General features: G+C 34.4%; 8 protein-coding genes across 13 annotated transcripts; 6 read left to right on the forward strand and 2 right to left on the reverse strand.

Annotated features, from left to right (window-relative positions):
- The first annotated feature begins 278 nt into the window (after positions 1-278).
- LOC128550519 (lipase ZK262.3-like) lies at positions 279-1,529 on the forward strand. The gene has a single exon (XM_053529728.1). It carries the CDS (start codon positions 279-281, stop codon positions 1,527-1,529), a length of 1,251 nt encoding a protein of 416 aa, XP_053385703.1.
- Positions 1,530-8,006: 6,477 nt separating this feature from the next.
- Positions 8,007-9,125, forward strand: LOC128550520 (lipase ZK262.3-like). Its single transcript, XM_053529729.1, has one exon. The coding sequence runs from the start codon at positions 8,007-8,009 to the stop codon at positions 9,123-9,125; it is 1,119 nt and encodes a 372-aa protein (XP_053385704.1).
- Positions 9,126-20,069: 10,944 nt separating this feature from the next.
- Positions 20,070-21,197, forward strand: LOC128550521 (lipase ZK262.3-like). Its single transcript, XM_053529730.1, has one exon. The coding sequence runs from the start codon at positions 20,070-20,072 to the stop codon at positions 21,195-21,197; it is 1,128 nt and encodes a 375-aa protein (XP_053385705.1).
- Positions 21,198-21,454: 257 nt separating this feature from the next.
- LOC128550522 (lipase ZK262.3-like) lies at positions 21,455-27,628 on the forward strand. Its single transcript, XM_053529731.1, has 2 exons — positions 21,455-21,475; positions 27,002-27,628. Exons 1-2 carry the CDS (start codon positions 21,455-21,457, stop codon positions 27,626-27,628), a joined length of 648 nt encoding a protein of 215 aa, XP_053385706.1.
- A 16,615-nt stretch (positions 27,629-44,243) lies between these two features.
- LOC123557915 (uncharacterized) lies at positions 44,244-48,391 on the forward strand. Of its 4 annotated transcripts, none has more exons than XM_053529925.1 (7): positions 44,249-44,626; positions 44,976-45,243; positions 45,719-45,799; positions 46,091-46,177; positions 46,916-46,993; positions 47,667-47,730; positions 48,179-48,391. In XM_053529925.1, exons 1-7 carry the CDS (start codon positions 44,468-44,470, stop codon positions 48,348-48,350), a joined length of 909 nt encoding a protein of 302 aa, XP_053385900.1. In that variant the 5' UTR covers positions 44,249-44,467; the 3' UTR covers positions 48,351-48,391. The 4 variants fall into 4 exon arrangements, with proteins under 4 accessions (XP_053385901.1, XP_053385900.1, XP_053385902.1 ...); XM_053529923.1 differs by having other exon boundaries at positions 44,253-44,626; positions 46,907-46,993; XM_053529926.1 differs by lacking the exon at positions 45,719-45,799 and having other exon boundaries at positions 44,244-44,626; positions 46,907-46,993.
- Positions 48,392-48,544: 153 nt separating this feature from the next.
- LOC123558642 (putative nuclease HARBI1) lies at positions 48,545-50,857 on the reverse strand. 3 transcript variants are annotated; one of them, XM_053529930.1, is made up of 5 exons: positions 50,206-50,857; positions 49,743-49,844; positions 49,328-49,424; positions 49,110-49,197; positions 48,545-48,811 (listed from the first exon to the last, which is right to left on the reverse strand). In XM_053529930.1, exons 2-5 carry the CDS (start codon positions 49,750-49,752, stop codon positions 48,620-48,622), a joined length of 387 nt encoding a protein of 128 aa, XP_053385905.1. In that variant the 5' UTR covers positions 49,753-49,844; positions 50,206-50,857; the 3' UTR covers positions 48,545-48,619. The 3 variants fall into 3 exon arrangements, with proteins under 3 accessions (XP_053385905.1, XP_053385904.1, XP_053385903.1); XM_053529929.1 differs by having other exon boundaries at positions 49,743-50,857; XM_053529928.1 differs by lacking the exons at positions 49,743-49,844; positions 50,206-50,857 and having other exon boundaries at positions 49,328-49,553.
- A 3,419-nt stretch (positions 50,858-54,276) lies between these two features.
- Positions 54,277-55,540, reverse strand: LOC123557916 (putative nuclease HARBI1). Its single transcript, XM_045349706.2, has one exon. It carries the CDS (start codon positions 55,428-55,430, stop codon positions 54,828-54,830), a length of 603 nt encoding a protein of 200 aa, XP_045205641.2. The 5' UTR covers positions 55,431-55,540; the 3' UTR covers positions 54,277-54,827.
- Positions 55,541-65,286: 9,746 nt separating this feature from the next.
- Positions 65,287-66,408, forward strand: LOC128550523 (lipase ZK262.3-like). The gene has a single exon (XM_053529733.1). It carries the CDS (start codon positions 65,287-65,289, stop codon positions 66,406-66,408), a length of 1,122 nt encoding a protein of 373 aa, XP_053385708.1.
- The last annotated feature ends 290 nt before the right edge of the window (positions 66,409-66,698 follow it).

The raw sequence follows: 66,698 nt of genomic DNA on the forward strand, positions 1-66,698 counted from the left end.
AACCTTTGACAGTCCAGTCGAGCTGTAGAAATGAACGATAATTTCAATGCACCCAGCTTTATTGTTTTAAGTCGATAAAACAAACTAAAACAGTGACATGCTATATATTTGGTCACTGGTAATGTGTAGTCAGCATAGGTAGCGATGAGTCAAACTGGATATTGCTTTTTCTATATTTTATTTTCATACAATCTTACCAAATCAATATCATTTAGACCTCAATGTTTTTGAAAATAGACTGATCAGCTTTCACAGAATTTAAATTTTGGAATTAGAAAATGTTGTGTGTCATTTTATTTATTCTGACAGCTCTTCCTGTCGTACAAGGCGGATGTAACAAACACAAGGATTGTTTGTCATGTGCAAGTTCAAGTATCTTCTTTGTTAAATGTCGCTGGTGTGAAATGTCCGGCACCTGTCATTCGCCGGGGTCAACAGCTAACCTGTGTACAACATGTAGTAACAGTGACATTTCAAAACTGTGCAGCGTCACAGAACCCGACAAGTGTGGAAAGAATAACCAGAACGGAACCAAGAGCGGAGAATTTGAACCTTACGAAGCTTACAATGCGGCACTATTCTCAGCTGTTGCTTACACAGACGATCCTGTTCGCTGTGCAAACACTATTTTCCCAGCTGGAGAACTTGAAATTGTCGAGATAATAGGACGTAAATGTAATTATCTCTTCAAATACAAGGAATGTTTCGCAATTGCAGCTGTGTCTCATACAATGAAGAAGATCATCCTTGCCTACCGCGGAACAACAAGTAAAGCACAACTTATTGAAGAATTTGCAACAGTTCTTGGTAGATTTAAAGTATCTGCTAAAGTTGGTGGTAATGTTCAAGAATATTTCAGTAATGCAAATGATCAAATTTATTCATGTGCCAAGTCTAGCATAAAAGACTTAGTTAACAAGTATCCAAATTACAGAGTAGTTGTGACTGGACATTCTTTGGGTGGAGCTATTGCATCTATAGCATCAGCTCAGCTGTCGTTTGACAACATAATTGACAAGGACAAAACAACACTTTACACGTTTGGAATGCCGAGAACTGGAGATCGTCCCTACGCCAAGAACCATGATAGACTTGTCCCAAAAAGCTGGCGGATCGTGCATTTTAAAGATATTGTGCCAAAGCTACCTACGCTGACCGCTTTATCTAGCAGCCCTTATCATCACCAACGAGAGATCTTCTATGGAAAGGACATGGGGATGATCAGTGACTTTATTGAATGTTTTGAGTATGAAGATGAAAAATGCGGGAGAAGTGTGTCGGCGTCAACATCCTCCGTAAATTATCACAGAACCTATTATGGGATACATGTCGGATCACATTGTGACGACAGGATGAATAAACGGTCCGACGGAGATTCAGACATGAGCCATCTTTTTTCAAATGATACCTGCAAACGGATCAAAGTTTCCGAGTTGCCAACAAGTGGTGCTCTTAGATATGTGCAGAGAGTGATGAGTATCATATCTGTATCGCTGTTCTGTGTAACATTCCGACCTGTGCAGTATTAATGAGACAAATATCGATAGCAGCTTCAAGGCGGAAACAATATTTTAAAATTTTATTTGATAAAGCAATAAATGCTGTTTTCAGTTCATATATAACTTGAATATTTTTATGTTTCTGTTGTTTCATTCTGTAAGAATATTTTACATAAGTATTTGCAAATTACAGCTTCCGGGTTATTTTTTATCCTCATTGCTTCTCATGAAGTATTCATTTTGTTGTGATTTAGCACAGTCTATGTTTTTATTCTGTATGTTGACATATCGCCGAAATTACGCTGTTTGTCTTTTACCTTGTCTAATTTTCATCTGTAAACATTCAGGTTGTCTATCCGTTGTTGCATTGCTGTAAATGATATGATTATGGTTCCTTTTTTATGTTTGAATCTGTTTAAGTTGATGTAAGTATAAAATTAAGAAGGCTATGTGCATTGACATTATTTCGCATTAAGGTTGATAATATACACACTGTATACATGTATAGCTAAACGAAGTATAATTGTGAACAGACGCTAAACATCTGGATTTTATTACAATCGACTGTTGTTGTATGACATGTAATTTTGAATGTAGCTCTCCATAAACACAATTACATTATATTGTTATTATATATCTATATGGTTATCCGAACGAAATAGAAGTCTGCATCCAGGTCTTCTGTAGCCGCCACAGCGGTCATATTTGTGCAGAATAAATAAGACATGTGCTTATAATACCGCACCTTTTAGGCGTCAAAAACATTTATCTGACATTGAATTGGACATCATTAGATAATTGCTAAATTTATGATATTCAACCGAGCTTTAAATCCTAGACCGATTTATAAAGATAAGAAAATTAATAATATTGCACATTTTTATTTTCATTTACAGTATAATTAAAAAAATACAATGACTAACAATAACTTTTGTAAAACTAACGCGATACTTGATGACTTTTGACAAATTAATTTGAATAATAATATGTCTTAATTACCATAAATGAATGCATTTTTTAGAAAATATTTCATGTATTTACTTTTTAGCCAAATTATATTTCAAATATTTCAACAGACATTTGAAAACATCACATAATTATGATTATGCTACCATAAAGTTTGGAGTATTATCATATATTTTTACCTTTTAACACTATTTTTCAAACTTATTTTTTTTTTTTTTAGGTGACACCATCCGTTCCTTTCCTTTGATTGTAATGTCAAAAGCGGAATGGATGTCATCAGGTAAACGTTTGTAAAAGCGTGCTTGCAGTTTGCTGTCGTTTTCCGCCGAAAATGTTACCAGAAAATGCAATATCTCATGCATAAAAATTGCAATGAGTGAGGTCGGTTTTTCCTTGTCTGTGCTTGACACAACGTTTTGATGACATATCTGTTGTGTTTATCATTTACCGATTCTTATTAATTAATATTCTGACTTTTCTCAGTCATTTCTCTATGATAATTGAGCCGCGCCATGAGAAAACCAACATAGTGGGTTTGCGACCAGCATGGATCCAGACCAGCCTGCGCATCCGCGCAATCTAGTCAGGATCCAGGCTGTTCGCTTTTAAAGCCTATTAGAATTGGAGATACTGTTAGCGAACAGCATGGATCCTGACCAGACTGCGCGGATGCGGAGGCTGGTCTGGATCCATGCTGGTCGCAAACCCACTATGTTGGTTTTCTCATGGCGCGGCTCATATATTTGTGTACTACGTGTTGTATATTAGACCTTGACCATTCCTGTTATTGTATTAAAATAAAGTCACTTTAAATATGAATGTTTTAATTTGATTTCAAATGCATAGAACCAATCTTCCATCTTGCATCAATATAAACGCCCTTGAAGTACACTGATGACCGGGCCCATTTATATTATGAAACCAAGAAAACGTTTTGAAAATGTTTTCCTCCTTCAATAACAAAGAGCGTCCTTGAATGCATGTACTTTCATCCTATTTTCGTTTTGATACCTAGAAACATGATGTAACGAGACTAGCTTCCTGGAAAAAGTTAAAAGTTTTCCTCATTTGACAAATGATGAACGCCTATTTAGAGTTGAAGTAAACTGTTTACCTTCACGCTTTTGTGGTCTACACGTGAGCGATTAACCTGTTATCTAACCGAGACGGCAATTGCATGCATGATCAAATTAATTCGGTGATGATTCAGCGAGTGTATCACAATTTTTGTCCTAGGTATATTTGTATGACACGGTGAGTTAAAGCAAAAATGAAATACAACTGCAAAATATCAAATAAGTAAAATATACTGGGAAAATGTTTTGAGAAAAATCGGTAAAAATACGCTTCATATTCGATTCAATCCTACAGCCTTGTTGTAGTCTTTAGTAGTGAGATAACCTTCCTAGTCTAACACAATTGCCTGATCACGATCAAATGAGTTGAAAATCGCGTTTAGCCACACAGAGAAACCCTTTCGTACGAGCCTTGGTAACGCATATGTTAGCGAAGTGTCACGGGTTTCAGGTCGATGTCTGTGTTACTTGCCGTTATTAAAAATGACAGTTAGGTTAGAATTTTTCATAGTGATCGATACGCTTGTGCACTTTTTAACGCATTTTGACAATATATTGGTCTTCGGTCTCAAATAGATGAATAACATTGAACAGAATATATAAATAGTACTACACCTAATGCGTTTCTTTCTAGAACGGCACGGTTGTATGACGACCAAAGTTTCTATGTTACGGCTTTCTATGTACGAATTGACAGATATATGAGATATTACAAATGGTTGACTTGGACATTTTCTTCATTGAAAATTACGAGGTACGGATAACGCATGTTGTTTCGTGTTATAACATCTACAGAAACCCGAGGGATTTGTTGGTCCCAAGTAGTTATGTTATAATACGAAATGGACATGAGCTAACGTTATTCTGGCTATACAAACATGAAATAAATCTGGAAAATGAATATTACATGTCTTTTAAATGGGCCGATATTTCAGCGTTAATTTGTCATGTTGTCGTCATTTCCTACTGAATTATTCGTTATGGGGACGTAATACGTTAACGCTTTGCCACGTAATGCGCGTATGCAATAAGAGGTGTCCTACTGGAACACACCCTGAAAAAGACAAAAACTGCAGTTTTATGCTAGAAGACACGTAACGGACATTCATATATAAACTAGTGCATTTCAATTACCAACAGGTCGTTAACATTTTTCAGTTAATTTTTCTCTCACTGATAATATTTCCAAACACTGTTGAAATCATTTTAGCACCATTTATTTGTTAAATTCGATTGCCAGTGGTGCATTTTTTATCGCTTTGAAGTTGAAACTGTAAATCAAAGTATTTGGATTTATATGTTATGATATTATCTCTTGATATTTTGTATTGAGTAAAGAGTTATCAATATGTGACTAATGACAGTAATTTTGCAAAATGTTCAATGAGCAGTTATTGTAGCCTCAACACCATGTTCGATATAACATGAGTGATTTCGCATCATATAAATAAATGTATGTCCATGACCTGTGAAGATCCCTTGTGGGACATGTAATAAAAACAGTCCCTAGCAATAATAGAGTCTTATTATTTGACATGTATGAAGTATTATTGTAAATAAAATGTATACCCATGCTTTATTTAAAACGTGCATACAACTGGGGGAAAATTGATCACACGGATTATTGTTTATTATAAAATCACATGCAACTGATACAAGGGAGGTAATAACTACTGCTGAAATATGGTTGTGATGTTGATTTATTCTCCCGTTAACAGTACAAAAAATCTATTAAACGGTTGAAGTAGTTATTTTTCCGGCTCCGGATCTGGAAGAATACTGGAAAATCAGTTTTTGTAAACGATGAAAATCCCAAACTGGCCAAAGAAAACATTTCCTCAGATTCACTGAAGTCTACTCAATATAGATATGATTTTTGATAACTTGAGAAATGGTAAACAATACTAGAAAAGACATGTGTTTTATCACATAGATGTTAGGCGATTAATGAACAGATCGGTTGCTTATATCTGAAATAAATATCTAGATATATAACAAGATCTATTGTAAGCAGGTAATAAAACAAAGCAAAATAATAGCAGACTCAATTTATTAGAGGCAAAAATAAAACAACAATGAAAACGATTCTCACGAGGCTTCTAATATATGCTTAACCTGAACTCTGTTATAAATAAACTTTTGATGTAAAGAGTCAGATATAATTACAACACTGAAACGAAACGAAACGAAACGAAATTATCAAATATTTCGTTTATTATATCAAATTTATTTGATTATTAATAACCGAAAAAAATCCTTCAATGCATGAAACGTAACTCATATATTTCAGTGGTAATAAAATATTAAACGTAAGTAAAGTAAATGCATTAAAATTTCTGGTTCGTAAACTAAACTAATACAACCATTAGATAATATCGATAACATAACCACAAATGATACCTTTTAAAGCGTAACACATCAGCGCTCATTTCTTATTATTATAACGAAAGTATCATTATAACTCTTCCAGGAAAAAAGAGAGCAACTTTAAATTGGTAAGCTCAACTGTACGTCAATGAACGTGTCATGTAGAACGCTGTGTTCGTTTATAAAGATAATTTTTGTAATACCACGGTTAATGTTAATACATTTTGTTGATTTCCAAAGGATTTTATTAAATCGTTTTGTTCTCATGTTACCAAAATATCTATTTCTCCAGTCTGAATGTGAATAGAAGAATAATTTTGTGAAACATTTCTTTTCAGTCAAGTTATTTAGTTTTTGTACTTCGTTTACATTTGTTATTATATTTTACCTCATACTTACATGCATCATGTATTGAATGAAATGATAAAATCTTGATAAAATCTTGAATATTTTGTCATTTATTTTTGTATAAGCAAATCGATACTCTATTAAACCGTAGTATCGATTTAATACTGAAGATGTGAAACATTTCTCAGAAACAGACTGGACGTTATAGATAATTTGATAAATGATATATGAACTAAAATAGATGAAAATATACAGGCGATGGTTCGTTTAAGGACAAAAACAGCTATATTGAAGTCAGTATGTTCGAAATTTATATGGTAATTATTGTAGAAAAAAAGTACAAATAAAATAATCTGCAGAGCTCTAGTTTCCATGCCTACATATCGACGATAATCAAATTTAGTGGTTGGCTTACTGACAGAGAATAAGCGGAACAGACATTGACCGTTAACAGATTCAAAACGTTCATTTACGGGAAACAACATAACGTTACGGTAAAGATAATATCTGAGACCACAAATTATTTCCCCAAAGACTTCCATTATAACATAATGGCGTGTAAGGCCTTTCATAAATCGAAATATGCATTGATATCTAATCATCTTTTATTCAAGAACTATCTTAGTTCCATCGAAATAACAAACTAAATCATATAAATAGTCATACTTTATTTGAGTATTTTCCACGTGAATGATCCCCTGTTTACATTATTGGAATGGCGGGAGAAAACAGTTGCATGAAACTTTTTTCAATACTCATCAAATGTAGCAAATATTGTCAAAATGTTAAATACAATACTCTAAACGCACTAAAATGTTTAATTACGAAAAGAAATAACTTTTTGTTTTATCTTTTCATTACTGGCATTTCAAACCGAACTAACCATTACCTTATTTCGAGGTATACGATTATGTGATTCCCAGTAAATTCCCTGTACTTTTCTTATTGGTGGTCTCTGACCTATTACGCATTCTGTATACAGACGTGCATTTCACGCGGTTAAATATGCTTCGGCAAGAACACAGTGCTGTATGTATTATTTCGTTTGTCATTCGTTTTATTCTATTTCTCCTCTTATTTGCATATGCTAGCAAAAATAATCTCCCTTGAAGTTGTTGCAGATGGAAGTATCCGACTTCCGGGTAGCTTTATTTGCAGTAACTGGATCGTCTCGTTACCTGCTAAACAGCTACTCTCCACCAGCATCTACGACCAGTGAAAGCCTATTTTTATAATCTACTGCGTTTATCACGCGATAAGAAACACAACGATTTTATGGACCCCTAATGACAGTCGACAAAATACGTATTCTCCGTATGCGATTTCGGCATTCTCCGGTTTATACGGAAAGCCGCGTATATAATTACGTCCGAAGAATGCCGAATATTGCCTAATGGGAATACGTAATCACACGGAAATTGCCGACACGTGCCCTTTCGGGTAATTATAATACCATGACCAGGCGAGCTATATCGGTTTTCTGTATGAGTTAGTCACTTTAATGTATATACTATCAAATTTCTTTTTCAACAAATTTTAAATCTTGCTATTTAAAACAGATTTTAATCCACTTCCGGATGAACTAATGAAAGCTTGCTAGTTTAAAAATTTTAGAAATTTAAAAATGTTTTATACTATTTTATATATTCTGGCTGTTCTGCATGTCGTACAAGGTGGATGTAACAAACACAAAGATTGCTTTTCATGTGCAAGTTCAAGTATTTTCTTTGTTAAATGTCGCTGGTGTGAAATGTCCGGCACATGTCATGCGCCGGGGTCAACAGCTAACCGGTGCACAACATGCACTAACAGCGACATTTCAAAAGTGTGCAGCGTCACAGAACCGAACAAGTGTGGAAGAAATAACCAGAACGGAACCAAGAGTGGAGAATTTGAGCCATACGGAGCTTTCAACGCGACACTATTCTCTGCTGTTGCTTACACAGACAATCCCGTTCGCTGTGCAAACACTATTTTTCCAGCTGGAGAACTTGAAATTGTCGAGATAATAGGACGTAAATGTAATTATCTCTTCAAATACAGGGAATGTTTCGCAATCGCAGCTGTGTCTCATACAATGAGGAAAATTATCCTTGCCTACCGCGGAACAACAAGTAAAGCACAACTTCTTGAAGAATTCGCAACAGTTCTTGGTAGATTTAAAGTATCTGCAAAAGTTGGTGGTAATGTTCAAGAATATTTCAGTAATGCAAATGATCAAATCTATTCATGTGCCAAGTCATGCATAAAAGACTTAGTTAACAAGTATCCAAATTATAGAGTAGTTGTGACTGGACATTCTTTAGGTGGAGCCATTGCGTCTATAGCATCGGCTCAGCTGTCAGCTGACAACATAATCGACAAGGACAAAACAACACTTTACACGTTTGGAATGCCGAGAACTGGAGACCGTCCCTACGCCGAGAACCATGATAGCCTCGTCCCAAAAAGCTGGCGGGTTGTGCATTTTAGAGATATTGTGCCAAAGCTACCTACGCTGACCGCTTTATCTAGCAGCCCTTATCATCACCAACGAGAGATCTTCTATGGAAAGGACATGGGGATGATCAGTGATTTTATTGAATGTTTTGAGTATGAAGACGAAAAATGCGGGAGAAGTGTATCGGCGTCAACATCCTCCGTAAATTATCATAGAACTTACTATGGGATAAATGTCGGTTCACACTGTGACAACAGGATGAATAAACGACGTAAAAGGTCCGACGCAGATTCAGACATGAGCCATCTTTTCTCAAATGATACGTGCAAGCGGATCAGAGTTGCTGACTTGCCAACAAGTGGTGCTGTGAGATATGTGTATAGAGTGATGAGTATCATATCTGTATCTTTGTTCTGTGTAGCATTTTGATCTGTGCAGTGTTTAGAAGCAGCTTCATGGCGGAAACAATATTTTGGAATATTGGCAAGGCATTAAATGCTGTTTTCAATTCATATACAATTTGAATATTTCTATGTTTTGGTTGTTGTATTGTGTGAGAATATTTTACATGAGTATTTGCAAATTACAGCTTCCAGGTTCTTTGTTATCCTCAACTTTTCTCAGCAAGTTTTCATTTTGTTGTGATTTAGCACAATCTATGTACTTATTCTGCATGTTGACATATCGCCACAATTACGCTGTTGACTTTTACCATGTCTACTTTTCATCTGTAAACCTTCAGGTTGTCTATCCTTTGTACCATTGCTGTAAATAATTTGATTATTGTTCCATTTTTGAAATTTGATTCTTCTTTAGTTTATGTACATATATGATTAACAAGTTTATGTGCATTAACAGTATTGTGCATTCGGGTTGATAAAGTACACATTGTATACATGTACAGTATAGCTAAACACAGTATAAACAGACGCTAAAAATCTTGATTTTTTTTTTACAATCCACTGTTGATGTATGACATGCAATTTTGAATGTAGCTCTCTATATACACAATTACATTATATTGTTATCATATAGATATATGGTTATCCGAATGGAACAGAAGTCTACATCCAGGTCTACTGAAGCCATCACGACGACCATATTTATGCTGAGTATATCAGACATATGCTTAAAATACCGCACCTTTTAGGCGTCCAAAAACATTTACCTGACATTACATTGGATCTCATTAGATAAATATTAAATTCCTTATATTCAACCGACTTTTAAATCCTAGACCGATTTATAAAGATAAGAAAATTAATAATAGTGTGTATTATCATTTTAATTTACGGTATTATAAAAATAAAACAATAACAAACAATAACTTTTGTAAAACTAATGCGATACTTGATGACTTTTGACACATTTAGTTAAATAACTATATGTTATTATTACCATAAAAGAATGCATTCTTTAGAAAATTTATATACTTTCAAGACAAATTATATTTCAAATATTTCGACAAATATTTGAAAACATCACATAATTATTAGTATGATACATTGAAGTTTGGAGTATATCATATACTTTTACCTTTTGACTTATTTGTTTTTCTTTATGTGGCACCGTCCGTTTCTTTGACTGTAATATTAAAAGCGGAATGAATGTCATAAAGTAAACGTTTGTGAAGGCTTGCATGCAGCTTGCTGCAGTTTTCCCCCGAAAATGTTACCAAAAAATGCAATACCTCATGCACAAAAATTGTCCGTGCTTGACAAAACGTTTTGATGACATATCTATTGCGTTTGTATTTTTTTTTACAGATCGTTATTAATATATATTCTGACTTTTCACAGTTATTTCTCTCTGATATATTTTTGTATTTCGTGTTGTATATTAGCCCATTGGAATTCTTGTTATTCAAATATAGCCACTATAAATATGAACGGTTTAATTTCAAATGCGTAAAACCAACTTCCCTTCTTCCATCAATATAAACGCCATTGAAGTACACTGATGGCCGGGTCCATTTATGTTTTGAAACACGATATAACTAAATGTTTTGAAAACGTTTCCCTCCTTCAGTAATAAAGAACGTCCTTGAATGCATGTATTTTTATCCCATTTTATTTTGATACCTAAATACATGATGTTACGAGACTGGCTTCCTGGAAAAAGTTAAAAGTTTATAAATAAACTGTTTACATGCACGCTTTTATGGTCTACACGTCTACGATTAACCTGATATCTAACCACGACAGCAATTACATGCATGATCAAATTAAGTCGCATCTTTTGTCATAAGATATCACTAACTGAATTAGCAAAACTGTATCACAACTGAACAATATTAAAATAAGTAAAATATACTGGGAAAATGTTTTGTGAAATATTAGATGCAAAAACGCCTCAAATACGGTTTGAATCAACAGTCTTGTTGTAGTCTTTAATAGTGATCTAACACTTTTGTCTGATCACGAACACATAGAAACGTCTTGGTAACGGATATGTGAGCCAAGTCTCACAGATTTCATTCAGGTCTGTTCATTTCTAACACATTCTGACAATATAGTGATCTTTGGCCTCCAGTATTTGACTACCATTGAACAGATTATATAAATAACAAGGTACACAGATGCGTTTTCTTTTCTTGAATAGCACGACTTTATGACATCACATAATTTGTTTTGGCTAAGGCCTTTTTTTACTGTTTGACAGATTTATTACTTAGAAAATAGTCGATTTGGACATTTCCGTTTTTGAAAATTACGACGTAAGGATAGCGCATGTTTTTTTCCATATCATAAAGTTTACGCTTTGCTGCAGAATGTGCGTATGCAAAAATGTCTACTGCTAAAACTCCGCCTGAAAAAAACGAAAACTGCAGCTTATCCTAGAATACATGTAGCGGACGGTTCATTCAGTAAACGAGTGCATTTCGAGTACCAACATGTTGTTAACCTTTTGTAGTTAACATTGAACACTCTACGGATTTAGTTTCGAATCCGGAATTTTCGCAACACAGCTACTTTTTATCTTTGACTTTTATGTTTTGTTTTTTAAAAGGTGTGGTATTTTAAGCTCATGTCATTTAACAACAGTTCGGGTCTCATAGAGGAATAATTGGCCGTTTCCTTTTACATATCTCAAACAATGAATTCTTGGGATGACTTCGAAATTTGTCCTCTCATGGGAGCTTTTATTTTCTCCCGCGGAGGTTTTCTTCCACTTTAAGAATTGCGGGAGAAATCCCCCATTGGGTTTTAACAAAATTTCTGAAATACATTGTTTATCGCTGGTAAGTATACCTCAGACTTTAATGTTGCGGTGTTTCTATGCGAAACCTGAAAATAAGTGTTGTTTCTTTTAAATCTCACACTGGAGGTTCCCTCCCACATGTTGTACTGGCGAACTCCTGCGGGGTAGTTCACCTGCGGGAGATTTTCTCATGTCTTGATTTATTCTCACTTTCATATATAGAATCTTTTCTCGGTAGTTTACGCAACAGTTTTTAATCACAGCTGACTATTTCGTAATAATAATAATATTAATAGTAATAATAATAATAATAATAATGGTAATAATAGTAATAACAAGAATACAAAATAATTAAATTTAAATGCTTCTTTTCGTGTAAAGTTATTTATCCTTATACGAGAAATCCCATCTTACACGTCATCCTGACTTTATAGGGCAAGTGCTGACCGATTACATTCAGTCCACTTTTGAATGTAAACTTTGTGAAATCGTATAATAATTCTTACGTTTATTGAAAATATCATTTAAGATAAAATCTTATCAGAGAAATTAAAACAGTAACGCGTGGTCTTGTTAACTTTCTTCCGTTTTCATTGAAGACTTCAGATTTCCTATGCTACACGGGCTTGAATAGTGACGCCAAATGCTCCTGTCGGACAGCTAACAGAAGTAGACTTAAATTGAAATAGAATCATAGGGTTAGAAGGTTTTGTCTTGCTAACGCTCCTTTCTAACAACCAGGATTTTAAGTATAGCTCTGCATGTACCTTCAACGACGTCACAAACAAAATCTGATAAACACAGAAAATTGAATTTTGTACATGTAGGTATAATGGACCGCGGACTTTGACAAAAGTAACTAAATAGGTTATTTACATTTTAATATAAAGAAATTACAGGTAATGTGATCAACCTAACATAGGAGTATACACTTTTAAAACTCACATAAATGGGGAATTTACATTTTGATGTTATTAAAATGCCCCGTGGTATTTAAGTAATGATAGATGTTAGCAGGAAGTAATATCCAAAGTAGTATTTAAAGCGGCTAACCCAAACATTGTAATTTGTAAATTTTAAGATAATTTATCACCGAAAGACAAAATAACCGCCACTGTTTGATATATTCATATGACACTTAATGGCTGATTAGTTTCTAGTTTCCAGAATTGCGGGAACATTCGAGTTTTCGCAGTTCTTCTAATGCACTGTCATAAACCGTTGTAACGCCTTGTTTTGTAAACATTGATATAAATATAGAACGAGCTGCGACTGTACTTTAAGACACTTTCATCTCATGGCCAGTCAGTAATAACAGAGCGCACGCATATCTATACGTATCTCTCAGTTATGTCGTTTTTAATTTTTGAAATATATATAAAAAATATTATTTACACTCTCGTTTAAAGTAAAGAGTCATAAGATCATATTAAAGGCGAGGTGTAGTTAAACGTAACTACGTGTCAGTAGTGACATATATAATTTAGTGAAAAAGTTAGAACTGGAATAACTAAAGTCGTTTTGTTTTCGTTGAATCGTACTGAAGAAAATGAAATTGAATACAGTTTTAAAAACGACTTTTTACGGGTCTGGGAGTCGAACTCAACAGCAAAGTGGTTGAATAATAAGTCAAACATTATCACCATTATGGACATGTTTTTCGAACTAAATCATGTTGAGATGGGCCCCTTAAAATATTGGTCGTCCTTGGTGTCCACAGTCCACTTCCTCCATTCTCGCATACCGGAGGTCTACCGTGGTTCCCCGGGATTTTGACGAACATCTGATGGATGAGAATGACTTCCTCTGAATTCGCAATGTCTATCATCTCTTCATCGACGACGGACTTGAAAGCATGACGGAACGATAGTTTTTAGCTCGACTATTCTAAGAAAAAGTAGAGCTATCCTACCCACCACGGCGCCGGCATTTGACCTTTCGTGATAAATCATTTTAAAAAATACAAATCACAGTCTGTGGTTTAGTCGCTTTAATATTGCATTCGGATTACTAGCACAAAAATGCTATAGAATATTATGTCTTATATATATATATATATATTAATATGCTTTGAATGTGAATCATGTCTGTTAAGCGAGAGAAAGAAGAATGCCATAGTTGTGCTGGAGAGAATATTGAAAAATATTATAGCTCCATGGTTTAGGTTACTGCTTCGCATTCTTTAAAACAGATTGAACATTTGTGCGGCACAAAACGAAAAGACAACGCCGCAAACTGCAGTATATATCAAGTTTTTTTCTATAATGACATAGTTATTAATTAAGGATTGCAAGTTTTAAACTTGACCACAATTTTATAGAAAGACAAACTTTCTTACTAATTCTTATGTAGATCAGGTAGAAAATTTGTTAATTTACAAAATATTAGATAATAGCATGTAAGTTAAGGGTAGTCGGCAAGATAAAATCGTTACTCGAGCTTCGCTCTCGCCTGATATGGATTTCCTCGTATATCTCGTACCCTGTCACCTACAAGCAGTGTAACTAATAATATTACAAAATGCCAAACTTGTTACGCACATGTAAATATGTTTGCCGGCAATCAGGATATGGAATTATACTGTATGGAAAAACCCGTGCACATTTGGAAAACATTGAGTTTTCTGAAATAAGCAATCTGTGTCTTTTCAATTTTTAAAATAGATTATTTTATAGTATCAATCGGTCAGGGTATGACTCGGATGGCATTTTATAACATTTTAAATATCTTCTGATATTCTTAGTTCCATATACTTAACAAACGTATTTATATAATTAGTTGATTTAACAAGCATTGAAAGTCACCAGTTGTCTTTTTAGTGTTATAGAATATACTTTATTGCAACTTATTTCATTATCCTACTAGTTAATTGCTTATTTTATAATAATCCTGACCGTGTGAACATTATAATCACACGCCGTCTACTTTGATGGTGTAAAAGAGCAAGGGTCTACAACACAATTATAAAACAATTTCAAAAATATTGGTTAAGAAAATCAGCAACGTTGCATTTTTAAGCCTAAAAGTTTATGAAAAGGACATTTTGCCGATATCACGTAATTGTTCTTGCATAATGACTATTACCTTATTTTAAGTTTACATAGATATATCTTGCAATTGCCGTAAGGTTGTTGAAAATAAAATTCAAAAGAAACCAAATAATTATACCAAATTAAATCTTGAGGGTAATACCTCGGTATGACACCAGTGCAAATCTTACGATAAACGATAATTTGAAAACCGATTTACAGTGAGATAATAATTTCTTTCTTTATAATAGGCGATTACACATTTTCCGATGGCATGTAGTGCGTTTTAATCGGCCTGGCGGGGCCATGGTTCGCATTATTGTGCAGAATATGTAGTACATTCGGAAACCTGATTTCTTATTCAGTGGCCGTCTACCCATTGTAACCAATGTAGCGTTGAATTTAAGTTGTTGGTTAGCTCTATCTAGTTTGCTCTCGTTTTATGAGATAACCATTATTTTCATAAGTCAGAGATTAACTCCGCCCAGCCAGGTCGAATAAAATGCACTATACCAGATACATGTATATATCAACGATCACGCTGTTTTTAAAATTTGTTAAACTTTTATAATTCAAACTTGTTTGTACAATGTCTACCAAACGCCTATGTAAAAGAATTGTATATCATTTCTATAGCCTATATTTTTACAATGTGAGTTTTAACATTTGGACATGGAAATGTGTTCCTTATACCCGATTATTCGCTATAACTATGAATTTTGTTGTTTATCTTGGGTAGTCGACAAAAATACTCATTTGTAAAGGGTGGATCAACTCATTTCAAGCCGAGCCCAAGGCAGGTGTCGTATTTACCTCCCAGCATCCGGTCTAGACCTCTAGAGATAGAGAAACAGTGCTAATTTAAGATAATTTCACAGTACTGAACACTAGTCGGAATATCAGCGAGAACCGAAAATCAAACGCCGGATCGCTGGCGTTGTAGTCCGGCTAGCGAACCACTGAGCCACTGACTCTCCCTTTGTTCGCTATAGCCATTTTATTGTTCATACAAAAGAGAAGGCTACAGTTTTTAAAATGTTCCTTGTAGCCTCTAATTCGTTATAACCGTGTTCTTTATAGGTACATGTTCTGTTCTGTTATGTTATGTTATGTTATGTTATGTTCATACTTATACCTAACATGGGCCGTCATGTACCCCTACTTCACGTGGAAAAATTGTCATTACTTGACGAGATAAAGTTAATACTAGCACATTATATACATAAATAAAGGTTGTTAGATAAACAATAAGACAAATAAATAATGTCTAAAAGTACACAAATATTAATGTTGATTTGATTTCAGCAAAATCACGGAGATCTTTGCTTAGAAAACGAGGGACGCAGTATGAAAAAGAAACACCCATCTCCACTTAAGAACTGTCTCAAAAAGTGTTGAAACAATTTTAGAAAAGCACGGAAACGTTATTTTATTTCAAATCGTAAAATTGGTTTATTTTCTAAAATACACGTTTGGCATTACTGATTCAGGTACATTTTACGGAAACTCGTCATTTTTCATCACATGATTAATAATGAACTCGCGGGGGTGGGGGTGGGGGGTTAGATTTGTAAACTTTGCGATTTTATAACTTGTCTTTCTTATTTCTGTTAGTGTCCACTTTTCAAGAATCATTCTTCTGCCAAAACAAGTACTTAGACGAGTATTTAGTTTGAAATTATCTCAAATAAATGTTAAAGAGTAGATCTGTTTGACGTGAAAATAAATCTCAGGAACTCTTTATCAGAAAATGTTGAAGCTTTATCGCAAAGTCAATTTTAAACAGATTTCGAGAAACTGGAAGAATGCTTTTATTTATAGAAGACTTTTGTAAACCAGTCAATAGTCTTTTTTCCTCGTCACTGGTTAAATGAGAACTTCTCATGCCTCTGTAGTATTTTCCGGGTTATAAAAAAAACGGAATTCCGTTCAGCGAGCACCTTGCAAACATCACGTGACAGTGAGAACATGATAATCAAGGCATATATACTAAATCAAATGTAAGTCTCCGCTGGTCTACTAACAAGTAGTCCAAATATAATTAGTACTATCTTTCTCCCTTTCCTCGTACCCTTTCTCAATCGAAAATATTTTCTTTTATTATACCGCTTTTCAGTATGTATCACTGAGCTTTCTTTCGAAATCGGCATGTCTTATCCTATCACATGCTAGGTAAAATGACGGCGTATTTTAATATTTTGAAAAGAGACGTTGAAAGAAACGAAAATGAGTAAATTCAGCGGGTTGTATTTAACGAACTGTGATTTTCTTATATAAAAGTTAACACCGCCTTTTTGTTTTTCTAAAGTAGATATATAGTTATTTATGGGAATATAGGTCTCTGGAAATCTGATAAGCTAGAAAAAACTGTTGTGAAGTAAGTGGATTTTATTTGAAATAAATAACTACCGGATTTACAAGTTGGACCATCAGTTTCCTGGATTTCATACAAGTTTTAACTTTATCTGGAGAAGTATCTGCTACGCTCGCTCGATTCACAAATCCCCTTACAAGTCGTATGAAATTCAGGAAACTGAATGTCCAACTTAAATTAAATACTGTTTAGAAATGGCATAAGATCTTACCATTGGACTGCATGACATCAAGTTTTATACACCGCTTTTGATTACAAAGAGCGGTTTCAATAAGCATTAGACGGCGGCAGGTTGTAATAAATCATTTCATTTTACAATGCACGTACTCATGTTGTGTTAAACAGCTTCCCATTGAGCTGCATGGTATCATGTTTTGTTAGATGATTTCATATTACGATGCATCGCAACAAGTATTTTCAATGCATCGTTTCATGTTTAAATGTGTGAATGAAGTTTTGCATTAAATGGTTTCAAATTACAATGCGTTGAATGCAAATTTATTGCACGAATTGAGTTTTAGACTAGACGGCCTTGAAATGCTACGCACTGACTGACTTGGTTATGAATGGTTTGTATATTTGCTAATTTTGGCGGTACCTGCCGCCCAGCCTTGATAGAGCGCGCACGTATAGGTATCGCGTAGTGCTATGGCGTTTTGAAATGTAACCAAACTAAACAAAAACATAAAACTAAGTCAGTACACTACGTGTTAGTTGCAGTCAGTAATTCGAATAGGAAACTAGAAATTAATCAACCATCTAATGTCATGTAAATAAAGAAACAGTGGCGGCATTTTGTCTTTCGGTTATAAATTATTATTACTCTAAAAATTACAAATCACAATGTATGGGTTAGTCGCTTTACTACTTTGGATATTACTGCCTGTTAATATCTATCATTACAAAAAAAACAACAGCATTTTAATAACATCAAAATGTAAAGGCACCATTATGTTGTTTCATAAAGTGTAAACTCCTGTGTTAGGTTGATCACATTACTTTTATATTGTTTTATACAAAATATCAATAACCCATTTTGCAACTTTTGTTAAAGTGTTTCCACAGTTCACGGTCCATTATACCGACATGCACAAAGTTCAAATTTCTGTGAATATCAGATTTTGTTTGTGGCGTCGCTGCCCAAGCAGAGCTATATTAAAATTTTGACAGTTAGAAGGGAGCGTGAGCAAGACAAAATCTGCTAATCCTATGATTCTATTATACTTTTAATAAGTCTACTTCTGTCAGCTGTCTGGCAAGTGTAACCTAGGAAATCTTAAGTTTTCAATGTAAACGGAAGAAAGTAAACAAATCCATGCGTTACTATTTCAATTTCCCATGCAAGATTTTATCTAAAATTATATATAATCCTTGCGTGTATCAGTGCTATACACTGGGCACGTTAAAGAACCAGGCTGTCTATTCGCAACGAGCTAGGCTAAGTTAGCCGGACAAGTCTGTATCTGATTTCTAATCTCTCTGTCATGGGGGCTTTGTCTCACTCTGTCCCTCTGGTCAGATCGCTCTGTGTCTGTACTGGTAGAGGATGAATTATGCGCCATGTGTGGCTGCATTTGAACTATGTAAAGCGCCTTTGAACGTGAAATTGATCATGAAAAGGGCGCTATATAAATCTGGTATAATAATAATAATAATATTTCAACCAGTCATAAGAATTATTATACGATATCCCAAAGTTTTAATTTGAAAGTGGACTGAATGTAATCGGTAAGCACTTGCCCTGTGGAGGCAGGATGACGTGTAAAGCTCAGGTTTATTCGATAGACTTATTACAGTAAAATATAGGGGTAGTGATAGGAAAAAATATTATTTCGATATTTCAGGTCATTTAAGGTCACAATTAAATCTATCATATATAAGTCAATCTGATCAAATATATACATTTTACAAGGATACAGATATTTTGTATAGACTTGGAGGAGGTGTGTCAGGCACAACACTAATGCCCGTGACCCCGACCCCCACCCCCATTTTTAGGTTAAATAGACCTTATGCTCCCAGGGTAGGGCTTTAAGCCAGGTTCTAAGCGCGAGGTAATCTCGAGAGAAAATCTCGAGTGTAGAAGTCAGAGGTGCTAGGTCATTTGCACTCTCTTAACAACCCCAGCACCATGCGACCCATGGACTGTCAGCTGTGTACTATATCGTTGCAATATCAGATATTATCTTTGAAACGCAGGAACTTCCTTCGAGCAGACACATCACCAGCAACTACATTTTTACCAAATGTGACATTATATTCTAATATTATATACGTACGTATAACTTCGTTTTATGAGGTATAATCGTTCCTAAATACTGTAATATAATCTCGTACGTGAATTAAGTTTGATTTTTAAGTAAACCGACATACGTTCTTCTAAATATGATATTTGATGTAATTTATATAACACGATTTTACACGGTTATGAAATAATCACGGTTATGATGATAATAAAAGTCTCAAATTGAATATTACAGAAAAATCGATGGACCAATCACATTGCCTTTTAAACAGTCGTATATAACTGTATTCAAAACAAAGTGTTCTAAATGTAATATTACAGTTACTGGATATTTTAAATCGTGTAAAATACAGGCTATCATTTCGGAGTTTGTGCGTACATTTTTTCAGCAATACAACATGCTTTTTGCTTTTTTATTCTCACTGGCTGTCCTTCCTGTCGTGCAAAGTGGATGTGGCAACCACAAAGATTGTTTTTCTTGCGCAAGCTCAAGTTTGTTTTCTGTAAACTGCCGATGGTGTGAAATGTCTCAAACCTGCCATGCACCGGGATCAGGAAATAACTCGTGTAAGAAATGCACCGACAGTGATATTTCCAAACTGTGTAGCGTCACAGAAGCTGGAAAATGTAACAGAAATGATTTACATAGTGGAAAGAGTGGAGAATTTGAGCCATATGATGCCTTCAATGCCGCACTATTCTCTGCAGTGGCTTACACAGATTATCCTGCGGGCTGTGCAAATAAGATTCTTCCAGGTTTTCTTGAAGTTGTCGAGGTGATAGGGCGGAGATGTAATTATCTCTTTAAATATAAGGAGTGTTTTGCATTTACTGCAGTATCACATGCTTGGAAAAAGATCATTCTTGCTTATCGGGGAACAGCAAGTCCGCTACAACTTATTGAAGAAGCTGTTACAGCTCTTAAATTTAAAGTACCTGCTAAAGGTGGTGGTAATGTTCAGGCGTACTTCAGGAACGCAAACGATCGAATTTATCCATGCGCTAAGTCAAGTATTAAAGATTTAGTTCAGAAGTACCCACATTACCGGGTAGTCGTGACTGGACATTCTTTGGGTGGAGCTATTGCATCTGTTGCATCAGCTCAGCTGTCGTTTGATAACGTAATTGACAAGGATAAAACAACGCTTTACACTTTTGGAATGCCGAGAGCTGGAGACCGACCCTATGCCGAGAACCATGATAGGCTTGTCCCAAAAAGCTGGCGGGTCGTGCATTTCAGGGATACTGTAGCTGATGTACCGAAAAGGACACTCCTTTCTAGTAGTCCCTTTCATCATCAACGAGAGATCTTCTATGGAAAAAACATGTCTATGTTCAGTGATTACATTGAATGCTTTAAGTACGAAGATCCGGAATGTAAAAACAGCGTATACACATCAACATCGTCCATTGATTATCACAGAATTTACTATGGTATAAACGTCGGATCACACTGTGACGACAAGATGAATAGGCGACGTAAAAGGTCCGATGCAGATTCAGACATGAGCCATCTTTTCTCAAATGATACATGCAAGCGGATCAAAGTTGCTGACCTGCCAACCAGTGGGGCTGTGATATATGTGCATACAGCGATGAGTATCACAGCAGTATTTTTGTTCTATGTAGCACTGCGACCTGTACAATGCTGAGGAAGAATGGCTACAAACGTCAATGTGGAAACAATATTTTACAATGGCATATTAATGTATTTTTGTTGTTGCTTTGATAAAATATATCACGAAAAATAGGTTAGATAGGGCGAAATTAGGTAGAAAAAAACTCGTTTGGGAGATAGATAGATGTAAATATGTTAAGAAGTATTTTAGATCCTTTTAGATATAATGACATATGTACATTTTTGGTAAATTTCCATGTTCTATTATTGTATTGCGTGCGAATATCTAGCATGGGTATATGCAAAGCAAGGGTATTGATCAAACTTAAAGTCATGTGCATGCTACCAACAAGCATTCATTTATAACACAATCTATGTATTTAATCAGCATGTTAAAATGCCACCACAATTTCGCTATAATATTCATGATTGTCGTATCTCTCGTTAAACCGCTGTAAATGATATGTCTTAAAATTTTAAACTATTGTTGCCAAATATTGACTTAAGTTTAAGATTACATAATTATTATTTGAAAAGGTTATATGCCTCCAAACAGACAATACTTCAGAGACTAAACTACCGAAAACAGAAGCAGAAATCGGCAATTTTCAGTGTCGTATTTTGTAACTTTGACAAAAAATTATATTCTTTTACTCATAAACACGTATTTAAATAAGAATGCAAGCAGATATTCGTTTTGATAAATGATAAATACTTCTTCTTATTGATAAGCAGTGCTTGGATTAGTGTTGTTTTATTTTCTGATCTTTTGCGATCATGGGGTTCATTCAATATCTAATAAACCGGTGTTTCGGGCGTGAGGGGTATGGTATTTTCCAATATATTCTGTGAATCAAACCGAGATCATTCATTTTGCCTGGTTGCATTCTATACTTTGAAAAGGTTTTCAACTAGATTTATAAGAGTTTTGTTTAAATTCTTAGGTATGATTTCTTTATAGAAAAACAATCTGTTAAAACCTTTCAGTATTGCTTGGTAGGACCTTCTGTGTAATTTCAAACCTTATGAAATTACATTTAGGCGTACACATGCTTTTATGTCTTGTTAGAACTAAAACATCTTATAAAGATAAACATCTTATAAAGATATATTTTGTAATCATCGTGACTTTAAAATGTTCATATAAACAATGTGTTAGAAAGATAAGTTAGAAAACTTTGCATTCACATTGTCATTTATTATCATTATCAAATCTTAACACATACATGTAAACCGCTGATACTGATTACGTCTTGTGCCGTTGGATGCTACTAATGAATTATACTCTAAAAGTAAATAAACACATTAACAGTCGATTAAGTCCTTTTGTGTAGCTTTTGTCACTTATCCCCTACTCTGGCACAATGTTTATACTTCATTATCAGATTACTCGAAATTACTCCTTATTTTAAAATAAGAAAACTCCATAGGTTCTTGATTGAATCTTTACACAGATTGTTCCAATTATTCAGATTTTGGTTTTCGGTAGACGCGGTCACTTTTCCTACATGCATATAACCGGAATTCTAAACATTCTCTAGGGGCCTCCGTGGCCGAGTGGTTAAGGTCGCTGACTTCAAATCACTTGCCCTTCATCGATGTGGGTTCAAGCCTCACTCGGGGCGTTGAATTATTCATCTGAAGAAGCCATCCAGCTGGCTTACGGAAGGTCGGTGGTTCTACCCAGGTGCCCGCTCTTGATGAAACAACGCACGGAGGAGCACCTGGGATCTTCCTCCACCATTAAAGCTGGAAAGTCGCCATATGACCTATCATGTGTCGGTGCGACGTTAAAAAAACAAAAAAAAACATTCTCTATGTCAGGAACTGTTGGCTTGAGGTTTTACCACGATTGTTAAGAGTACTCCTATTCTTGAAACAATATTGGTGTCAGAGATCATGGCCATTTTTGTATACAACGGAAACATTAAAATTATTCCTGTATAAAATCTCTGGTCTAATCTTATAATAAAAAAAAAACAACAAGAAAATGAATAGCTGAAACTAGAAAAATAACCTTCCCACTTTAGTTCATTATTTGTTCGTTTGTATAGGTATCGCGTAGTATTATGGCGTTTAAAATGTAACCAAACAAAATAGTAACATAAAACTAAGTCAGTTCACTACGTTTACAATGCAGTCAGTGATACCTCGTTGGCCGAGCGGTAACGATATTCGTATCATACTTATCCGTTGGGAGTTCGACTCCCAGACCCGTAAAAATCACATTTTTAAAACTAAATCTTATTTCGTTTCCTTCAATACGACTCAACGAAAACAAAAGGAGATTAGCTGATCTAGTTCTAACTTTTTCAATAGCTTATATATGTCACTAATAGACATTTGCGAATTAAGTCTACGTGGACTGTGAACACCTAAGACGATCGATTTTTCAAGGGGACCGTCTCAACATGATAATTTTAATTTATGTGTAGTAGGAAAACATTCCTATAATGATGTTAAGGTCTGGCTTATTATGTCACCGCACAGGATAAGATTTGGATTTGTCTGTCCGTCCGTCTGTTTTGTCAGAGAGAAATGTTTTGTTATGCATATCGCAAAAAGTATTTGATCTAGCGTAAACTTTCCTGAAATGTTCTTCAATATTATAAGCTGCGACAAAGTTGAAAAGATGAGCTATGCTGATCGCAATGTATCCGCATTCCATCGTCTTCGTCGTCCGAAATGAAAAAAAAATGTAAACTGGATCAGCTGGGATCAAAATGTAGGTCAGCAGGTAAAACATTGTGAAAACTGTAGAAAACGTAATATCTTTGCCCGAAGGAACATATTTTGGAATACTACAGGTGTACATCTGACCGTCTGCCTGTCTGACTGTGTGTCCGTCTGTCCGTTAGCAATTTCGTGTCGACTTTTCTCTGTAACTCGTAAACCCCTTGAAGGATTTTAAACAAACTTGATACAAATGTTCTCCACATCAAGACGACGTACAGAGAGCCTGTATCAGGTGGCTTGCTTTAAGGTAAAGGTTACACTTAGGGGTCGAGGTCATATGACTTTGTTTCGTGTCCGCTCTGTAACTCTTGATCTGCTTGAAGGGTTTTACAGAAACATTGCACAAATGTCCATCAGAGCGCATGTTTTGGATGGCTTGCTACAAGGTCAATGTCACACTTAGGGGTCAAAGATCATATAACTTTGTTTCGAGTGCCAAGTGTAACTCTTGAAATGCTAGAAGGTTTTAAAAAAACTTGGCACAAATATTCACCACATTGAGACGACGTGCAGAGCACATGGCTCGCTTCAAGGTAAAGGTCACACTTAAGGGTTAAAGGTCACAGGACTTTATTTTGTGTTTATGTTGCTTTGCATTGCGGTGCTCTTGTTTTTACTTTAGATTCATTTTTTGTTCACTTACAATATTTTTATTAAATAACTTCCCTTTTAGGTTACTATAAATAGGTTATTTTGTAACTTTTTTATGACTGGCCGTAGGTAAAAACCGAGACCATTTTTCTTTGGTACAACATGGATGGTACCTGCAAAATTAAGGTGTATTTTGACATATCTGTACCTGGTAATGATTTTAGTGGACTTAAGAGTTTCGGGGAATTTCTTCCCTTTGTTGTCCTTTCCTTAGGGCTTCAACAGTAAAGTCCTTTAAATTTTGCTTCCATCCTCTGATGACTTGATCAGAAACTTTAACCAAAAAGGGACATAATTCTGTCAAAATTCAAATCAGAGTTATGAGGGTTTTTTTCTGTTGTAGAATTCGATAGTAAATAACTATTTTAAGTTTCAAGACAATAGCTTTAATAGTAACAGAGATATTTGACTTGATCAAAAACTTTAACCAAAAATTCTAATTTAAAAGTGGGCATTATTCTGTCAAAATTCAAATCAGGGTTATGGGGATTATTTCTCCCGGTGTAGACTTTGATAGTAAACAAGAATTTTAAGTTTCAAGTCAATAGCTTTGATAGTAACAGAGATATTTCACTTTATCGAGAACTTTAACCAAAAATACTAAGTTAAAAGGGGGCATAATTCTGTCAAAATTCAAATCAGAGTTTTAGGGATTGTTTCTCCTGGTGTAGACGTTGATAGTAAATTAGTATTTTAAGTTTCAGGTCAATAGCTTTGATAGTAACAGAGATATTTGACTTTATCAAAAACTTTAACCAACGGCGACGCCGACGCCGGAGCGAGAGCAATAGCTCTACTTTTGCTTCAAAATATCGAGCTAAAAACAGGCACATCTAAATTTATATCACCTACCGCATAGTGATGATATAATAATCCAAACCCTATTGCCGTGATAAACTATTTTTCCTACCGCACATAATATAATCAAATTATGTTGAGACGGTCCCCTTGAAAAATCGATCGTCTTACGTGTCCACAGTCCACGTAGACTTAATTGGCAAATGTCTATTTGCACGTAGGTATGTTTAGATATACTCCAAGTTAAATGATTTACTTTAAACTAGAGTGTAACTGATTGTTTATTTATGTATATTTAAAATTACGAGATGATACTGAGAGATGCGTGTGCGCTCTTTTATTACTGAAGGAAGCAAAATATTTTGGTAAAGAGTTTTGTCGTGCTGCCCACGTGATGAAAGTATCTTAAAGTACTGTCGCGTCTCGTTACATATTTATATCAATGTTTACAAAATAAAGCGTTGCAACTGTTTAAGAAAGTGCATGTTAAAAGCTGCCAACATACGAATGTTCGCGCAAATCCGGAAACTAGAAACTTATCAACCATTAAGTGTCATGTGTCATATCCTTTTAAAAGGATACATTTTTTTTATAGACTTGGAGGAGGTCTGCCCATAGACATTCGAAATGCCAGGCCCATCAGTGTACACACTGATGCCCGTGACCCCCTTCCCTAACCCCCGCTGTTGGGTTAGGTAGACCTTATGCTCCCAGGGTAGGTCTTTTGGCAAGTAGCTACATTCTAGGTTATCCAGGAAGAAATTCTTGAGTCTTGAAGATAGAAGTGTTCTCTTAACTCACCACAGTACCATGCAACCTACGTGTTAAAGCTGTATACCATATCGTTGCAATAACACAACTTTAATATCTTTCAAACGAAGGAGCTTCCTTTATGCAGACATATCAATAGCAACAGCTTTTTTACCAAATGTGACATGATATTCTAATAATATACATACGTACAACTTCGTTTAATGAGGTATCAATGTTTCCAGTGGCTAAGGTGTCAGCCGCTCAATCCAGGGGTCATGGGTTCGAGTCCCACTGGGGTCGCAACCATGACTTCTCATATGACACCAGTACTGGCTTTTCCAGTAAGCGGACTCGAGAGTGGTTCCTATAAGCTTGAGGCTTTTGTCACAATCGTGCTAAAACAAATTAGTATAAACTACCGACCTTGATACTGTAACGTAACGTTAAACAAGTTTGAGGGTTTAGCAAGCGGACATACTTTCTGCCAAATATACTATTTGATTTATTTTATATGGCACGTATTATACACGGTTATGAGATAATCGCGGTTGTTATAATAATAATAATAGTCTCAATATTACACAAAAATCGATGGACCAATTACATTGCTTTTTAAACAGTCGTGTATATAACTGCATTCAAAACAAAGTGTTCTAAATGTAATATTACAGTTTCTGAATATTTTGAATCGTGTAAAATACAGACGATATTTTCATAGTTTGTGTGTACATTTCCTTAACAATATATTAAAATGATTTTTGTAATTTTGTTCTCACTTGCTGTACTTCTGTCGTGCAAAGTGGATGTGGGGACCACAAAGATTGTTTTTCTTGTGCAAGCTCAAGTTTGTTTTCTGTAAACTGCCGATGGTGTGAAATATCTCAAACCTGCCATGCACAGGGATCAGATAATAACTCGTATACGAAATGCACCGACAGTGACATTTCCAAACTGTGTAGCGTCAAAGAAGCTGACAAATGTAACAGAAATAGCCTAAATAATGGAAAGAGTGGAGAATTTGAACCATATGATGCATTCTATGCCGCACTTTTCTCTGCAGTTGCTTCCGCAGATTATCCCGCGGGCTGTGCAAATAAGATTCTTTCAGGCTTCCTTGATGTTGTCGAGGTGATAGAGCGGAGATGTAATTATCTCTTTAAATATAAAGAGTGTTTTGCATTTACTGCAGAATCACATAGATTGAAAAAGATCATTCTTGCTTACCGAGGAACAGCAAGTCCGCTACAACTTGTTGATGAAATTGTTACAACTGCTTTATTTAAAGTACCTGCTAAAGGTGGTGGAAATGTTCAGGCGTACTTCAAGAACGCAAACGATCGAATTTATCCATGCGCTAAGGCAAGTATAAAAGACTTAGTTAAGAAGTACCCACATTACCGAGTAGTCGTGACTGGACATTCTTTAGGTGGTGCTATTGCATCTGTTGCATCAGCGCAGCTATCATTTGATAACGTAATTGACAAGGATAAAACAACGCTTTACACTTTTGGAATGCCGAGAGCTTGATACCGACCTTATGCCGAGAACCATGATAGGCTTGTCCCAAAAAGCTGGCGGATCGTGCATTTCAGGGATACTGTAGCTAATGTACCGATAAAGACACCATTTTCTAGCAGCCCTTATCATCACCAACGAGAGATCTTCTATGGAAAAAACATGTCTGTATTCAGTGATTACATTGAACTAAGATCCAGAATGTAAAAACACCGCATCGACATCAACATCGTTCATTAATTATCATAGAATTTACTATGGTATGAACGTCGGATCACACTGTGACGACAAAATGAATAGGCGACGTAAAAGGTCTGATGCAAATTCAGACATGAGCCATCTTTTCTCAAATGATACGCGCAAGCGGATCAAAGTTGCTGACCTGCCAACCAGTGGGGCTGTGATATATGTGCATACTCTGATGAGTATCACAGCAGTATTTTTGTTCTATGTAGCATTCCGAGCTGTACAGTGCTGAGGAGGAATGGCTAAAGAAGCTTCAATGTGGAAATAATATTTTGCAGTTGTATAGTTATAAGTTTTTGTTGTTGCTTTGACAAAATATATCACGATAAATAGGTTAGATAGGGCAAAATTAGGAAGAAAGAAACTCGTTTGGGAGAAGAATTGATGTAAAATTGTATAGAAGTATTTAAGATCCTTTTAAATATTATAACATATGTATATTTTTGGTATAGTTCCATGTTTCATTATTGCAATGTGTGCGAATATCTTACATGAAAATTTGCAAAGCAAAGGTATTGATCAAACTAAAATCTGTGTGCATGCTACCAGGATATTTGTTTTCATCGTTCTTTTCAACAAGCATTCATTTATAACACAATCTATGTAATCTCCAGTCTGAATGTGAGTAGAAGAATAATTTTGTGAAACATTTCTTTTCCGTCAAATTATTTAGTTTTTGTACTTCGTTTACATTATTTTGTCTACAAATGTTATTTTACCTCATACTTACATGCATCATGTATTGAATGAAGTGATAAAATCTTGAATATTTTGTCATTCCATTTTTGTATATGCAAATCGATAATCTATTAAGCCGTAGTATCGATTTCATACTGAAGATGTGAAATGGACGTTATAGATAATTCTAACACGATCCGATTCATTTTCCTATTAAATAAAGAAGGCAGAAAACAGTGAATTATTATACAACAAATCACTGTTCTGACGTCACAATTATTACGTCATGGTGCCAAACGGCATAGCGGCGCGCTGGAAAAGAAACCGATTGAAAACGGGCAAATATTTAATGAATGTCGTCAAGGATGTACTTAAAAATCCTAGGTAACGTGTTAGAATCGAAATAATATATCTCATTTAGTGATTTGCTCTTGAATAAATCATTGTTTGTCGTTCAGATGCGTATTATTATATCACTCGGGCTGCGCCCTCGTGATATAATTCCTTCGCATCTGAACTCCAAACAATGATTTATTCAACGACAAATCACTGGATGAGATATATTATTTCTTAATTTGATTAATGATATATGAACTATAATAATAGATGAAAACATGCTGGCGATGGTTCGTTTAAGGACACAAACAGCTATATTTAAGTCAGTATGTTCAAAATTTATATGGTAATTATTGTAGAAAACAAATACAAATAAAATGATCTGCAGAGCTCTAGTTTCCATGCCAACATATTGACGATAATCAAATTTAGTGGTTGGCTTACTGACAGAGAATAAGGGGAACAGACATTGACCGCTTACAGATTCAAAAAAGTTCATTTTCGGGAAACAACATAACGTTACGGTAAAGATAATATCTGAGACCACAAATTATTTCCCCAAAGACTTCCATTATATCATAAATATATTTCATAAATCGAAATATGCATTGATATCTAATCATCTTTTATTTAAGAACTATCTTAGTTCCATCAAAATAACAAACTAAATCATATAGTCATACTTTATTTGAGTATTTTCCACGTGAAAGATATGACCCTCGTTTACATTATTGGCATGGCGGGAGAAAACCGTTGCATGAAACTTTTTTCAATACCCATCAGATATAGCAAATATTGTCAAAATGTATAATAAAATACTCTAAACGCACTAAAATATTCAATTACGAAAATAAATCACTTTTTGTTTTATCTTTTTCATTTCTGGCATTTCAAACCGAACTAACCATTACCTAATACGCATTCTGTTTACGGACGTACCTTTCATGCGTTTAAGTATGCTTCGGTAAGAAAACAGTGTATGTATTATTTTGTTTGTCATTTGTTTTAAATTTTTTCTCCTCTTATTTGCATATGCAAGCAAAAATAATATCTCCTGAAGTTGTTTCAGATGGAAGTATTCGACTTCCGGGTAGCTTTATTTGCAGTAACTGGGCAGTCTCGTTACCTTCTAAACAGTTACTCTCCAACAGCATCTACGACCAGTGAAAGTCTTTTTTTAGAATCTACTGCGTTAATCGCGCGATAGGAAATACAACGAGTTTTACCAAATACGAATTGTACATTTTAAATGTCTGGAGTAAAACTCCAAGTTATGTGACTTATACGTACCTTTTCTACATTTTATCATATAATACAAGTTCTGATCCGTACTCTGAATCATGTTCAATTTACTTTTTGCGCGTACTTGCTGTTACCCTTTATGACTGTCGGCAAAATACGTATTCTCCGTATGCGATTTCGGCATTCTCCGGTTTATACGGAAAGCCGCGTATATAATTACGTCCGAAGAATGCCGAATATTGCCTAATGAGAATACGTAATCACACGGAAATTGCAGAGACGTACCCATTTAGGTAATCAAAATACCATGACCAGGCGAGCTATATCTGTTCTCCGTAAGAGTTAGTCACATTAATGTATATCACTATCAAATATCTTTTTCAACAAATTTGAAACCTTGCTATTTAAAACACATTTTACTCCGCTTCCGGATAAAATAATGAAAGCTTGCTTGTTTAAACCTCATAATTTTCTGAAGTTTAAAAATGTTTTGTGCTATTTTATTCATTCTGGCTGTTCTTCCTGTCGTACAAGGTGGATGTAGCGACCACAAGGATTGTTTGTCATGTGCAAGTTCAAGTATTTTCTTTGTTAAGTGTCGCTGGTGTGAAATGTCCGGCACCTGTCATGCGCCGGGGTCAACAGCTAACCTGTGCACAACATGTAGTAACAGTGACATTTCAAAACTGTGCAGCGTCACAGAACCTAACAAATGTGGAAGAATTAACCAGAACGGAACCAAAAGCGGAGAATTTGAACCTTACGAAGCGTTCAATGCGACACTATTCTCAGCTGTTGCTTACACAGACGATCCTGTTCGCTGTACAAGCACAATTTTCCCGGCTGGGTTACTTGAAATTGTCGAGATAATAGGACGAAAATGTAATTATCTCTTCAAATACAGGGAATGTTTTGCAATCACAGCTGTGTCTCATGCAATGAAGAAGATCATCCTTGCCTACCGAGGAACAACAAGTAAAGCACAACTTATTGAAGAATTTGCAACAGTTCTTGGTAGGTTTAAAGTATCTGCTAAAGTTGGTGGTAATGTTCAAGAATATTTCAGTAATGCAAATGATCAAATTTATTCATGTGCCAAGTCATGCATAAAAGACTTAGTTAACAAGTATCCAAATTACTGAGTAGTTGTGACTGGACATTCTTTAGGTGGAGCTATTGCGTCTATAGCATCAGCTCAACTGTCAGCTGACAACGTAATTGACAAGGACAGAACAACACTTTACACGTTTGGAATGCCGAGAACTTGAGATCGTCCTTACGCCGAGAACCATGATAGACTTGTCCCAAAAAGCTGGCGGATCGTGCATTTTAAAGGTATTGTGCCAAAGCTACCTACGCTGACCGCTTTATCTAGCAGCCCTTATCATCACCAACGAGAGATCTTCTACGGAAAGGACATGGGGATGATCAGTGACTTTATTGAATGTTTTGAGTATGAAGATGAAGAATGCGGGAGAAGTGTATCTGCGTCAACATCCTCCGCAAATTATCACTGAACTTACTATGGGATACATGTCGGATCACATTGTGACGACAGGATGAATAAACGACGAAAAAGGTCCGACGCAGATTCAGACATGAGCCATCTTTTCTCAAATGATACATGCAAGCGGATCAGAGTTGCCGACTTGCCAACAAGTGGTGCTGTGAGATATGTGCATAGAGTGATGAGTATCATATCTGTATCGCTGTTCTGAGTAGCATTCCGACCTGTGCAGTATTAGGGAGAGAAAAGCGATAGCAGCTTCAAGGCGGAAACAATATTTTAGAATTTTATTTGATAAAGCATTACATGCTGTTTTCAATTCATATATAACTTGAATATTTCTATGTTTCTGTTGTTGTATTGTGTGAGAATATTTTACATTAGTATTTGCAAATTACAGCTTCCAGGTTATTTTTTTATCCTCATTGCTTCTCAGCAAGCATTCATTTTGTTGTGATTTAGTACAATCTATGTGTATTTATTCTGCATGTTGACATATCACCACAATTACGCTGTTTGGCTTTTACCTTGTCTACTTTTCATATGTAAACCTTCAGGTTGTCTATCCTTTGGTACATTGCTGTAAATAATATGATTATGGTTCCTTTTTGAAACTTGAATCTGTTTTAGTTGATGTAAATATAAAATTAACAAGTTTACATGCATTAACAGTATTGTGCATTAAGGTTGATAAAGTACACATTGTATACAGGAATAGCTAAATACAGTATAAATGTGAACAGACGCTAAAAATCTGGATTTTTTTTACAATCGACTGTTGCTGTATGACATAATTATTATAATAAATATGGTGTTAAAACGTCGGCCTAATTTTAATAGTTAAATCCGAAAATCTGTTTATCCAAAATTTTAAATGAACGTTTCACAAAGAAAAATTAAAGACATTGATGAAAAATAATTCTAGTGAAATGTCTGAATTTGTTTTAAAACAGAAGAATTTTTATTTCACATTCTGTTTTATGGTATCAATATGAATATGAAAAACAAATTATATAAATACTGTACGTTTACACATTTACTGCTTTCGAAAAAAAAAACAAGAACTGGTGTGTTGTTTCTTTCTGTTTCCTCTCTATGGACCGAACAATATCTTGTAAGCCAAGAAATGAAAAAAGGACTGATACTGTAACAGAGATATTTCTATGTACATAGGGGAGATCGTTTAAGTACTTAAGTGTTACCCATGATATCAGTTTGGTTTAGCGGAAAACATTGCTCTTCTTTCTTACAAAACTACCAATAGAAGCTGCCATTGAAAGAGATGCACGTGTAAGCTACCATTTTAATAAAATGAACGTGTAAGCTACCATTTAATAAGATGCACGTATAAGTTACCATTGAGATGCACGTGCAAGCTGTCGTGCAAGCAGCCATTTAATAAGATGTACGTCTAAGCTACCATTTAATGAGATGTACGTGTAAGCTGCCATTTAATGAAATGTACGTGTAAGCTGCCATTTAATGAGATGTACGTGTAAGCTGCCATTTAATGAGATGTACGTGTAAGCTGCCATTTAATGACATGTACGTGTAAGCTGCCATTTAATGACATGTACGTGTAAGCTACTATTTAATAAATTTTAATATTATCTTTTGCACAACATAATTTATGCACATTTACAAATGGTCTAATTGTATACCATCCTAATTCACATTTTCATATTATTTTTAGCGGTATTAAATTTCCATGATTTGTAAGGTATTGGCAAAAATACATATGGCAGATTAATTCTTTTGTTCATTGTAGATATTAAATTCAGTCGCTTAAAGATATCCAATGGCCATTGTTCTCTAAAATATTTTAACTTAAGGTATTTACTTCGAATAAAGAAAATCGTCATTAAATGTATATAATTTTAAATGCTAAATGTATTACTGTAATGAGCCAAACAACTGCAAACTGCATGCACGTCTTCGTAAACGTTCACTACTGAAAACAAAGGAACGGACGGTGTCACATAAAGCAATACCAGTAAGACTGAAAACAAAGGAACGGACGGTGTCACATAAAGCAATACCAGTAAGACTGAAAACAAAGGAACGGACGGTGTCACATAAAGAAATACCAGTAAGACTGAAAACAAAGGAACGGACGGTGTCACATAAAGAAATACCAGTAAGACTGAAAACAAAAACGTAGTGTCACAATAAAGCATACCAGTAACGTTCAACTGATAACAAAGGAACGGACGGTGTCACATAAAGTAATACAGTAAGATGATAACAAGGAACGGACGGTGTCAATAAAGAAATACCAGTAAGACTGATAACAAAGGAACGGACGGTGTCACATAAAGAAATACCAGTAAGACTGATAACAAAGGAACGGACGGTGTCACATAAAGAAATACCAGTAAGACTGAAAATAAAATAGTGTCACAAAAGTAAATCATATGATATACTTCAAACTTTAGGGTGAGCATACTTTTAATTGTGTGATGTTTTCAAATATTTGTCGATATATTTGAAGTATTATTTGTCTTAAAAGTATGTAAATGAGATATTTTCTAAAAATATGCATTCATTTATGGTAATTAAAACATATACTGAATGTGTCACAAGTCATAAAGGATCGCGTAAGTTTTACAAAAGTAAAAATGAAAGTTTTTGTTTGTTTAATAATACTTGTTTCATCTTAATTGAAATAAAAATGCGCTATATTATTTTTCTTATCTTTATAAGTCGGTTTCGGATTTAACAGTCGGTTGAATATTATACATTTAAGAATTATCTAATGATGTCCGATTAAATGTCGGGGAAACGTTTTTTGACGTCTATAAAGTACGATATTTTGAGCATATCTCTGATTTACTCTGCACAAATATGGTCGTCGCGGTGGCTACAGAAGAACCGGATGCAGACTTCTGTTGCATTCGTATAACCAAGTAACAGTACCAGTTACGCAGACTTCAACCACATGCATGGGGATTTGGGTATGAACTAGGAACTGCTGTTATATCGGGAAAATGCTACCAGAAACAGAAGAAAATCGACACCTCATGCACAAACATCGCTATGCGTGACGGTCGATTTTTCTTTGTCCGTGCTTGACACAACGTTTTGATGACATATCTATTGTGTTTGGTTTTACTGATTTTTATTAATAAATATTCTGACTTTTCTCAGTCATGTCTCTATGATATATTTTTGTACTTCGTGTTGTATATTAGCCCATGGCCATTCATGTTATTCTATTCAAATAAAGTCACTATAAATATGAACGATTTAATTTCAAACGCATAGAACCAACCTTCCATCTTGCATCAATATAAACGCCCTTGAAGTACACTGATGACCGGGCCCATTTATGTTATATGAAACCTATAGAGAAACACAATATAATTAAACGTTTTGAAAATGTTTTCCAACTTCCATAACAAAGAGCGTCCTTGAATGCACGTATTTTTATCCTATTTTTGTTTTGATACCTAGAAACATGATGTAATGAGACTAGCTTCCTGGAAGGAGTTAAAAGTTTTCCTCATTTGACAAAAGATGAACGCCCATTAAGAGGTGAAGTATAAATAAACTGTTTACCTGCTAACCTGTTATCTAACCTAGACTGCAATTACATGCATGATCAAATTAATTCGGTGATGATTCAGCGAGTGTGTCGCAACTTTTGTCATAGGCATATCTTTATCACACAATGAATCATAGCAAAAATGTATCACAACTGAACAATATCAAATAAGTAAAATATACTGGGAAAATGCTTTGGGAAAAATCGGTAACAAATACGCCTCATATACTATTCGAACGTACAGCCTTGTTGTAGTCTATAGTAGTGAGATAACCTCCCTAGTCTAACACAATTCCCCGATCACGATCAAATGAGTTGAAAATCGCGCTTAGGGATGTCGGCCACACAAAGAAATGTTTTTGGACGAGCCTTGGTAACGGTTTTGTGAGCAAAGTGTCACGGGTTTCAGGACGATTTCTGCGTTATTTGCCGTCATTGAAAACGTAAGTTAGGTTAGAATTTTTCATAATGATACATCTGCTCACTTTTTAACGCATTTTTACAATAAAGTGATCTCCGGCCTCCAATATATGACTACCATTGAACAGATTATATAAATAGCAGGGTACATGAATGCGTTTTCTTTTCTTGAATAGCACGGCTTTATGACGTCCCATATTTCTTAGTTACGGCTTTTTATCACAGTTTGACAGATTTATGACTTTGAAAAATTTTCTTTTTGGAAAATTACGATGTAGGGATAGCGCATGTTTTTCTTTCATATTATAACGTTTACGCTTTGCCACGGAATGTGCGTATGCAAAAAGGTCTACAGCTAAAAATCCCCTGAAATAGACGAAAACTGCAGTTTATGCTAGAATACACGTGACGGACGGTTCATGCATCAGTAAACGAGTGAATTTCGATTACCAACATGTCGTTAACGTTTTTCAGTTAACATTGGTGAAAATTCTCTGTGATATTATTACCAAATGCTGTTGATATTCTTTTAGCACCATTTATTAACAATTCAATTGCCAGTGGTGCGTTTTCCATCGCTTGGATGTTTGACAGAACAATAACTGGAATTTGGGCGCCTTTTCTCTCCGTGCAAATGTTGTACATCTCGACAGTCAAAGTTGAGATTCTGTTTCTTGTTTCAAATCCGATTTTTTTCTGCTATCTTACCCGCAGCTTTCAAACCGCCCATAAATCGGATGAACTTTATATGAAAAAGAGAGCCCTACAAACCGAAATTCTCCTCTGCTGGACTAAAGGATGTGGTATGCCTTGTCACCAGGGTATAATGAAACTAATTGAAGCATGACAATTGATTGTTTTTCGTGTAATTTAATACTTTAGCTATTACAATCTCAAGGCCGTTTGTATCTGTCGCATCATGAACAATTTTGATCCAGGTTTGAAGTACATGACCATCCAAAGGTATTTTATATTGACAGAAGAAGGAAAATATGGAAATAAAACACTTTTCAGTCTATTCTGGTTTCACTGTTATCCGTAGAACTCTGCGTACTTGATGATTTTCTTAACAAAAAGATTCAGAAAATATATTTGGAAATAGCGCCAATTTAATATTTTCTCGGCAAATAAACGGTCAGTAACGCTAAAGTAAATAGAGGATATTACATGAGTGTCTTTTCATATTGAATTTATTAAACGAGTTGAATAAAATTATAAAATGCGAGGCTCTGCCGAGCAATTTATCAATTTTATTCAACGAGTTTAATAAATTCAATATGGAAAGTCACAAATGTAATACATGTATTCTTTTTATCACATGTTAACCTTTCTTGTCGAAACATCAAAAAATCGACTTTCTTTTACTATATAAACAAGACAATTTGACCGACGTCGCCTTTACTATAAATGACGTCGACGTCAAAGCTTTATTACACTAGTGTATTATCATTTTTATTTAATGGCTTTATTACACTCCCGCGACGTCAAACATGTGATAATGTCTTATATATATTTTTAAGTGCATTTTGAATAATGATGTAAATAGTCTTGATCAAAATCAGGGTTGGACGTTGACAGAGGTAAATGCTTCTGAAGCGGAAGTAGAGGAAGAACGACAACTCTGTATAGGAGAAAATAAACAAGTTCTATAAAAGGTACTCGGCTTCTCAAATCAAATGTTTAGTAGACCGCTACATCACACTAGGTTCAAAACGAAAGCGAGGAAAGTTTTTGTTAACATAGCCTCTTTTGTATCAAAAAGCTTCCAAATATCCCCTTAAGACTGGATTAAAATTCTCTTGAACCGGTCTCCATAAGTGAAACAGGTGGTAAAAATAAGTAAAAACTATAACATGTACCTTGCCGCTAAGAGGGGTTATGAGACATTCGTTTGGTTTTATCAGTTAAAGATCCTCTAAAATTAAGAGGTATTTCATTTTAAGTGTCATTTTAAAGCAAATGTGTTCACTTGCTAAGATCTAATTACAATCATCCTCTTGAAACAAGTTACTTTTGCTCCCATTTATCTGAATAGTCTTTAATTTGGTGTGAACCGCTAAACACTAACTTTGGTGGCAAGTGATTCTGCCTTTGCGACCAGTGCAGACCAAGATCAGCCTGCACATGATCATGGTCTGCACTGTTCGCTATTCAGTCAGTAAATATTCAGTAAACACCCTTTGAATAATAAATGGTATTGCCCAAATAGAATGATGGACAAGTCCATTTTAGTACTAACATCTTCTGGAAACTCATCAATCTCAGTCACTACTTCACCAGCATTGTTTTTACTTCCACTATATCAATGCTAGTCTTCTCAAGGTGAACATACTGAAAAGTACGGAGAACAATTGAAAAGTATTTTAGTCTTCTCAACGTGAACAGACTGCAAAAACCATGTAAATGTCAAAATTATTCTTGTCTTCATCAACGTGAACATGCTGCAATATGTCATGTAAAATTGAAAAAGGTCCACGTCCTTTCAACGCGAACATACTGCAATGTACCGTGAAAATTTGGAAACTATTCTAGTTTTCTATACGCGTACATACTGCAAGATAAACAGACTGCAAGGTACCGTGTAAATTACAAGATTATTCTTGTCTTCTCAATTTGAACATACTTTAAGGTACCGATTATTTTAGTTTTCTCAACATGAACTTACTGCAAAATACCATGTAAATGACAAAATTATTCTTGTCTTCTCAATTTGAACATGCTGCAAGATACCGTGTAAAGCTGGATGTTATTTTGCAAAATTTTCACTATTACTTGAATTTAGTTAATATTTTAGAATTTCTAATATACAATGATTACAAGCAGGTGCATAATTTTCAAGTTCAATTTAAATCAGACGTTTATTTTGAATTAAATAATATTTGTTTACTGTAACGTATAATTAATTAGATAAATAAAATAAGACTACATCGTTTCTGTAACCAATCGTCACATCAAATATTGAAAAGAAAACAAAAGCTAAACTTATTTTTTGCGTTGCTACGTGCTTCATTTCCATAACGGAACTGTCTGAAATAACTAGAGCTATCACTAAAGGTGATGAATGTACCCCCACATGTACTGACACAGTATATTGCAATTTGACGCACACAAGATTGCATGATTATGTGGACTGTATGTATATACACTGTATGTATACAGTATAGTAACAAAAACAAAGTCCCACAACTATGCAGAATATTTATCTAAAAGAACGTAACATGCACCATGCACAACTAGGGTTGGTACTGATCACTTGTGTGAAGTTTCATTAAACTGTGTGCAAGGGTTCGGAAGATTTGGCACGCACAAGACTGCATATGCAGACTGTATGTACATAGTATGTTAACAAGAAACAAAGTTCCATAACTCTGCAATTTTTGTTGAACCTAACATGCCCCATGCACAACTACTGTTGTTACTGATCACTTGTGTGAAGTTTTATTAAATTGTGTCAAGGGGATGAGGAGAGATGGTGCGCACAAGATTGTGTCTACGGACAGACGGACGGACGGACGGACGGACAGACAGACAGACAACCTGAAACCAGTATACCCCCTCTTACAACTTTGTTGTCGGGGGGTACAAAAAAAATTCTTTATTTATATCAGAGATAAATGATAACAGCTACAAGAAGACCTTTGCAATGATAGCTAGAACGCAACCAAGCAAAGTTAATGCAGACTCACTGTCACTGAATTTGTTCCTGAAATGTAATGACAGTTGCAACAGCACTTGACCGCTTTATATCGTGAATGCGAATGCACTTGTACCCCTAAACCTTATATGGGCATTGATACATCACTGTGACATAGATCAATGTGTAAAATTGAAAATTGTTTTGGTCTTCTCAACGCGAACATCTTGCAATGTACCGTGAAAATTTGAAAAGAATAATGTACCGTGTAAATTACAAAATTATTCTTCTCTGCTCAATTTGAACATACTGCAAGGTACCGTGTAAATAACAAAATTATTTTTGTTTTCTCAGTTTGAATATACTGCAAGGTACCGAGTAAATTATATAGAGGATAATTGTTGGTTTCGGTGTAATATCACGTTATAATTTCACCGAGTGGGCACCAAAAGTGATATTTTCACGAGTGGCGCAGCCACGAGTGAAAATAACAACTTTTGGTGTTCACGAGTGAAATTACCGTGATATTACATCGATACCAACAATTTTTCTGTTTATTTTATGTCTAAAACTCTACTTTTGTTGTGTTTATTTCAATAAAATGTCGAAATTTGCGGGAAATTTTATCAGGAAGCATCGCAAAGATGACGTCATTTTAACGACGTCATCGTCATATTGTTTCCGGCTTTCAGTACGCTCGGTAAACTTTTTGACGTTAATCCGGGTATCAGATTTGATAATTTTCACTGAGTGGCCAGTGAGTTTATCAGGATATAATTCACCGTTATATTTCGATAAACCACCGAAAAACATAAAATAAAACATGTTATTTTGAATTCCAAAATATTCGAATTGTTCCATGTTCAAATTTAGAAGACAAGAATAACTTTTGTTGCAATTTTAACATGTTATTAACAGCATATTTGTCTAAATGTGAGATAAATTTGATTAGTACTATATTAGAATTCCACAATATCGTGGGGGCGTTAAAGGTTTCGATTAGTGTATGAGAAATGAAAATATTACTACTAACCATTGTAGAACGAATTCATACAAAGAAGAAAATCGAAATCATTGGTGTGATAAAACATGTAAGTTTTTAAACAAGTTTTAAGACATAAACTCTAAAATATCTAGTTATCTTAACTGTTTTTAAAAAGAAATATTCATTAACATTCTAAAACTTGAAGAACTAGTTTCAAACTAGCGCATTTCACGGAATTACCCATATTCTGTCATTTAGTTTTTGCATGAACTCCGAAAATATTTACATTATATTTTCATTCCTCTTCGTTGTAGGTTTTTTTTTTTAACTTCGCGTAATTTGTTGTTTCCAGGCCCCATGTTCACAAAATATTTTCAGTCTCACCTGAGTTTGACAGTGAAACTTTAACTTTATTTGTCACATACCAATTACGGCAAAGCGCCTAGCAGTACAAACGAACACGCACATGCCACAGCAAGTCCACTAACCCATTAAGATTAGTTTCGATGCTATTTTATATACGAGCCCGAATTGTACTACACATTCGTACTGGTTCAACATTTGCATATATATACTCAAATCTCTGTTTTCATATCTCACAAATCAGTAGTGACATTTTAGTCTTTTTAACTGATTTGGACCAGAGAAGCTATATTCTCTCTCTGAAAGTTAACTGGATCTCGAGGATACATTGAATATATAGCTCTGAGATATTGTGCATTATAAGGGATATAATTAGATTCAGAACAGCTGACTTTTCCATACGTGAGATCTGCTAGGATACAAGTTCGCATTATAAATTATTATATTACAATAGTAGAGAGAATTTATACGAACTAAATCACCAACACAATATACCAGACCAATAACGGCAAGCAGTACAAACGAACAATCATATATATAAATTGCATGCTTAAAACTAAATGTTAAGTTAATAACTATTTTCAAGTGACTATTCAGTATTGATGGTCAGTCTAAGCTGGAATTTAACCTTGAAGTTTTAATAAAAATTAATATTAAAATTTTAAACTCAAACTCAGCAGAGACCAAAAAATGTTTTGTGAACATGAGGCCAGTGCAAATAAGCGGCCAATGACCGGTAGTATTTACAAGTCGTGTCAATTGTTAGCTGCAGTGGCTACTTAGCGTTCCAGTTATGAACATATAAAACGCAAATTTTACATATTTTTCTGATCACCCGGACAAAAATGTATTATGTATATGTATAAGTTTTTGATTAATTTAATATTGTAAAAGTATTCAACATAAATATTGCGTTGATTAATGCTAGGCGCGTAACGAGGCATACTCAGTTTCTCCTTAAGGTGCAATACAGTCCATACCAAAGATAAATGCAGATATCATTTTACATCTCAAATTCTGCAGGTTGATCCTTAAATATGATGCAGTTATTTCATTTTCGATAGTTCTTTATTTTCGTCCGTTTCATACACCAACCCGCCAAGACAAGTCCACAGGAGTAGAACTGTACCTAAATGTGATGTACGTTCATTCAATTCATGGAAACACATCTAATGGTTGCACGTGGAGGAAACACAGTAGGATATCAGGTTAGTAAGAAAACTACTCATGAACTACAGCCTTCTTTTAGTCATAAATTATTTTGTACTTATGTAGCGTGCACAGTCTAGCTCAGTATATGAAATATAATATAATTTGTCTATGGGCTTCCTTGCCGACTGAAAACAAATGATTTCAAAATGATTAGTAATGTGTAAAATAATTAATGTGAATCAATCTATCTCAATTTAACTGATGACGAGCACTCAAAATTCGTGGATGGGATCTTGTTGTATGGTGATTTACAACAAACAATGCCTGAGGTGAATACCATACATAAGCTCTACCAAAAATACTACTAGATGTCAAGTTCCTATCGTTGTGGCCCTTAAACGAAATGCAATGTTTTGAGTAAGAACTCAGACTATGACAGGAGGTCAAGAACCCAGTAGTATATGGTAATTATTTCTTATTTATTATCACTCGGCAGCTTGGCAGATTCATATAATATATCTGTTTTGAAGTTGTTGACTCCTCTGTAGCCAGGCAGGTTCTCACTTCGTGGCACTGGTCTCGTATTTATAAGCTTTTATCCAACTGAAATTAATGAGCGCTCGATGATTATGACGAAATCAAGCTCCTTTGTACAATGATCATCGAAGTGCGTAATGTGTCCTTAATTTGTGTATTTTCCGAAAATAAATTAAAACTATCGTAATTAACTTATCAGTATATAGCACCTTCTTTTCTACGAATTTATGACAGATTAATGCTTATTTCATTTAGTTTATCATCTAAAATATTGAATTACAACGGCTCATCGGTGGGTGCGAATATGATTGGGTTTATCTATTTTAGGTACAACTAAATCATATCAACATATAAATCTTGATAGAGGTATCTCGCCACACTTATATGCCTATATTTCTTTGACCAATGGCAACAATTATAAACCAAATGAGTTCCAACAGCAGTGGATTGAATGAGGAAGTTTTGTCCTCCAACAAAGCTGAAATGGCAAGAACAAGAACCCATAGGAAACACCACTTTAAAAAAACCGCACTGTTTCCAAAACAAAACCTTCCAGTATCGTAGATATGGATGCATTGCTGTATTTCTGACTTCTTTTAACTATTTATATCTTATTAAATACAAAAAAAAACATTTAGACAATAAGAAAAAAACAGACAAATAATGGAACAGAGTAGGGCACCGCCTTAGAATGGTCAGTGGAAAAATTTGTACCGGTTTATGATGCACACCAACCTGACTCTTAACTCTCACCGCCGTCTAAATTACAGGACAATGTAAATAAATGTTACATGCGCCAGGTGAATCCGTAACACATGTACTGGTAATAAAATGCACGGTATAAAAGCACAAAGGCGCTCGTGTAATGTATATAAAAAGCAAACCTACAGAACCATATAGCATGTGCTCAATGCCTTTGCCGAAGGCACAGCAAGTAGAGAAACACTTGTGACAGAAACTGACCATGAAACGAGACAAGTACCAAAGCAGCCAAAGCAGCTCAGTTCTAGTTGGCTTTTAGGAGTACCTACCATGCAGTTTTTCACTCTTGTTTCGTCAGACACAACCATGGAGGAAAACGTAGCGGTCTGAACACCAAAACGTGCGGTGTGACTCAAAATATTCAGTTCATAATATCTTTTAATAGAACATTTTATAAGTTTACCAAACTTTTATACAGTTCGAAAATTGCCAGGACTCAGAATCAATTGGAAAAAGTATATTTATGAAATGCCTGCACTGTTTTATGCAGTCATAAAAATCTATTATTATATGTATCTTATAATATGATGTACTAAGTACATGTTACGCAAACATATTTATGTATATGCGTATATCGTAATATGTTGAGCTTTTTCTACTTATATCATGTAGACTACTTATTATCATGAAGGTCTAGTCACGTAATGGCAGACAGGCTAATGAACAATATTTTTTCACTTGGTATGGCCACAGAAGTCTAAATTAAAGCTGGGTTTTGTTTAAATCTCATATCGGATGTATTTTTGACATTTTGGTAGAAAAAATGGTGAAAATGTTGCATTGGGAGAAGTAAAACTAAATTTTCACAGCAGTGTGATTTTGGTGTGATTTTATAGTAAGCAAATGTGACAAGAGAAATATCTCTTAGAAGATACAATACCCCTACTTTTCTCTTTACTTAATGTCAGTTTTGTCATAATTCCTAGAAAAAATGTAAGAATTTGTACTCTGAGTCTAGCAAACTGAAATAAATCATCTGATACAAAACATTCATAGGTTTCTAAATGACTGGTTAAGAACTTGAAATCTTCTTGATACTTTGTACTTAAATGCCATCTCGAAAGAGAATCTGCTAATCTGTTTTCTCCAGTTGTTAAATTTTTAGTTCTAATTTCACATTCGTGAACAGCTGACAAGTAACAAACTTCTCTTAAACCTTCCTGAAATTTTTCTGACCTTGACCTTCCGCACCCAATTATATAAAGCTTGGTTAAATTAACCCTGGGTTAAACTCTAACCTTTGGTTATCTTTAACCAAATCTGGTTAGCTAACCAGTTTGGTTAACCAATTGTATAAACCAAGATAACCAAATGGTTAGTTAACCATATTGGTTAAAATTAACCACTGGTTAATTTTAACCAATCCGTCCCGTCATGCGGTATTTTGGTGGTTCCGGTGACGTTATTTTCGCGGAATTTGTCAAAGCAGAAGACAAAACTAAAACATGGAACCTCCAGCCTCCAAGAAACCTAGAGTCAGGGCCAAAAACTTTTCTATGTCGGAGGTGGAGGTGTTAAAGACCGCAGTTACAGATAACTTCAGTACAATTTCAGCAAAACACTGCAATGGATCAGGTGGAATCACAAAGAAAATTCAAGACAAAGTAAGTTTCAAAATGCAATTGACCAATTACCCCATGATCCCGGGATGTAGTGTAGATTTACACAGGTTGATCTCCGTAATCTAGCGTACGAAATGTCCTTTAATTCTTTTTCAAAATGTAGACCAATTTTATTTTACTTAGTTTATTAGTTTTAATAGATTTCTAATCTCATGAAAGTGTATGCATGTTGTTTTAACTTTCGCTTTAATATCTTACTTTTTAGCCGCTTTATTTTTGTTATTTTCTGTATTCTTTGTTTGTCGGAAAATAGCTCATGAGGAAATGTTTTTTGTTAAAATTTATCCGACGTAATATAAAGATTCTTGTGACTTGTATCTTAAAATTTCAGGCCTGGGCGACCATCTGTGAAAAGGTAAACAGTGTCGGGAATGCGAAGCGGTCCGTCGCTGAAGTGAAGGAAAAGTGGCGTAACCTCACTAAAAAGGCAAAAACTGAGACCACCATGCAGAAAGTGTCCATGCAGAAAACCGGGGGTGGACCACCAGCACCATTGCCTGATCCACTCCTGGATGATATTGCTGGATTGTTCTGTTCTTCAGCCTCCTTTCACGGGATACCAGGAGCTACTGACTGTGAAACTGTCACGATAAGTTTACGTGAGTATTGACAAAAGGCTATGTATATGTTCAAATTATGTAGATTTCCGTCTATAATTCTAAAGAAAATCGATGTGTAAATGTAAACAGGCATAGAATCTAATGTTATTTAACCATTTAAACTTTAATAGTGTCAAATGTTAACTGATGCTGGCACCATCATCTATAAACAAATATTATTTACACGCACTATAGCAACAGCCAATCAAATTGAACATGGCAAGGTTATCTCCCTTGTACTTGAGGCTACCAGTGGGGTTTTTAAAACAACTGATTTTGCTAATTAAATTAAAGCATTAATGCTACCATGAATGATGAGAAAGAAATCTAAATGAACCGAAATTATTTATATATTAATACAAAAAATTATCATGGGACATCCTTGTCACCATAATATTTTCTATACTGTATGCTGCAGTAATGATATTTTTCTAAACTGTTAAGTTCCTTAATTACTTTTACATCTTAATACCAGGTCTAGATGAAGAGGATGCATATGCAGATGAAATTCCTAGTATGGTTATTAATGCTGAAGAGTTGCAGAAAGTAGATGAAAGTAAGTACCTGTAGAATCTAGATCAATTTCTTAAATGTAATTAAACTTTCATTACAATGTTGGTATCAATATATCTAGACTATACATTACAGTTAAACAACTTGAAACTTGAAACTTTAATAACCTTTGTTTCCCTTCAAAGTATTTGCAATGGATCAAAGAGAAAAATATATTTTCCTGTTTAAATATCATTTACAAAAGTTAGTAAGTTCAATATATAAGGTTTTCATTTATCTTGAGCAATCCTTTGAATACTGATGTTTGTTTTGAATCAGCCATTGAATATTTCAGTATCATCAGCAGCAAATTCAGCAGCACCAATTCAAGGCAGCAGGGCTTCAGCAGCACCATGTCCAAGCAGCAGTACTTCAGATAGAGGTAATTTTAATAAAAAAAATTTTGAACTTCAATTGCAATTCATTTTTTTTTTTGCACCTTCAGATGTCATGATGAGAACTTATAAAAGCAGATTTTGAATTTTATGTGCAACACATGTACTGAAACCTGATGATGAAAATATATTTTACATAATTATGTACAAAATAAAGCTTACTTTAAGAATACAAAGTATTTATTTGCAGTCTTGCATCCATTATGTATAGTGTATACATCTTTGAAACCACTCTTCTTGTGGTTTCCTGTAAGAGTTTCAGTTTAAAGGCAAGTCAATTAATGATTGAGGCTGTAAGGAACATTGCTTCTCATTAATTTCAATATGATATCTTGAAACAAAAATTAATTTGCCTATTTGATAATCAGAAATGAGTTTTCAAATTTAAATTTTCATATTGCATAAATTTACAGTCTGGAATGTGTGTATATGTAGTCCATATATATGTGACCTATGTGATATGGTAAGCATAACAAAACTGCCAATACTCTTTAATACATGTTGACCAGTACAAATCTATAATTATTCTGAGTGAGAAACTTTAATAACCTTTGTTTCCCTTCAAAGTATTTGTAATGGATCAAAGAGCAAAATATATTTTCCTGTTTTAATATCATTTACAAAAGTTAGTAAGTTCAATATATAAGGTTTTCATTTTTCTTGAGCAATCCTTTGAATACTGATGTTTGTTTTGAATCAGCCATTGAATATTTCAGTATCATCAGCAGCAAATTCAGCAGCACCAATTCAAGGCAGCAGGGCTTCAGCAGCACCATGTCCAAGCAGCAGTACTTCAGATAGAGGTAATTTTAATAAAAAAAATTTGAACTTCAATTGCAAATTCATTTTTTTGCACCTTCAGATGCCATGATGAGAACTTATAAAAGCAGATATTGAATTTTATATGCAACACATGTACTGAAACTTGATGATGAAAATATATTTTACATAATTATGTACAAAATAAAGCTTATTTTAAGAATACAAAGTATTTATTTTCAGTCTTGCATCCATTATATATAGTGTATACATCTTTGAAACCACTCTTCTTGTGGTTTCCTGTAAGAGTTTCAGTTTAAAGGCAAGTCCATTAATGATTGAGGCTGTAAGGAACATTGCTTCTCATTAATTTCAATATGATATCTTGAAACAAAAATTAATTTGCCTATTTGATAATCAGAAATGAGTTTCCAAATTCCAATTTTCATATTGCATAAATTTACAATCTGGAATGTGTGTATATGTAGTCCATATATATGTAACCTATGTGATATGGTAAGCATAATATAACTGCCAATACTCTTTAATACATGTTGACCAGTACAAATCTATATTCTGAGTGTATACAATTTGGTAGCTATAATTAATCAAATCAATGAAAAAAAAAAGGTTTAATTCCAGCTGACAGTTTTTACTATGTCAAGTAAAATGTATGTATTTTAAACAGCCTATAATATGTCTTCGTCCTTATTTCAGAGCCCCTTGTTTGTGACAAGTCTTCAAAACATCAAAATGAACTAGTCAACCATTTCACAAAAATGTAGGTAACACATTCAAATATTTGCAGATTTGCAATTGTATATATAATTTTTCCGAAGTTCTTACTGTTTTGTAAGTTCTCTAAAATCACATTGATAATCCATGAATAATACCCAAGAATGTGGAATTTAGGTAAAACAGAAGTCCCCTAGATTAAACTTTAGTATGGTTTTCTTTAAATATTTTCTTAGCAGAAAATTCACCAAGTGAATAATGTATGTAACTCCATTTTAAAGTCACAAAACTGAGTGATTCTGCCAGCCTCTAAATATCAGGGGTCATTCATATCTGGAGATAGACAGCTTACTTCGAAGGAAGGAGTGAAGGAAACCTTCAATTCATTTCAATTCTGAGGGTCATGCATGATTGTTATGTGCCATTCAAGTGTAGAAAACACAATCTTAACATGAACACTGCATAAATACATGTATATTCATTTATTGTAACAGGCCACAGAAAAGTCTTAAAGAGCTACAAATGGAGTTCTACACAGTCTCTATACAAAATGAGAGGGAAAAGTTCAAACTCATACAAGAACAGACAGCCTTATGCAGAGAACTTAGAGAGAACATTCCGAAGTTGTCCTTAGTCTTGGATGCATTGTGTACAAAAAAAAGATGAAGAGTGACTTTTATATTGACTTGAATACATTGTTTACTTGTTTGACAATTTAAATTTTATCTGTACTTCTTTCAGTATAAGCTGAAGTGCTCAACATGAATAAAAATCTGCTGTAATCAGATACTTTTGTGTTTGTCAAAACTATTCAATGAGTTAGTGATGAATTGAATAAGAGAAAGAAACAAGCAATGAAACAATTTTCAGATTTTATTTCCTTGTAATGCAATATGCTGTATGCATAGCAGAAATCACAGTCACTCCAGAACATGTTAAAAAAAGGTGTTGGTCACATAATTTCTGACTCCACGGCCATCCTGAGGTCCCTGGTATTGGTCTGGCTGAGGCTGCTCATCATCATCTTGAGGCTCCTGTGGCTCAGGTTCATTCCAAAGTATGGCCAGGTTATGGAGGACTGCACAGGCCACAATCACTCTACTGACCTTTGCTGGTTTCATTCGAACCTAAATGTACAGTTTCAATTGTTCATTTATCATTATTTTGATCTTAAAACACAAATCTATAGTACTGCGTTATAAGCAGGCAGGCAGAAAGTTCTGAAAGTTTAATCCTGAAAAAAAGTCATGACTCGAACATTGAGTAGACTGAGGACTCTTTTTCGCATTACCTTTATAGAAATATTGATTATTCAGTGCTTTCAGTAAAAATGTATGCTAAAATGCACGTTAATATCATACATGCTGACGTAAGGTTAGCATTTGCAATAAAACAGTAGAATCAAGGATGCATTATATAAAATACCTCAGAATGCAAAACATGAAATTTCCTTTTCCATACTCCAAAAGTCCTCTCTACAGCATTTCTTGTAGATGTGTGTGCCCTGTTGTACCTGTGAGTTCACAAAATACTTGATTAAATACAATATTGTGGCTACAGTATACAAAGACACATCTGTAAAAATAGCAAAAATTCAACAGAATTGAAATGATGAAATAAAACAAAAAAAGGAAACAAAATACCTCTCTTCTCTCTCACTGGTTGGGTTGAGATAGGATGTCAGCAGAAATGGCCTACATGAATATCCACTATCCCCTAGCAGAACACCTTTTTCTAAACCTATAGAAAACATGTATTTGTAATCATAATCATTTCAGTGTGAATGATGGTCTATAATGAAAAATATTTCAGTGTATTTAACAGTATTGTACAGAGCAACTAAATGAAAACAAACTAAATTTACTCTTGTTTTTCTGTTACATTAAGTCTAATCAAAACAGACAGGTGCTTGTTATAGAATATTTACACCTATTAAGTTTCCAGCAAAAAAAGGCACTGCTTTAAATTTGCAAACATTTATCTGTGTTCATAACTATATTGAATGTTTGTTGTTGTTTTTTTTGGCAAGATTATAATTGGGTTTGGCAGTAAAAATACCTTGGTGCATAGCCTCTAGGTATCTGCACACATTGGATATTCTAAATATATGGCTGTCATGGGAACTGCCTGGCCATGATGCATTTATACTGGTGAATAGCCCTGATCAAAGTAAACAGAAGAATACATAATGTTTAAGTAGTATCATAATCATAGAATTATGTTATATTGTGATAACATCCATTACAGTGGTGACTGGGGATGTAACTTACATTTTTTTCAGTATGGTTTGAATTTAAACTTTGACATAAATTATGTGCAGAAATACTATATTGGTAATCTGTTGAACATAGGCATTATGCTATAAGGCAGCATGACAATAATCTAATATGTTCTCTAACTCATATACCCTAAATCAGTGTTTATCTTATATGTCAGTGTGACATTTATTTTTGACCTCCTGACCCAGTTTAATCACCTAATGTACATAGACATGTGATTTTGACATTTAACATACTGTCACCTTAAAGAAAGAGATCATCTACTATCTGTTATGAATTTTGATAATCATAGGCAAAGTCATTCTGCTATTATTGATCAATAACTGCTTTCTGTGAGTCTTGTCAATATTTGGTGTATTATCATCAATTCCTTTCATTGTCTTGAAATCCATTGCATTTTCAGTTGTGTACACAATAAACATTAGAATTCATATAATTGCAATATATTAGCTACTTTGTGTGAAATAAAGTTATGACTTCAACAGAAATGAAATAATTATTGGAGCTGATTCTATAAACATATGCAGCTGCCTGGAAGACACTACACTGTATTTATATTTACAGTTTTTTTTTCTCATAACAAATCACCATTTACAAAAACTGTATACAGTCAAACATGTCTAGATAGACCACCCTTGGAAGAGCCAAAATGTGGTCTCTATTGGGAGGTGGTCTTTATTCACAGGTTAAAATACATTGTCAATGTTAAAATGGGAAACAAAACATGTGGTCTTTAGAGCCAGGTGGTCTCTGTTCAGAGGTGGTCTTTAGCACAGGTTTGACTATGGTATATTTATCATATAGCTGCATCTCATTGCCACTAAATATGTATTGAAGTATATGTTAGGCCATACTATAGCAATTGCTTGATTATCAATTAACTCCCAGTCACTATTTTTAAGCCTTATATTACAAGCCCCATTTTCTAAGATCATCTATGGGATATTTCTATAAACAATAATAAATCATTTTCTTTCAATTCTTATTGTTTAAAAATAAAATAATTTGACAAAATTATCTATCACATGTCATTTTTTTCTCTTTAAACCTTAATTTGGCACCTTCTAATAAAGATAAAGTAAAATATCTGCCTTTGAAATAAAAATAACATAAATGTTTGCCTACCCCTTGTGAAGAAAATTTACCATTATGCTAGTAATTGATATAAAATGGCCTCAGATACAAGTTAGAAACACTAAACATGTGTGTTCTGCTATTCAAGGAACATGTGAAAAGTAACTTCATAACTTTTCAGTGGTTTTGCTGCATTTATAATAACTTGTTGACAGATTGTGGTCACAAAATGTTCCATTTAAGAAAAAAAAAAAGAAACGGGATATTTACACAAAAATAAACTTTTATTGCTATAATATTATATACACATATGATACAATCAAAACCATTTTACATAAAATAATGATGTAGGATAGTGATATATTAAACAGTTTGGTGACTTATTATTATCCATAAGTTATGAAATAAAAAAAAGAATTTAGAATCAGTACCCATTTTGTAGCTTATATCCAAACACAACACTGGTAATGTATTTCAACAATTTCAATTATCTGCATGTCACTGCTTTCATTAAATGTGTATTATGCAAATATTTATTCCAAAGTCTGTAATTTCTGATGCTCCAGCATGCACTTTTGTTACTGTATCATTCATTGTCCTTGGCTGTCTTCAACCTAGTTATTGTACATGTACCTAGAATAAAAATTAAAATTATATATTTGCTTTCCATGTAAAAATGTGGTGTTAAATCTCTATTTTGCTTTCAAATGTAAACTTGTTGAAAAATAGATGCAAACTACTGAAAAAATGTTATCTCTAATTGAAATGAAATATTCAATCCTGCATTAAATTCAAAATACTTCATTAGAAAACTGTTCAGTCTTTCAACATTTAGGGAAGCTGTATATACTCTGACCTGTACTGTAATATATTCAGCAACTAAATAAAATTCTAATATGTTATTGTTTTTTTTTTCAAAATGGAATTACTAAATTGTTCAAACTTTTCATTACATGTATTGACATCTGTCTATACTTTTGTCCTCATTTATATACCTGTTTTATAAGCCTACAGTAGAATGAAAGTAGATAGATGGTAAAAACTGTGCAGATTAACATGAGAAGCCTTTATTTCAACAGGTTTTCTTTTTTTTTATAAAACAAAATGTGTAAAAAAAAAACAAAGACAAATATCAAACAGGGAATGCCACGTACCAAAATCGCAGCCTCCCCAAAACGAAACCCACAGCACGCAGACGTGCACATCACAAACACACACACACACATACACAAAGCCAACACACGAAGACAAAACGAACAAACAAAGGAACACACACACATACACGCGCACACACACAAATCCTACACAAGAGGACAAAACGAACAAACAAAAGAACACAGTGGGGCACCGCCTTGGAACGGTCAGTGGCAAAAACACCACTGGGGAGCTTAAACCGGTTTATGGTGCGCACCCAACCTCACACTTACCCCCACCATGTTCCAAAGACACGGGACAGTGTAAATAAAAGTAATCCCCTCCAGGTGAATCTCTAACACACGTAATGAAAACAAAAAGGCATGGCATGTAAAACACAAAAATGCAGGAAAAGTTTACAATTATCAAAAGGACATACCTTATTGAAAATTGGCCACTTTCAGGTAACTAACCATCTCAATCTCGTACCATAACCTAAAATATGCAGTAATATAAAACAAACACTGTTTAACCCACATGAAAAAATATCTGAATATTTCTGAATTTTTATCTGAGTCATTGATGAATATTTCTGAATTTGTCTGAAAATCCCATCTGTGCTAATTTCGGAACTGTTCAGAAAAATTCAGACATGTTCAGACATAAATTCAGTAATATTCAGACATTATTCAGAAACATTTAGATCAATTCAGAAATGTTCAGACATGGTTAAATGTTCAGATATGAATCCAGAATTATTCAGACGTAATTCAGACATATTCAGACATCAGTTAAGTTACATTTAGAAAATAATCCCAGACAATAATACAGAAATATAATAGAACAAATGACATTAAATCTACGTACCTTATAAATAAATTCCACGTAGAATGTTAAACTATTGTAATAATTCCGTGCTCGTTTTCACATCCACACCACCAGCTACACGTAAGAAAGACAAAGCGCCCGTCATTCTTCTCACGCCGGTATGACGTATTTAAATTTTACGTCACTGTTTACTACACATTCTAGCATAAAACTGCTTTTATTGTCACTTTTCGGGGGTGTTAGTTAGCGAATTTTAAGTCTGAAATGGCCGAATTCAGCATTTTCAGAAAGAAATGCCTGTACCGTTGATACTTTGAACTCATTAGTATTGTATGAGAATGTGTTAATATTGAAAACGACTTGGTTGGTAGCTAAATGGTTATATTAATAAAAGCTATCATTTTTAACGCTGTCACTGATGTTTCTTTTTTCTTTTTAAATTGGGGACGATCAGCTTATTTGTGGCTATCTATATCTCCAAATTGTTCCATAACAATAAAATGGTTTGATTTCAAGTCCAGACAATTAAAACATTTTGGATAATTATATTATACACATATATGTTCATTAAGACCCACCACAACCTAGTGACGTACTTTTCTGTCCCACATGAACTGCGTGAAATTCATTCTGATAATAATGATTTGTATAATACCGTTTTTTCAAGATGATATGTAGAAAAGTAAGGCGCTGCATGAATTAATATGCAAACTTCTTCAGTCAATCTTTTTCAGTATAGCGCCTTAGGCTATTAAAGCGTAGATAAATAGCGTAGTTCTAAAGGAAATGCGGTCTAAACTCAGCCCTGTATTTATTGCTTTCAATTTGAGCCGCACCATGAGAAAACCACCATAGTGCATTTGCGACAGCATGGACCCAGACCAGCCTCCGTGCAGTCTGGTCATGATCCCAGTTGTTCCCTTTCAAAGCCTTTTGCAATCAGAGAAACCGTTAGCGAACAACATGAATGCTGACCAGACTGCGCACATGCTGGACGCAATCGCATTTCTAGTAGGCCTACGTAGGTTTTCTCATGGTGCGGCTGATATTATTTCAATTATAATGCATTTAAAGACATTCAACACAATGTGTCCTGGCCTTATATATATTATGTCACTGTGAATTTGAAACTGTTTACTAGTACTTTTTTGTGTAAATCAGTTACCGTCATGAATAAAAAATAAAAGGCTACAGTTATCACAATTCAGTGTTGCGGTTCTTCAAAGCTGATTTCAATTAGGCCTAAAAAATTGTTTCCGGTAACATGCTTAAAAAAATTAGGGTAGGTAGGTCGGAAATTTTCTCTTTTTTTGGAATTTTTTTAAGGGAGACTGTTCGGAAATTATTTTTGTGTCAAAAAATGGATACACATAAGGGGGTTATGCCTTTAGAGCATCGGTTAGATGATTTCTAACATCACTGGCCATGTTAAAAGCATAAAAAGGGTAATGTTTAAAGCATAAATTTAAGTGCAGTTTTGCAACTTCTTGTTAAAAAAAGTTGAAAAAATATTTTCCAAGGCCATAAAAACATTTAAGGTCGGGCCAAAAATTTCAGGTAGGTCGGGATACCGCAAACAAACATTTTTTTAAGCTTTAGAGAAAACGTTATCGAACGGCAAGGATCATGCTGGTCGCTTAACCACTTTGTTGGTTTTCTCATGGCGCGGCTCATTTTAATAAATACATCATAGATAGATGTGAATTTTCCCATTTGACAACAATTGTTTTAAAAATAATTACACTACAAACAATATCACTCAGCAACAACATTTCCACACAGTCATAAATGAAATGAAGTTGTATTAATAAATGTTTTCTGTCAACACTTAAAACCCCATAGGGAACCCCTGGTAGGAAGGGAGGCAACCATTGTGAGATACAACAGTATACATACCGCGATGATTACAAGTAGCCTGGACATTTATGAAGTGATATCGTTTTCTGTTTACGTAAGCTGCCTCTTGATCTTTCGGCGGAGAAATTATTCTAACATGTGTGCCATCTATACAACCAACAACGCCGGGAAATTGTCTTATTTTATAAAATCCCTGTTGAACAGTCCGTCTTTCGTCATCCGTCGTTGGAAATCTTATGTATTCGTCCTTCAGTGAAAATAAAACGTCCGTCACCCTGGTAATAGTCCGGGACACAGTGGCAATGTCGACACCAAATGTGTCCCCGATTAACTGAAGAAAGCACCCAGATGCAAAAAATCTGAGTGCTATCAGTATTTGCTGTCGTGCAGTCAAAGAAAAATTACGGTTCGTCCCATGTCGAAGTCGATCCCCAATGAGGTCCTCTAGTCTGTCCAAATTTTCAGATCCAAATCTGTAGCGTCGTCGAAGTTCCTCGTTGTCCAAGTCGTCAGTTTGTCTGTTTACTCGTCTAAACCGTCTAGGTCGTCTGGCGTTTGGTATAAAGGCAGCCATTTTGTATATTGGTTAACTTTTAACCAGTATCAGAGAGGTTGGTTAAATTTAACCAGAAACTTGCTTCGGTTAAATTTAACTAAAGTTTTGTACAATAGGATAACCGGAACTTTTACCAAAATGATAATTTAACCAGCAGTTAACCCACTGGTTAAATTTAACCAAGCTTTATACTATTGGGTGCAGGTGTTTAAAACCTGACACACTGACTGATTATCGCAATACACCATAATACGCTTGCCTCTAACTTCCTGGCCCCATAATTTTAAGGCAATGACAATAGCTATCAATTCTAACATATCAATATCTAATTTTTTCTGCTTAATTTTTTTCAGGGAACTCTGAGTGAAAGAACGAGCCATTAAAGTAACCTCCACAACCTGTTAAACAACTGTCAGTGGAAAAAATTGCATCTGGTTTAGACCAGTCATCGTATAACATAATGGAAATACCATTATAATGTAACAGAGATCTGTCCCACCAAAGCAAGTCCTTTTTCACCATAAAAGGAATACTGGTCTGAATATTTGGGTATAAGCCATGTATGGACCGTAACCAATTCAACATTCTATTTATGAAAATACGCCCTGGCCTAACGCAAGCTGCAACAAAATTTAACTTTCCAATCAGAGATTGTAACTCCCTAAGAGAAGCAGTTGATTTGTTTAACCAAAGAGTGATTAACCTCTTAATTTCATTTAGTCTATCAGTTGTAACCTCCATTGTCATGGAGTTGGAGTTGAACAAAACTCCCAAGAGAATCATAATTTCTGATGGAATACAAGCTTTTTGTTTTGATTCTTCTAAGCCTGCTTTCTCTAATACTTCTCTTAGACAATAAAATGCAAACCAAGCCTTTTCTCTACTTTCCACACCTGCTAAATCACCCAAATAGTTCAAAATAGCTACACCAATTTGGAACATCATGAATGTAATTGCATTTGTAACTCTTTGACAAATAGCCGCAGCGTTTCTCAGACCCATAGATAAAACTGTATCACAGAAAATGTGCTTTTTCCAACGAAACAAAACTAAATTGTAGTCGCCTGGACAAATATTAATTTGTCTGAAGGCTTTTCGTAAATCCAACTTGAACATTAAACAATGTCTACCTTTTGCTTTTATTAATTGAATGAAATCATCAATCTTTGGGAAGATTAATTCTATTTCTTCACCTAAATATCTATCTTTACAAATAAAATCATTGACAGCATTACCCTTTGGAAAACTGAGATCTTAAATAATTCTTCTCTCTTCTGATTCCTTTTTTGGTACTGAATTCAGGGGAGAAATTCTTATGTTATCTGTAAAAGGATTGTTTTTAAAAGGCCCAATAATAGAATGACTTGCCTATTCTTTTTCTAAATATTTTGTTATCTCTGCAGGATAATTCTCAGCCCCTTTATGATTTTTTTGTTTCCATAATTCTAATTGTTTAAAAGAATTTACATCACCATGGAAATCTAAAGGGAAACCGTATTTTAAAAGATCTATAACCAGAGTATCCTTATAACCTATTAACATTCTGTTCCAAAATTCATCATTTATTTTGTTATTTACAACAATGCGACAACCTTGAAAATTATGTTTACCTGACCTTTTAACTTTTGTGTGTAAATCAGCAATATCTACGGATACATTATCAACTTTGGTTTTTGTTACTTTACAAATCTGACATTTTTTGAAGTGATAACAAAGTGAATTTTTATTAGTACTTGTTTCCTTTTGTTCAATAGTTTTATCAATTTCAACTAAACAAAATTTTGGAAGAAATGTATTAACCAAATGTTCATTTGTCGTACTAGCTTCCGACAGTTGCGCAAAACCTGTTCTAAGTCACTTTTGTGTGTGTGGGCAAGCACTTGAACATTCCGGATGCTCTAATTTTTTATTATCCTTTAGCCAGCAAGAAGCACAAATATGTTGAGCCCACCTTTGCTTTCCCTTAACGACCATCAAATGGGACATGGATTTATGCTGACATTTGTTTTTCTGGTAAAGAGGGCAGAACCATGTCTTATCATCTGATTGTTTTTCTTCCTTACTTTTAAAACCTATCTTTTTGTTGTAGGGAGTTGAAGATTTCTTTACCGAAGCTCTTGACAAAATATTGGTTTCCACATAATGAAAGTCATCTCCCCAATATTTGTGACCCAATTCTATTTCTCTTAGAATTGCTGCGTACAAAGATTTAATGGTTTGAAAATCGTATGAACTGCTTAAATACATTAAACGTTTCAAAAGTTCTAATCTTGCTTCTTTTTCCTTCTTTTTGGTCGTAGATTGAGAAATGATTTCCAGTTCCCCGGCCACAAACAAATTGAAATCTAGAGAATCGAAACTGACTTTGGCAGAAACATGCTCATAGCGTAAGTACGCCTGTGGGTATTTTTGTCTGAATTTTACATGGTCAGAAGATTTTGCAGAAATTCCAGATTTTTTTCTTGTATTTTCTACTTTTCTTTTTATGAGAAACGGAACTGTCTGAATCTGAACTACTTACCGAATCTGATCCAGTTTCTGCATCAGCTGTTTTTGAATTTTTCTTTTTACTGTTTTCGTCCTCTTTACTTTCAGCTGACTTAGATGTTTTTAAATTAATTCCAGACTCGGTAGACTCAGAACTGGACTCTAAATCGGAATCTGCTTCCGATTCTGAAACCAGCCCACAGGATTTTAATTCTTTTTGTGCTTTAGCGCGTAGCTTCTTTTTCTTTCTTAAATTTTGCAGTGTTACTTTACTGTCATTAACATTTTTAATAGGCTCACCTCGTAATTCTGCTACAGACTTTTGTTTCCGAGCAATCTTTTTCTTCAGTTTACTTATCTGTGCTTCCCTTTGAAGATCCTCCTCCTCTTTCACCAGTGATTTGTACTCACTTTCTAGCGAAGCTAGCGTTTCACTTGTACTTGTTGTTCTGGATGCAGAAACGTGAGAAACCATCTCGGAAACATCTTTTCCACCCGTTTCGTGCGAAGTAGGGTACTCGGCAGGACCATCTAGTTCCCCGATTCCGACGAATCCTTCAGAGTTGACCTTATTGTAGTCATGCCTAACCACCGACCTACCCGACCTCTTGTTTTCTTTTCCAGACATTTTTCTAATTTACAGTTAAATTTCTAACAAAGTTTCACTTTACAAAATTTTTTAATGTTCAATGTCAAATTTACTTTTCGAAACTCCTTATGGTTTTCCTACATTTTTTAGGTTACGTAAAATATTCTAATCCAAATTAAACGAAATCATTTTCTGTTTTGAAAAGCAAAGAAAAACTAATTTCGACGTGATCAGACTAATAGAAAAAACAGAATGAAGCGCCAAATCAAGAATACCTATATATATACTTATCTCTAACCTATCAAAGAAGAGAATACACAATTCAAAATGACCAATCAGTTCAAAAATTAAAGAATCCGTTGACCAACCAGAATTATTGACACAACATAAAGACTGCTTGATTTTGACTGAAGAAAAATATAGATGTTCCACATAATTAACCGATTTTAATGTAAACAATAAAATACACTATACAGTACCCCTACTTTTCTCTTTACTTAATGTCAGTTTTGTCATAATTCCTAGAAAAAATGTAAGAATTTGTACTCTGAGTCTAGCTACATGGGAACTCTATGAAAATTGCCAATGTTAAATAGGGAATACTATTTAGATCTGTGTGACCAAATCACGCACCTATAGATTAAAGAACAATAGTTTCAATTCTTCTTCGTTTCATATGAAAAGTAACACCTTATTTACGTGCTTTTATAGAACATCATATTTTCCATACCCTACTTTTCATAAAAGTTCCATCATAATTTTACGAAAATATGGAAAGAAAATAGGGGTTTGAATTGTTCCTAGTGGTATTCTACCCCAAAAAGATATATTCGCTGTTTTCCCCACATTAAACCACTACTTTCGATTTCGATCTGCAAAACTTGCCACAAATGGAGTATAAACGTGAAAAACATGTTATGCCATGCAGAATGCATTTTAACAATGAAAGCGTGTGATGAAAGCACCCGTTCTACACGAAATTGCGAAAAAGGGGGAAAGTTAAGATCTATTTAGTCCGCATTTAATTAAAAAAAAAACTACACCGCGGACACTTTTTTTACCGATTCACAGACCTTATCCCCGTATGGTGACACGAAAACACGACAAAAAGTACAAAAACTGTCGTTCCGTCATGCTGTCAAGTCCATCGTCGATAACGAGAAAATACGACATCTCGGCAAATTAAGGGCACCGGAAGAACATTGTACTTATATTTATGTCTTTAATTCCTAGGCATGCATCAAAGCTGCTGACAACAATTACAGCGAAGATAATAATCTATATGGCCAGTCTGACGAAATCTTGCTACCTTGCTTTTGTTGCTTAAGAGGAATTTTGCGACCTCAACAAAAAACAAAAACTCGTAAACAGAATTCCACTGAATTCGTCGTTGGGAGGTGTGTGTGTGTGTGGGGGGGGGGGGGGGGGGGGGGGGGTTGGCGGGTGAGCGATGTTGTAATTTCCATTACCTCTCAAAAATAGGATAGGTCAAACCGAGTTTTCCATTATTTTGCTTTCTGTATTACCAAAGGCTCATCTTACAGAATTTATTTGTATGTATGAATGCTTTGTTTTTATCTAAAGAACAAATATCATTGATAAGGTAACAGAGGTGTCGCTGGTATGGCAGAATAAAGAATTTATTTTGTTTTTGTCATAATTTTCCTGGCTTATACCGAAATTCGCTTATTTGTAGATCTTATACGTTTATTTTCTTTTCTTTCTTAAAACTGTTGAGATAGAAAAAAAAATAAAATGGTAGATTCTATCAGAGCCATAATCGTTTTTATTGATAATTTCAGATAATTTTGAGTATGTTGCTCTAAAAGTGCAGTATATACATAAACGCACTGTTAGTAATATGAAAATGGCAAAATATTTAGTTCGCTTTAGAATTTCCGTTTTTATGAAAATACCCTCATAATTCCAAAAACATATTCGAAAGACATTTCCCTAAATTTGGTGATGTATAAGTAATAAAATTCAAACTTTTAGTTTTTTACTTGATCTGCAAGAAAGCATACCGACTTGTACGTGATTATAGCTTCAAAATTTGAATATTTTTCTAAAAGCGTCCGGTCTCATTAAAGCAAATATGTAACACATTTTCTATTTAAAATTCATAACATACACTCCCCATTTGAACCGTAATTGGCTAAATCAATTTTGGATATAACCGCCATTTAAGGGTAACATTTGTGAATCAATATTCGTTTCATTTTTGTTTCATTTCAACAAATTTTCGCTGTTCTGTCTGACTGTTGTGGCTTTTTCTATATATTTGGTAGGGAAAAAGAATATTAATTAATATTATAATACTTTCTAAAAATATTTTTTTAATTAGTAAATTTTAATTTCATTTTCAATTTCTATCGTTTAAATACTACTTTCGATATTACTTCCTGCTAATATCTATGATAATAACATCAACCACCGTTAAACACCTTTAACATAAAGTGCATTATCAAATATCTGTTTATCTGATTTTAGCCTGTAAAATTACCACATGTAACAACGTTTGTGTGCAACCATACATACAAATTAGTTTTGTAAAACATACAGATCAAATTTCGCCAAAGATGTCAACGTGGACGAACATTATTCTAAGGAACATCTCATGAAGCTAGTTTTATCAAAATGTAAATGCCCTATTATGTTATTTGTAAAAGTGTAAATTTCCCATTTGATCAAATTACATGTATATTGCTTTGATCAAATGTAAATAACCCATTTTGCTATAAATCCCGCAAGATTACTCAAACGATAACATGTTTGATAATTATGATTTTTCTTCATTAAAACGTTTCAATACAGAAGATATTTTTGTATAACATTACAGTATGCACTTAACTTCTATCATTGACAACCTTTTGGAGTTCAACGATGCATGAGGACCATAACATGCCGTCGTTTAAATTATCGTGCGGAAGTAGTACTTTTGTTAAAATGTTTCTACAGTCCACGGTCCATTATACCGATATGTATAAAATTCAAATTTCTGTGTATATCAGACTTTGTTTGAGACGTCGTCGAAGGTACAGGGTGTTTCATAATATATGTTACCATTTCGCTGTTTTAAAGTTTTTAAAATATGGAATGTACTTTTAAATGAAAGTCACTAAGCGATAGGAGATATATTAAAGTTTTAATTTCATACATAACATCAGCAGGTTTACATAAAATGCTCACCTCAATGTCCCTTCAAATAAAAGGTTCAGTTTTACAACATGTGCTCAAGATGACGTCCTCTGAAGATGTTGTACTTTCCATTACCTTTCAAAAATAGGATAAGTCAAACCGAGTTTTCCATTATTTTGCTTGTTTGCATTCTATATTACCAAAGGCTCATCTTACAGAATTTATTTGTATGTATGAAAGCTTTGTTTTTATCTAAAGAACAAATATCATTGATAAGGCAACAGAGGTGTCGCTGATATATGACCAAATATAAACCAAATTGAACTTGTTTCTAAGGTATCACCAGGTATGGCAGAATAAAGAATTTATTTTGTTTTTGTCATAATTTTCCTGGCTTATACCGATATTTGCTTATTTGTAGATCTTATACGTTTATTTTCTTTTCTTTCTTAAAACTGTTGAGATAGAAAAAAAAAAAATTGGTAGATTCTATCAGAGCCATAATCGTTTTTATTGATAATTTCAGATAATTTTGAGTATGTTGCTCTAAAAGTGCAGTATATACATAAACGCACTGTTAGTAATATGAAAATGGCAAACTATTTAGTTCGCTTTAGAATTTCCGTTTTTATGAAAATACCCTCATAATTCCAAAAACATATTCGAAAGACATTTCCCTAAATTTGGTGATTTATAAGTAATAAAATTCAAACTTTTAGTTTTTTACTTGAACATGCAAGAAAGCATACCGACTTGTACGTGATTATAGCTTCAAAATTTGAATATTTTTCCAAAAGCGTCCGGTCTCATTAAAGCAAATATGTAACACATTTTCTATTTAAAATTCATAACATACACTCTCCATTTGAACCGTAATTGGCTAAATCAATTTTGGATATAACCGCCATTTAAGGGTAACATGTGTGAATCAATATTCGTTTCATTTTTGTTTCATTTCAACAAATTTTCGCTGTTCTGTCTGACTGTTGTGGCTTTTTCTATATATTTGGTAGGGAAAAAGAATATTAATTAATATTATAATACTTTCTAAAAATATTTTTTTAATTAGTAAATTTTAATTTCATTTTCAATTTCTATCGTTTAAATACTACTTTCGATATTACTTCCTGCTAATATCTATGATAATAACATCAACCACCGTTAAACACCTTTAACATAAAGTGCATTATCAAATATCTGTTTATCTGATTTTAGCCTGTAAAATTACCACATGTAACAACGTTTGTGTGCAACCATACATACAAATTAGTTTTGTAAAACATACAGATCAAATTTCGCCAAAGATGTCAACGTAGACGAACATTATTCTAATGAACATCTCATGAAGCTAGTTTTATCAAAATGTAAATGCCCCATTATGTTATTTGTAAAAGTGTTAATTTCCCATTTGTTCAAATTACATGTATATTGCTTTGATCAAATGTAAATAACCCATTTTGCTATAAATCCCGCAAGATTACTCAAACGATAACATGTTTGATAATTATGATTTTTCTTCATTAAAACGTTTCAATACAGAAGATATTTTTGTATAACATTACAGTATGCACTTAACTTCTATCATTGACAACCTTTTGGAATTCAACGATGCATGAGGACCATAACATGCCGTCGTTTAAATTATCGTGCGGGAGTAGTACTTTTGTTAAAATGTTTCTACAGTCCACGGTCCATTATACCGATATGTATAAAATTCAAATTTCTGTGTATATCAGACTTTGTTTGAGTCGTCGTCGAAGGTACAGGGTGTTTCATAATATATGTTACCATTTCGCTGTTTAAAGTTTTTAAAATATGGAATGTACTTTTAAATGAAAGTCACTAAGCGATAGGAGATATATTAAAGTTTTAATTTCATACATAACATCAGCAGGTTTACATAAAATGCTCACCTCAATGTCCCTTCAAATAAAAGGTTCAGTTTTACAACATGTGCTCAAGATGACGTCCTCTCTGAAGACCCGACTGCTTTCGGTCGGCCGGTGTTACCACGTCGTCTGTCAATAACTGACCCTGACTGTTCAAACCTTTTAACTAGTCTGTGCACTTGCATCGTGCTAAGTTTCTCATCCTCAGGATATCGTTTTTGCATTGATCTAATGACTGTGACCGGCGAATAACTCTTATAATACAGCTTAACTACTTATATACACTTTGCTATGGGTAACGCCATCTTGAAAATATGACTTGTTTGATGACGTCGTTTATGACGTCATATCGTCAACCTTTTTCCGTTATTTTTTACATTACGTAAAACTTCGTTCTGTCTCCTTTAGAATACTGTATAACATGACTGCATTATGTGTTACACGTACGTTTTATATCAGCTTGTAATGGTAACAAATATTATGAAACACCCTGTACATGCAGAGCTATACCTGAGCATGACAAAATCTGCTAATGTTACTCACACAGTATCTGTCTAGAGTCCTGCGATTCTATTTCACTTTAGGTCTACCTCAGTTAGCTTTCTGGCAGGGGCAGCTGACTTCTCTAGTACAAGCTTGTGTAGCCTAGGAATCCTGAAGTTTTCCATGTAAACAGAAGAAAGTAAACACATCCATGCGTTACTTTTGTAATTCCCATATAAAGTGTTATTTTAAATGATATTTCAAACAGTCGTAAGAATTATTATACGATATCCCAAAGTTTTCATTTTAATTTTGACTGAATGTAATCGGTCAGCACTTGCCATGTAAAGGCAGGGTGACGTGTAAAGCTCAGGTTTATACGATAGACTTATTACAGCGAAATATAGGGGTAGTGATAGGAAAAAATATTTTATCGATATTTCAGGTCATTTAAGGCCACTACGAAATTTACATGGATACACACTGTTGCCCATGACCCCACCCACACCCCCACCCCACCCCACCCCAGCCCACTATTGGGTTAGGAGACCTTATGCTCACAGTGTGGGTCTTTTGACCAGGAGCTAAGGGCGAGGTAATCCCGAGAGTTGAAGTCAGAGGTGCTAGGTCATTTGTACTCTCTTAACAAGCACAGCACCATGCAACCCACGCACTGTCAGCTGTATACTACATCGTTGCAATATCAAATAATATCTTTGAAACGCAGGAGTTTCCTTCGTTCAGATATATCTCCAGCAACTGCTTTTCTAACAAAATGTGACATTATATTCTGATGATATGCATACGTATAACTTCGATTTATGAGGTATCACCGTGCCTAAATACTGTAATATAATCTCGAACGTGAATTAAGTTTGAGGGTTTAGCAAACGGACATACTTTCTGCTTAATATACTATTTGATTTATTTTACATGACACGCAATCTACACGGTTATGAGATAATCACGGTTATGTTAATAATACTAGTCTCAATGTTACACAAAAATCGAAGGATCAATTACATTTCATTTTGAAGTCTTGAATAGCTGTATTCAAAACAAAATGTTCTAAATGTAATATTACAGTTTCTGGATATTTTAAATTGCATCAAATACTGACGATTCTTTTAGTTGGTGTGTACATTCTTTTAGGCGATATAAAATGCTTTGTGTTATTTTGTTCTCACTTGCTGTTCTTCCTGTCGTGCAAAGTGGATGTAGCGACCACAAAGATTGTTCTTCTTGTGCAAGTTCGAGTTTGTTTTTAGTAAACTGCCGATGGTGTGAAATGTCTAAAACCTGCCATGCACCGGGATCACAACATAACTCGTGTAAGAAATGCACCAACAGTGACATTTCCAAACTGTGTAGCGTCACAGAAGCTGAAAAATGTAACAGACATAACCTAAATAGTGGAAAGAGTGGAGAATTTGAACCACATGATGCATTAAATGCCGCACTTTACTCTGCTGTGGCTTACACAGATCGTCCTGCGGGCTGTGCAGATAAGATTCTTCCAGGTTTACTTGAAGATGTCGAGGTGATAGGGCGGAAGTGTAATTATCTCTTCAAATATAAGGAGTGCTTTGCATTTACAGCTGTATCACATCCATTGAAAAAGATCATTCTTGCTTACCGAGGAACAGCAAGTCCGCTACAACTTATTGAAGAAGCTGTTACAGTTCTTAAATCAAAAGTACCTGCTAAAGGTGGTGGTAATGTTCAAGCGTACTTCGGGAACGCAAACGATCAAATTTATCCATGTGCCAAGTCAAGTATTAAAGATTTAGTTCAGAAGTACCCACATTACCGAGTAGTCGTGACTGGACATTCTTTGGGTGGAGCTATTGCATCTGTTGCATCAGCTCAGCTGTCGTTTGATAACGTAATTGACAAGGATAAAACAACGCTTTACACTTTTGGAATGCCGAGAGCTGGAGACCGTCCCTACGCCGAGAACCATGATAGACTTGTCCCAAAAAGCTGGCGGGTCGTGCATTTCAGGGATATTGTAACTGATTTACCAAAAAGGACACCCTTTTCTAGCAGCCCTTTTCATCATCAACGAGAGATCTTCTATGGTAAGGACATGGAGGTATTCAGTGATTACATTGAATGTTTTGAGTATGAAGATCCAGAATGTAAAAACAGCGTATCGTCATCGACATCGTCAATTGATTATCATTTAATTTACTACGGCATATCCGTCGGATCACACTGTGACGACAAAATGAATAGGCGACCTAAAAGGTCCGATGCAGATTCAGACATGAGCCATCTTTTCTCAAATGATACGTGCAAGCGGATCAAAGTTGCTGACCTGCCAGCCAGTGGGGCTGTGGTATATGTACATACAGTGATGAGTATAACAGCAGTATTTTTGTTCTATGTAGCATTCCGACCTGTATAGTGCTGAGGAGAAATTCTATTAGCTACAGCAGCTTCAAGATGGAAACAATAGTTTACAGTTGCATATCTACATATTTTTGCTGTTGCTTTTTGTACGTACTTGACAAAATATATCACAAAAAATGTCTTAAATGAACGGAATAGTGTAGCATATATCTCGTTTGGGAGATGAATGGATATAAATTCATATAGAAGAATTGTTTATCATTTAAAATATTAGAACACATGTACATTTTGTATATTTCTATGTTTTATTATTGTATTGTTCGCAGATATTTTAGAATGAATATT

Source organism: Mercenaria mercenaria, chromosome 18 (assembly GCF_021730395.1).
Source record: "Mercenaria mercenaria strain notata chromosome 18, MADL_Memer_1, whole genome shotgun sequence".
Classification (NCBI taxonomy): Eukaryota; Metazoa; Mollusca; class Bivalvia; order Venerida; family Veneridae; genus Mercenaria; species Mercenaria mercenaria.

Coding starts and splice junctions, on each gene's coding strand:
- LOC128550519 (XM_053529728.1), top strand. CDS start 279: ATGTTGTGTGTCATTTTATTTATTCTGACAGCTCTTCCTGTCGTACAA.
- LOC128550520 (XM_053529729.1), top strand. CDS start 8,007: ATGTCCGGCACATGTCATGCGCCGGGGTCAACAGCTAACCGGTGCACA.
- LOC128550521 (XM_053529730.1), top strand. CDS start 20,070: ATGTCTCAAACCTGCCATGCACCGGGATCAGGAAATAACTCGTGTAAG.
- LOC128550522 (XM_053529731.1), top strand. CDS start 21,455: ATGGGTATATGCAAAGCAAGG. Junction 21,476..27,001: donor TGGGTATATGCAAAGCAAGG/GTATTGATCAAA, acceptor TGCCATGCACAG/GGATCAGATAATAACTCGTA.
- LOC123557915 (XM_053529923.1), top strand. CDS start 44,468: ATGGAACCTCCAGCCTCCAAGAAACCTAGAGTCAGGGCCAAAAACTTT. Junction 45,800..46,090: donor GTTGCAGAAAGTAGATGAAA/GTAAGTACCTGT, acceptor TGAATATTTCAG/TATCATCAGCAGCAAATTCA. Junction 47,731..48,178: donor GTCAACCATTTCACAAAAAT/GTAGGTAACACA, acceptor TTATTGTAACAG/GCCACAGAAAAGTCTTAAAG.
- LOC123558642 (XM_053529928.1), bottom strand. CDS start 49,437: ATGTTTTCTATAGGTTTAGAAAAAGGTGTTCTGCTAGGGGATAGTGGA. Junction 49,198..49,327: donor ACCAGTGAGAGAGAAGAGAG/GTATTTTGTTTC, acceptor GTGAACTCACAG/GTACAACAGGGCACACACAT. Junction 48,812..49,109: donor TTCATGTTTTGCATTCTGAG/GTATTTTATATA, acceptor CTGTACATTTAG/GTTCGAATGAAACCAGCAAA.
- LOC123557916 (XM_045349706.2), bottom strand. CDS start 55,430: ATGGCTGCCTTTATACCAAACGCCAGACGACCTAGACGGTTTAGACGA.
- LOC128550523 (XM_053529733.1), top strand. CDS start 65,287: ATGTCTAAAACCTGCCATGCACCGGGATCACAACATAACTCGTGTAAG.